Source organism: Astyanax mexicanus, chromosome 21 (assembly GCF_023375975.1).
Source record: "Astyanax mexicanus isolate ESR-SI-001 chromosome 21, AstMex3_surface, whole genome shotgun sequence".
Lineage (NCBI taxonomy): Eukaryota > Metazoa > Chordata > Actinopteri > Characiformes > Acestrorhamphidae > Astyanax > Astyanax mexicanus.
The window spans coordinates 12,744,261-12,816,349 of record NC_064428.1 but is presented as its reverse complement, the minus strand read 5'-3'; the positions used below and the strand labels follow the sequence as shown (position 1 = coordinate 12,816,349).

At 36.7% G+C, this 72,089-nt stretch overlaps 5 protein-coding genes and 1 non-coding gene across 7 annotated transcripts in view; 3 read left to right on the top strand and 3 right to left on the bottom strand.

The window, feature by feature from the left end:
- The window catches only part of LOC125785946 (uncharacterized), a 5,625-nt gene extending 3,041 nt beyond the window's left edge, over positions 1–2,584 (bottom strand). Inside the window, exons 1-2 of one of the 2 annotated variants that reach the window (XM_049470143.1) lie at positions 2,550–2,584; positions 89–171 (exon numbers count right to left, since the gene is read on the bottom strand). In XM_049470143.1, the coding sequence (XP_049326100.1) occupies positions 89–138 (50 nt within the window). In that variant the 5' untranslated portion in view covers positions 139–171; positions 2,550–2,584. Of the gene's footprint in view, positions 1–88; positions 172–1,883; positions 2,172–2,549 lie in introns of those variants that run through there. The other variant, XM_049470142.1, reaches the window with a different exon arrangement.
- Positions 2,585–12,466: 9,882 nt separating this feature from the next.
- LOC107196985 (dynein regulatory complex protein 10) lies at positions 12,467–13,603 on the top strand. Its single transcript, XM_015601731.3, has one exon. It carries the CDS (start codon positions 12,467–12,469, stop codon positions 13,601–13,603), a length of 1,137 nt encoding a protein of 378 aa, XP_015457217.3.
- Positions 13,604–17,940: 4,337 nt separating this feature from the next.
- LOC125785677 (tubulin alpha chain-like) lies at positions 17,941–31,938 on the top strand. The gene is made up of 4 exons (XM_049469715.1): positions 17,941–18,052; positions 29,511–29,733; positions 29,874–30,022; positions 30,722–31,938. The coding sequence occupies exons 1-4, from the start codon at positions 18,050–18,052 to the stop codon at positions 31,694–31,696; spliced, it is 1,350 nt and encodes a 449-aa protein (XP_049325672.1). The 5' UTR covers positions 17,941–18,049; the 3' UTR covers positions 31,697–31,938.
- Positions 31,939–34,210: 2,272 nt separating this feature from the next.
- LOC125785678 (serine/threonine-protein kinase 16-like) lies at positions 34,211–46,821 on the top strand. Its single transcript, XM_049469716.1, has 8 exons — positions 34,211–34,295; positions 36,309–36,442; positions 39,009–39,228; positions 40,663–40,796; positions 42,093–42,213; positions 43,527–43,622; positions 44,243–44,364; positions 45,398–46,821. Exons 2-8 carry the CDS (start codon positions 36,357–36,359, stop codon positions 45,537–45,539), a joined length of 921 nt encoding a protein of 306 aa, XP_049325673.1. The 5' UTR covers positions 34,211–34,295; positions 36,309–36,356; the 3' UTR covers positions 45,540–46,821.
- A 12,816-nt stretch (positions 46,822–59,637) lies between these two features.
- Positions 59,638–69,616, bottom strand: mnx2b (motor neuron and pancreas homeobox 2b). The gene is made up of 3 exons (XM_007234826.4): positions 68,978–69,616; positions 63,129–63,289; positions 59,638–61,225 (listed from the first exon to the last, which is right to left on the bottom strand). The coding sequence occupies exons 1-3, from the start codon at positions 69,384–69,386 to the stop codon at positions 60,851–60,853; spliced, it is 945 nt and encodes a 314-aa protein (XP_007234888.2). The 5' UTR covers positions 69,387–69,616; the 3' UTR covers positions 59,638–60,850.
- trnas-cga (transfer RNA serine (anticodon CGA)) lies at positions 64,205–64,286 on the bottom strand. Its single transcript has one exon. It is a non-coding gene; the product is annotated as a tRNA-Ser (tRNA).
- Positions 69,617–72,089: the final 2,473 nt, after the last annotated feature.

The window sequence follows — 72,089 nt, the reverse complement described above, 5'->3', positions numbered from 1 at the left end:
TTTGTGAGGGAGAGTTTCTTATGATATTGAGCTTTTAGAGGATCAAAGACTAAAGCAGGAAAATCTGAACTGATGTAAATATACTCACTTTATGACAGGAGATTCACTCCGAGATATGGAGTGATGAGGCTCCATCATGAAGGAGGATACTCAAGATGCTGCCAAGATCTCCTGTCAATAGTAAAGACATTATAATATTAACAATGTTTTAAAAATATTTATTCAGAGGATAAATAAATAAAATTACATTACATTTGTGAGACATGCACAAAATATAACCCTGCTCCACTATTTAGTATTCCAGGAAATTAAGTAGGTAGATTTAGTAGATTTAAGGTAAAATATGGACTCTCACTACCCTCTCGCTCTCTCACATCCACACACAGCTGATCACTGTACATTACAATCATTAAAACTACCCTGAGATATTAAAGTAAAAAAAGACTCTAGTCTGCCAGGCCTAAACTACACTTTACTATTAATACTGTCCCTCTCCCATTTTTAAGTTACTATCAGAAGAAAACACAGAATATTACTTTTTCAAGCGATTTAGTGACCTCCCAGCACTAACTTGAATTAATCCATGGTGGGAGTAAAGAGCTGAAAAGTTATTTATTTTAATAAACATATTTTTACACAAGTCACACAATAAAACAGTGTTTAAAAACAAAGCATTCTGCAACATATGCTTTTAGGTGTGATCACATAATATAAGAAGGACAGAGACTCATAAGGGGAACTCTGAGTTATGAGACCCCATTGTGGAGGAGCTTCAGCTGGACACTAGAGATGCCATCCTTTGTGAACAGATCAGACATTATAGTATGACCAGTCTTATAAAAGTAATAATTAATAACAACATTACTGAGGCATGCAAATGTAGTAATGCTGTAATACATTTAGTAATAAATTAAATAGCAATACTGGAAATTAGGAGATAGAATTAAGAATGATTTTTTAAACACTGAACATAAAGGAGTGGTGTTAAAATAACACTGCTCTATAGAAGAATGTTACCTTCTGGCAGGGTTGCCAGGTCCAACAAAAATATCAGTCTAAAACACCCACTTAAACTAGTCCAAAATATATGCCTGTAACACCTTCGAAGCAAATGACAAAACACATATGAGTGTACGACTTAGTGTTTTGTTTATTAAGGATTTATTATCAGTATTGTTACCTTAAAATCATGAATGGTATTGTAACATAATAGTAACATAATTAGCAAATTACTCTTTTCTGTTCTCACTCCTCCTGAACTCTCTTCTCCTCTTTAATATATTTTTCATATCTTTTTTTTATGGTGATTTCAGATTTCAGGGTTGTAAGTTTCTTGTAACTTTTTTGTGCTTTTTGGCGCCTGCAATAATTTTGAACAGTAGCCCCCAAAAAACGCACCCCGCCATCCCTGAATTTTCACCCGCGACTGGATTTGCAAACAAGCCCAATTTGGCGGGAAAACGGCGAAACTGGGACCTCTGCTGGTCAAACAGCGCTATTGCACATGAACACGACGCAGTTCAGGAAACTCCCATATTAAACAACTATATATATATATATATATATATTCCTATTTCAGGTGAAGTTTGTAACATTGCAGTATATTTAAACTCTGTTTACACAAATCCACTCTTCCCCATCTGATCCCCTGTCTAGGCCCGTTTCAGATCTCTATCTCTGATCCAGGTTATCCAGGTGGGTAACACTTTATAATACTGTTCCATAGTTAATAGGTAACTAAGCAGTAACTAAGCAGTAACTAATTATTAATTCGACCCTGAGCTGAGCTGAAAGAACAGTTCTGTATCTGAGAAACACTCAAAACATCTTCTTACTTTAATCTGCAGGTTCATCTTCTACATTCTCCTTAGTTCTGAACTTACCGAGATAATTCGAACCTCTGTAGATCTTCTCTCCTCTTCTAAAGGAGGAAATACACCTTACTTTCGATTTATTCTAAACTGCGCCACAACCCATCCCCCGATTCTCTCTCTCTCTCTCTCTCTCTCTCTCTCTCTCTCTCTCTCTCTCTCTCTCTCTCTCTCTCTCTCTCTCTCTCTCTCTCTTTCTCCAGCACTGCATTACAGCAGCAGGAAGTCCTTATTCTCAATTACGATTTTCTGTTTTTTTATTTTAAAAAATAAACAGCACACTATAAAAGTCACACAAACTATGTTTTACATATGTTTTACTTACAGCCACCTTTATATGAGTGTACAAAACATGAAAATCATAAAAGAGCTACATAAAATAGTGTCTATCTTTTGGGGTTCCCTTAGGAATTTTCTCTATATAAACATGTACAATCGCCATTATCCCATTTTCAATTGAGTAATTGAGAAATAATTACATTACATTACATAAAATAATTTCATTAACCTCCCAGCCCTAGTAGCACAACTGTAGGAGAAGCCACAGTATTTGAACATGATATTATTTAAAACACTGTCAAACAGAGGCAAAAATGTAGAGCAATTTTACAATAAAGCCCCTTTTTGTCACATCTTTAGCCTGTTTTCTGTCTATTCCCATATCTGTGTTATTCTCACCTGACCCGGCTCCTGGTGTTTTTCCACTCACCTGTGTCCATTTGTAGCTCCGCCCTTCATTAGTCAGTCCCCAGATGTTACCTGTTCTCTTTCCCGCCTTGTGTGTGTATTTAAGTCTCTGTCGTTAGTGTTAGTTTGTCGGTTCTTGTGCGTGTATACGTCTGTCACGGCTGTGTTAATTCCGTCTGTTATTTGGTTTCATTTCTCTGAGTTTCTGTTTGGTTTGTGCTTTGTTTTCTGTTCTTTAATAAATAGTACTTGCATGTGCGTCCGTCCTTCACACAGCGTTACACTTTTATAACCATATAAGAGTACTTATTAAACAACATTTTCTTAATCATAACTCTCATCTTTTTTTTCCCATGTAAAGGGCAGCTGATATGGCACTTTGTCTCATGTTTGCCAATCTAAAGGGCATATGTATGTCTGTATATTCTGGTATTAAGTGAAGTGAAATGATAGCAGGCAATACATGGTAAAGAACACTAAACATTGAATTACCTATTACATATAGAGAGAGCTGTATTTATCTCAAAGTAAATTACAGTTGCAGTAGAAATCCAAATAGTTTATTAAATGCAAGCTCTATTCTGATGATCAAGGTTGAATTGTCGCTAATTGGGACAGTTTTTGATCTTTACATTTTTGGTTTTTGAATTACATCCTTCAATCATTAAAAACATTTTTTTTTTAACAATTTCTATTAAGTATCATCACAAAGTACCTTTTCAGGCCTAGGCTACAACACTGTGTAATCAATATAATACAATGTAATATAATGTATTTAACAGTTGGAAATGAATTCTCTCTTCTCATGTATTTTTGCATCTGAAAGACCAAGTCAAAATTTGTCATAGAGTTTGTCAAATGCCTTGAGTCCACACATCTGGTTGGATTTTAAATCCAATGGAGTTTCCCTGCTCAGATTTTAATCCAGCTCACAGCGATATTTATAACACCCACTCAAACTTCTGGTGTTCGGTAAAGTTTGATAGCAATGAACACAACATTTGCCCTCACCTTCACAAGAGTAATGGCCAAGAGAACCAAGAAACTCTAAATTCAATGCTGTGATTGCTGAGAGTTTAAGGCGTTGGACTCGAAATCCTATGGGATTCCACATGCCCACACTCATTCTCAATTCTACTGAATGCTCCTTTAACACTAATATAGGCATTGGTTAATGATGGAATTATGATATTGAATCATTGTTCATTTAAAGGTTTAGAAAGGTTGGGCTGAGCTCTTCTACAATGCTTTTAGACAAACAGTGCTTCCCACAAATATCAGTAATAATAACAACATTTATTATTAGTAGTATTATTAGTATTATTACTAGTTGTAGTATTTAAATTTCCCTTTTTACATGCCAAGAACACAATACAAGCTATGACAATATAAAAAAACAATATATATTGTGACGATGCTTCACCGAACCCCCTGCAGGGAGAAACACAGTCACTGGGTAGTAGAGCTGAGTGTGTTCTGGTGGATGGAGGAATCACACTGATGCACAGAAGTCTTTTCAAACGCTAATATTTATTTATACACAGTAAAAAAATACAAAAAGATTAAATAAAGGAAATTTAAAAGAAATTAAAAGAAAAAACACCAGACTAACATCAGTAATAAAATATAAATATAAATATCAGATAAATATTTGAGACTAAAACCCCCACCAGAATAAACTGTGGGCCCTATAGCCTCCCACCCGAGCCTTCCCCCAGAATATTACCATTCTTGAATACATACATATAATTAAGATAAGAATTACAGGTAGGTATTACAGGTACATTGCTGGTGAAAACAGTAAAATTTTAAATGTAGATTAACGTTGTTTTAATGCATCACTGACAAAAAGATGAACACTGATTAAACATAGTCCTTTAGCTCTCTGGATAATCATACCAGTGATTGAGTTTATTATATTCAGAATAACATTTCATAAATCTACACACCAGTGGTGGAAACAATTCACTAATTAGCAAATAACAATTAAGTCCAAAGTCTTGACACTTAAGCCGTGCTCAGGTCACCAAATGTTATTTCATTTCAAATTTAATTTAAAATCAAGTTAAACAGTGATAATGTTGTGGCAAAGTCGCTATACAAATATAGTAAAAATAAACGGCAGCACTTGTCGATAAAAAAATTCTGGTAAAAAAAGTAAAAATCAACGTGTTTCGGCACTCAGGCCTTCATCAGGGTTAAACGACAAGAGTTAATAACATTCCAGTTTTAAAAACACACTCGATTACAAAACAACCAATGAGGACACTCCAAATACTGAAGGCCACATAATAATCAGCCAATGAGAGGCTGAAGGCTCAATTTCACAGAAGATCCACTTCCACCTAAAACGTCTTTAAAGTCCTTTTAAAATTCATTAACACAGTTAATTATCAATTTTATAAAAAAAAAAAAACTTTTGTTCAAAAATACAAACAGAGGAAAAAAATTCTCCAAATTCCCTAAAGAAACTGTTTTATCATAAAATCCTAATTCATACCTTTAGGAAATAAGTTGCTATACAGAAATCTGGTAGCAGATTCTCTGTTTTCTGTTATGTTTTTTTTATTTGTTCTGTTACCACTACATGAAAATTGTACATGAAAGTGAAAGAATTCCCTTTTTTTTGCTTCAGTTCTTCCAGTACTGAAGCAAAGCGGTTCCAAAAGGTTCAGCACCTGCTCCTCACAGTGCTCTGGATCTTCTCTTGCAGTTCTAAAAGTCAGGCGTTTTTTCTCTAGAGCTGAACCATGTTGAGTAAAAATTAGAACAACAGGTAAGATAGATGCTAAAACATGAAGATATTCTAATTTACTGTAACTGTTCCTACAAATAAAGGCATTAAACAACGTTTACTTGTGGAGGTTGCACATTTATATACAACATCAGAGTAAAATATACAGTATCTCCCAACAGTGAATAAACCCCTCACATTTCTGCATTTTTTATTATATCTTTTAATTGGACAACACTGTAGAAATGGAAATTGGATGTAACTTCAATGTTATATTTTGTGGAGTAATGTGGAATAAATTAACATATACATATAAACAGTATTACAGGGTGTTTTCAGCATTGAAAATAAAGTGTTATTCCAATTTAATGAACTTGTTATAATATAGACAAAAAATAAATGAAACATAAACACACACAACTTGTTTGTGTTATTGTTGATGATCTCCAATCTGCTGTGAGAAGAAATGATCTTAAATCAGTCTGATTGGGGTTACACCGAGGTTCTTACTTACCTTGTACAAAATTTTAATTCTTCATCAGTGAACACTGGAAGTTTTATTCCCTCACTGAAAACAGGTAAAAAAACTCAAGTTAATTCACTCATGGATACACATCAGAACAACATGTATACTGGATTATACAACAAGAAGATTTTTCTAAACTACAGCAACTGTTCCTAAAAATAAAATAATTAAAAGAGCATGCAGTGCACTTGCAATATCTTCAGAACCTTTCACTTTATTCTACATTTTAAAATAAAAATAAGAATCTAAAATCAGCTAAATCAGGGGGCTTAATTAACCTTTAAACTATAACTTTATTTTTATGTATCGATATTCCATGTTTTATAGTTTTTGACTGGGCCTGTTTTTAAACCTGTTGTGATTAAAAATCATTATATTTGCGAGTGACAAGCTAATTATTCAGTGATTTACTAGGGGTGTGACGAGACACTAATATCACGTGACGAGATTTAAAAAAATAAAATTTAAGGAAAACGTCAAAAATTAAAAATAGCTTGAGAACTAGAGTTTTATTTAACAAAATCATATAACGCAAACTTAACAGACTGGTTTCTCTCACACATTGATTCTATAAGAATAAAAAATAAAAATAAAACTTTTCTAGGTCTTATATAGTGCAAACAATAAGTGCAAACCACAACCAGTCATATTAAGCCTAGGGTTTGAGTTTTTTCTTCTAAATCTCTTGAAATTTAACTATGAATAACCATCACCAGACAAATTAAGACTATGCTTAAAGTGCAAACAGAGACAGAACATGTTTTTTTTTAATACAGTACAGAGCTAATGGATTAGTACACCTGCCTATGAAACAGTCACGTGTAGGATTTACTTACAGTATTTACATATGGTTTGTATCTTGTTGGTCACTCTGTTACCGTTTATTGTTTCCACTGGAGCCAAAATGCATCCAGACATACAACTTAAAAGTAACAGAAGCATCTTCAATACAAATGCCCGATTTTTTCTCTTCTGCAGAGAGCTGCTCTCACTGCTCAGCCATCATACTCTATCGCTATGGCTATCGGGTTGCCAGATCCCTCTTAAAAAGTCCACACTTAACTGTTTTTTTGCCCCGCGAGACAGGTTTAAGCCTGGCGAGAAATATCGCCCGTTTTAATCTCGAGAGATCTCGTGCCACACCATCTCATCACACCCCTATGATTTACAATAAACTAGATCTCAATATCGTTTTATTCAAAATGTATTGTTTTAATAACCAAAGTGTTGAGTAAATTAAAGTCTAAATGCAGTATTAGACGGTGTATTTAGCATTAAAAATTAAGTGTAATTGAAATTTAGTGAACTTGTTATAATCTAGAAAAAAATAAATGAAACCATAAATCCTTAATTAAAAAACATAAACACACACAACTCTAGTGTTGATGATCTGCTGTTAGAATAAATTAACTTAATTCAGTCTGATTGTGTTTACACCGGGCCTATTACTCACCTTCTAGCACTGTCCTCACTGGAGTTAGTGGTGGCTCCTCTCATTTGTCTAGGCTCAAATCTGAGCTCTAGACGTTTTCTTCCATCACTGACAACAAGACGAAGAAACTCAAGTCAGTTTAGTCTTGGATGAACATCAGAACAACAGGTAAGCTGGATGCTACAATATGAAGGTTTTCTAGAACAACAGCGACTAAAAAAAATAAAATCATAAAAAAAGATGCAATGCACTCACACCAAAACACCTTCAAAACCTTTTATTATAACCATTATTCTGCATTATTATTATTTTTTTAAATTCTGATGATTAATTAATTCACTTCTATTAATGATTAATAAATTAAATTAGCATGAACCAGTGTTGCCAACTTTGTACTATATTTAGGGACATTTTTCAGACCCTCTAGCAACTTTTTTGTAAAAAAAAGCGACTAGCAACAAATCTAGCGAGTTTTTGTGGTGCTATTGGAGACTGGCGAATCTGACATGTTTTTCAGTTACTGTCGTCAGCATGAGCCCCACCCACAACACTCACCGTGCAGTCTCTCACAGTCAGAGCACACACACCAACACTGCTCCACCAACACACTGCAAATCAACTGCGCCTGCCCACAGCCACGGCTGACTGACTCTGCCCCGTATTTACAGAGCAACAACAAAAACATAACATAAAACGGCAAAAAACTGATTTATGTAATTTACGTAGTGACTGCCTATTTAAAAAGCAACAGAAGTTGTCGATTTGGTAGAGTTCATTTGTAACATTTCTAACATATTTAGTGTGATTTTTAATCACTTTTCCTCTCACACAGCGTTAATCCTTTACAGCTTCAAAAACATGTATTATGCAAACTAGGTGATGACGTCATTTAGTGACTTTTACAACAGCCAATAGCTACTTTCCTTACTGAGGAGTTGGTAACACTATCATGAACGTTATTCCAGCAACATACCTACTGAGCCAGCAAGATAAGTGGAGCTGGTGTTAAGGACTGATGTAGAGTTACTCACTGTGGGACAGGTTTTTTTCCTCCAGACCTGGAACGATGAGACCCCATCGTTTGGGAGCTTCAGATGGACACCAGAGACACTGTTCCCTGTGACCAGATCAGATATTATAATATGAACATTAAAGCCGAATCAGTGCAATTTCTGTCACCAGAAAATTACATGTATAAACGTGCACAAAAATAACTTTAAAATACATTTTATTATAAAGCATAGTGTCTTGTATATTGACCTAATGGCAAAAGTAAGATATGTGATTAAAAACATTAATAAAAACTACTTAGAACACTGAAAAAATAGCATTTGTTACCTGTCCCCACTCTTTAACTATAAACTTTACCATAAAGTATAATTATTAAAATCCTTCAGAGATGTAATTTTTTTTGCATCATCTCCAAATCTCATTTATACTCATTATAATATTTTTTTCATAATAAATCCATAATATTTAAGCTAAAATACACATTTATTTGTGTCCCAGGGTTTCACTCAGTTCTGTTATTGTAACACATTACCCCTTCTAAAACATTCTACAACAGGAAGTCACATCTACAACAGGAAGTGACATCAGGCGGTTCTATTGAAGATCATGGAAAGACCAAAATTAAGTTTCCTCAGTTGTTTTTTTCTGTATATTTGATCTTATTGTAACTATGACTGAGGAGATAAATCTCAACACTCAGCCATGTTACCTAAATTAATTCTTAGATCTTATTTGTTTATTTTTAAAATAAAAAAATAGCAAAATCACTGGAATGTGCTCGATATCCTCATGCTATTAGCATAGCCACCATTTAGCTATTTGTCAGGTTTTGCTAATTCTATGCTAAAAACTCAGTACTGTTACTTTCATTCCGGTTACTCAAAACATAAAAAGTAACAGGACTGAGTTCCAGTAACAGGTGTGAGTTCCAGTAAGAGGGATGAGTTCCAGTAACAGGAGTGAGTGTCAGTAACAGGACTGAGTGCCAGTAACAGGAATGAGTTCCAGTAACAGGAATGAGTTCCAGTAACAGGAGTGAGTGTCAGTAACAGGACTGAGTGCCAGTTACAGGAGTGAGTGCCAGTAACAGGAGTGCCAGTAAGAAGAGTAAGTTTCAGTAACAGGAGTGAGTGTCAGTAACAGGACAGAGTGCCATCATTTGTTAATAAATTGCATAATACATTTAATCAATTTCAGGTTTCAAGTCTACTTGAAAAGCTAAAAATAGATCTTTTAAAAAAATACAATGTGCATGCATATAATGTGATGTCATAAATACAAATTATTTGAACATGCAGTGAACCATTTCTTTAAAATAAAGACTTTCTTGAGAGAAAAATCAAAAGAAATTAGTATCTTCAGATTAGAAACCTTGTAAAAAAAAAGAAAAGAAAAGCTGCCTGTGATTGACCAGTATATGTTTTGCATAGTTAAATATGTGTATTAGAGTATACAACAAGCAAATAGCACCCATTTGGTAAAATGGCCCTAGTAACACCATTACTAAGATATGAATAAAATGTAACACTGCTGCATTAAATAATATTACTGCAAATTGGGACATGGAATTAAGAATGACCTTTTAAATACTGAACATAAAGGAGTGATGTTAAAATAACACTTCTCTATAGAAGAATGTAATTTAAGGTTTGAGGTGAGATTCTGCCCCTGCTGGTCAAACAGCGCTACTTCACATTATGACGGCGCAGTTCAGGAAATTCCCATATTAAAAAAAATAACGCGCTTTAAACTCAGACAAATTACACGACCCTAATCATTAAACAGCACTGTGTTCGTACTCTAACATTAACACAACGTTTCTAGGACAAGAGTATATTTACACTCTGTTTACACAAATACACTTTCCCCATCTGATCCCCTGTCTAGGTCTGTTTCAGGGGTGGGTTTCCCGAAAGCTTCGTAACGCTAAGAACTTCGTTAACTCGTACTTAAGATTGATCGTTAATTAAAGAGTGTTTCCCAAACCCGTGCGTAACTAAAGTACTACGTAAACTCGATCGCAGATTAATGAGTGCTCTCACCCAGTCGTTATTTTTAATGAGCTTCTTTAGGGGATCTCGACTTGCAGTTCAGCACCTTAAACACCAGGGACCGCCAATTTTGAGGAAGAAAAATGATAATTTCCGTGTTTGAAGCAATTATATTACATTACTATTAATTATAATCAATTATATTACTATATAATTATTATTATATTATATTATATTATATTATTTCCCGTGTCTGCGGGTGCTCCGGTTTCCTCCCACAGTGCAAAGAAATTAGTTCAGGCTAATTAGATGTCGGATAAAAATTGCCCCTTAGGTGTGAGTGAATGTGTCTGTGTGTCTGTCTGTGTCTGTCTGCCCTGTGATGGATTGGCATCCTGTCCAGGGTGTATACTGCCTTCAGCCCGATGCCAGCTGGTATAGACTCCAGCCACCAAGCATCGACCCATCAGGTCATCAGGTACAACTAGGTCTGGGAGATATTGTAAAAAATATTAATGATCATCTTGACATTCATAAATTATATATTATGAACAATTCTCGATTACAAATACGATTTTCAGTTTTTACAAAACAACTTTAGTTTTTTTATTATTGTAAACAAACAGCATTATTATAAATGTCGCACAAACTATTATTTCGTTTACATTTTTTTTTTTATAAATATGAGGTAGTCCCATTCAACCATACAGCAACCTTTATGATAAACACGGTTCAATAACATAATATGTGAAAGTGTACAAAAAATATAAAACATTATAAAAGAGCCACATAGAAGAGTTCTTTACAGGTTTCTGACAGAAGCAAATGTCTATCTATTGAGATTTACTCTGGAAGTTTCTATATATAAACATGTGCAATCTCCATTATCTCATTTTTAATAAAGTAATTGAGAAAGAGTAATTCCATTACATTACATGAATTAATTAAAATTTAATAAAATATGTTAATAATTATTATTTATAATGATTCAGTAATTAATATGAATAATATACATTCAGAATTCAGAGATCAATATTTGGTGGAATTACCCTGATATATATAATATACATTATTTACGGTTTGAAAGCTCTGTACCTTTTTCATTATTTTGACATTTCTCATTTTCTGCAAATACAATGCTCTAAATTTCACATTCTTATTTGGAATTTCTGGAGAAATGTGGCTAATGGTTTATAGAATAAAACCACAATCTTAATTTTACTCAAATATATACCTATAAACAGTCAAATCAGAGAAGCTGATTATTTTGAAGTGGTTCATTTATTTTTTTTCCAGAGCTGTATATACACACACACACACATACACACACATACACACACACGTATGTATATATATATATATATATATATATATATATATATATATATATATATATATATATATATATATATATATATAAATGTTTGTTTATATATATATATATATATATATATATATATATATATATATATATATATATATATATATTTATAATGTGTATTATGTTTATATATATATATATATATATATATATATATATATATATATATATATATATATATATAATCAATTAATTTACACACTTAAATTAATATGCCATACCATAAGTATGTCTTTGTTAACGCACATAATGTAAAGTATTTCCGTATGAAAGCAGATACTTGTAAAGTGTAACAGCGTCCTGAATCATTACTACATCTCTGCTGTCTGTAACAAACCAAACCGTGTGAAAATCGGGTAAGAATTGGTGGAGTTGGGATTATTATAGGTGTATTAAACACCTACTTCCTCAGTACTAATATGTAAATGCAGTGGGGTCACGTTGTTGACCCATCCAATATGGCGGAGTCAGTCGTCAGTATATGTGTGTGTGTGTATAAACTTTCTGTAAATGGTGTTTACTGCTATAAACCTCGATGCGTCAGAGGCGCGCGGCCGCGGTGATGACGTCATCGCTCTCTCTCGAACACAAACGCGCGCGCGAGTATAGAAGAGGAGAGCGCGGCAATGACGTCATCCCGCAACCGGTATAAATACAACACGCGCGCCCAGAGCGTTCTTAGAACTTTGCAGCACCGAGTGTCCGCGTGTTTAGTGTTATATAGAGCGTTTTAAGTTAAACAGAGACAGATGATGAAGCTTTCTGTGGTAAGAGACACTAAGCCTCTCACTAGAGAAACACCACAATTTATAAACTTATTCAGCAAAAAGCGCATGTCTCCGAAAATACAGCGCATTGTAGGAGTTCTGGATGAGTGCATCTATTCGATGGAGCTGGTGGCCCTGCTGCCCTCTGAAGAAACGCGCCTCCAGAGCCTCTCTCAGAAACTCAGACCAGAAATGACCAGCGCCCTCGCCGAGGACCTGCGTCTGGGGAAGGAATACGAGACCCTGAGCCTGGACCCTGAAGCTGAAGGTCAGGAAGCAGCTGCTGAAGCAGTGCAGACCTCATTTTTGAACGTTTCACGGCTGCTGAGATCCTGTCCTTCTTCTGCGGAGGTGGTGCTTAAAGATAGTGAGCCTTTGAAAGAAGATCGAAAAGGTGTTCAGGAGATGTTAGAATGGCTAAAGGACTACAGATCCTTCCTGCTACAACAGCTATACATGACACCTAGAGAGGAGAGGCTACACCTCCAGCAAATGCGAGAAGCACCTCTGCGTTACGAAAGCAACCAAGAGGCGCTCGCCGCTCTGGAGAGGGAAATGGCTGCGACGATAGAGGCCATGGATAAAGAGATCAGTTGGTTGAGCAAAGTGATTGATTGGCTGAAGAGATCTATGGACAGGATAGAGAAACGCGCCGAAGATTTCGTTGCGCAGAAGAAGAATAACGCTGAGCGTCGCAACGAATCACTTCAGAAAACCTCACAGCTGAAACAGGCGCAAATCCTGGAGGAAATCAGTCAGCTTGAGCTTCAACTTGAAAGCCTCATCAAACGCGGCCTAGAAGATGAGCGGGAGCAACGCAAGCGATGCACAAAGTTAAGGGGTATGGTGGAAGACTGGATCGACGTTTACGATACAGAAATAGAACAAAAACAGACAGAGCTGGAGGAAACAACCCAGCTTTATGAGATGGAGATGGCTGAGCTCAGTGATCTGCAGAAATATCATGCAGTTCGGGAGGTGGAATACTTACAGGTCGTGGAGAGACGCAGGATAGAAAAGGAACTAAGGGAGAAGGAGGAGAGAGAAAGGGGGCTGCGGATTCGTGCCGCAGCCGTTATCCTCCAGTCCTTCTGGAAAGGGTGGCGCGTCCGCAAAGCCATGAAGGAGAAAAGCAAGAAGAGCACAGAAAAGAAAAAAGGAAAAGGAAAAGGGAAGAAAGGAAAAGGGAAGAAAGGAAAATGAGCATAAAGAGCTCTGCCTCTCCAAATGTGCGTTTACAGCGCATTAAGACATAACGCAAAAAAACGTCTGTCCAGTCAAATCAATGAACCAACCAATCAATCAATCAACCAATCAATCCATCAATCAATCAATCAATCAATCAATCAACCAATCAACCTTCATTTTAACTCTGGAGTACATTTCCAATGTAACCGAGAATTTACAGTATAAAAGGCAAAATAAATACATTTAATATTGATAAATATATATATATATATAAACAGTCTTGTCAATATATTCATTCATATTGTTTCTACACATCTTAAATTAAACATAGGGGAAAAACTTCCCATCTTATTTGGTCAACTTCTATTTCATCCATTAATTTTCCATAATTGGCCTCAAACAATTATGTATTTATCTGAATTCTTTATTATTTGTCCAATAAAAATTTAATGTTCCTAATTGTGCTAATAATAATACCCATTGAAACTACCGATTTTCAGTTCCCCAACCGAGTTTAATTCCCCAACACACCTCACACAAACATCTGTTAAATAATATCTAGTTTGTATTCCTAGAAAAGTGCATTTAAGTATATATATATATATATATATATATATATATATATATATATATATATATATATATATATATATATATACTTTTTAAAGTATACTTAATATTAAAAAGTACATATGTTCAACATTAAGAAATATGAACTTTAATACGCACTAAATGTACTATTTTGGAACAACGTATGGCAACTTAAGTACATTTCAGTAGTAATTAAGCTTTATCTAAAGAGAAAACCAACTACGACAAAAACCAACAGCTTTTTGTCGTATAACTTCTGCAAACTTAAGTATATTTTAGTTTGTGTGTTTTTTTTTAAATAAATAAAATACATGATGTTCATTGTAATGGATGCAGGGTCTGAAAGGGTTAAATTGAAAGTGTACTTTTAGTTTCTTTACCTAATTGTAACATACTTTTAATGTTTTTAAGTACACTTATTCTTTCTTTTCACATGATGTAAAACATTTAATTGTACAATGAACACATCCGAAAAATATTCTCTATTGAAAGAACAAATATAATCAATGATTTAGGTTTAATACTTGTCCAGGAAATCAATCCCAAATGAACTAAATCTTATTTCTGGCCTTAAATCTGATTTTGTGCCACAAGGGGGCGAACAAACCCAAAAAATAAACACAAGCTTCCTGCATTTCACTTTTTAAATGTTTTAAATCTTTTATTGAATTAAAAATTCACATGAAACAACATATATACATATACATAAGAAACTGGATAAGAAAAAATATGAGAATAAATAGAGGAATTTGCAAATATTACAGTCTTTGCAGCCTTTCTTTTTGTTGATCCTAGTTTGCATATACATTTTGATTTCAGTTTCATACACCATGAACAGTTGGATGCTCCTTTTGACTTTACATTTATGAATATAAAATTTAGCTAAAATTAAAATGAATATGATCAATAAACCTTAGCAAGATTTTCCAAAACATTTTAACAAACTCGCAATGCCAAAATAAATGTTATAGAGTTTCTGGGTGTGTTTCACTGAACAAGCAATCTGAATTAAATAATGGTTTGTTGGGTAGCATCTATGTAGCAATTTAAATGTAATTTCCTTTACTTTATTAGTCAACAGAAATTTATTTAAGTAGGGTTCAATTATTTTACCATTTATCTAAGTCTCTCATATATTAGTTTCAATTAAATATAACATGAAGAATTGAGACGACGTCTTTCTGAAATAAAGCTCTGATTAATTTGTTGTTTCTGAGTTCAGAGGAGAAGCATATCTTGCTAAGAATTCTTGTCATTAACAAACCGTTAAATATTGTTAAATAACTTATTTACCAGCAAAAGACCTGCAGAAAAGCACATAATGAGAATTAATTATTTGTTTTTATATTAAACTTTTATAATTATTCAAAATATAAAATATGTGTTTATATATTAAAGAACAGGCTGACCTGCTTTTCTCTTTTTTTCTTTGCATAAGTAAATAATTCAGATGTAAATGTAAAGTCACTAGAAAAACGCATCCTGTCAGAATTGCTCACAGTGGTGGAGTTCAATTAATACACAGTTTGATACCTGAAACACTGTTTTATTGGAGATTTGAGAAGATTTTAAAAACTAAAACATGTTTTAAACCCTTAACAGGCCAGGATTTGAACAGGACATTACAGCACTAAATTTTGAGGATTTCTATTCAAGCATTACATATACAGCTAATAATTGTAATTGTAATAGAAAATATAAACACATATTTAAGTAAATCTGCTAATGTCAACATATAACAAATAAAATAATAAAATTGTCTCTTTCTTCATTTTAAAATCAGTATTTCCTCCAAACCTTTAGTTTTCCTATGTTTGTCTAGTCGAAAACAGGCAGCTTCTCCAAGTGTCCTGTAGGAGATTTCAAAGCCTCAAATTCAGAATGCGAATAACTTATTTTACTGCAGAAAAAGGAGTTTTGTATGAATTAATAAATGAATGAACAAATTAATAAATGTCTATATTGTCATTGTATTGAAGTGCAAAGTGCAAATACAATTAACACAAACTCTAGACACAACAATTAAAGACACAAACACGTATGAAACATTAAATACTACAGTACTTCATACATTTAAATTGCATTGTTAGTTGCAAATATCCCATACACCTGTAGCTAGTATACAGCACAATGGATACATACTGGGTGCTTTAATTAAAGAAAACGTTCTATATAAACTGAGAAGAATCACTGTAGGATTATATTGGTGGGTTTGTATACAATGGCTATATTTGTGCTGTAGTTCCACTAAAATTAACTCTAATTTCACACTAAATCACAGTAAATTAATTAATTTTAGAGATATTGTTCAAGTCCAGATTTTTGGGTCTGACTGTAAAATTCGGATATTCTTCTTCTTTATTTCATAAGGATACAGATACATCAGTAACACCAAACCAACCAGTTGGCAACCGACTAAAATGTTATAGAAACCACCTAGCAACACTACAGCACCCACCATGCAAGCACTTCGTAACTACCTGTGATACCATAGCAAGCAGTTAGCAACCCCACAGCAACCATCTAGCAATACCATAGCAACTAGCAGGCAACAACCATATCAAATAAAAAACACCTCGTATACCACAGCAACTGTCTAGTGGCACCATCACCTTAGCAACCAACAAATCCCATCTTTCCTAAAAAAAAAAAATCCATAATATTAAAGGTAAAATACACATTTTAGTTGTGTCCCTGGCTTTCACTCAGTCCTGTTACCATAACACATTACCCCATCTAAAACATAGCATACACAAAGCATAGCCGCTATTTAGCTAGTTTTCATGATTTCTAATTCTATGCTAAAAACTCATTCCTGTTACTTTCATTCCTGTTACTCAATACATAAAAAGTAACAGGAATAAGTGCCAGTAACAAGAGTGATTTTTTTTGTTATAAATATCAATTATTTGAACATACAGTCAACCATTTCTTTAAAATAAAGACTTGAGAGGAAAAAAATATGAATTAGTGAACTTGCTTTACCACATGAGCTTTGTAAACATATTCAGATTAGAAACATTGTAATATAATAAGAGACCACTTAAAAACAATGAGTTTCTGTGATTTTACCAAATTAAAAACCTCTAGAATATAATCCAGAGGAAGATGGATGAACTGCTTGAAATTTTTGCACCAGGAGTAAAGCAGCATAAAGTTATCCAAAAGCAGTGTGTAAGACTGGTGGAGGAGAACATGATGCCAAGATGATGACATTTGTGATTATTCCACTAGGGTTATTACACCAAATATTGATTTCTGAACTTTTTAAAAAACTTTATGAATAAAAATTGTTTTCTTTGCATTATTTGAGGTCTGAAAGCTCTGCATCTTTTTTTTATTTCAGCCATTTCTCATTTTCTGCAAATAAATGCTCTAAATGAAAATAATTTTTATTTGGAATTAGGTAGAAATGTTGTTTGTCGTTATCAAAATAAAATAATGTTAATTTTACTCAAACATATACCTATAAATAGCAAAATCAGATAAACTGATTCAGAAACTGAAGTGGTCTCTTACTTTTTTTTTTTCCGGAGCTGTATGTGTTATGAGTTAGATTCAGAGGTGAACAAAGATAAAATGGCCCACATGCATATTTAAGTGATGAGCTGTCTCTCTCTCTCTGTGATAATTATCTCACTTTTACCACATAACACACCCTTCTGAACATTAGGAGGATGGGAGGGGCCAGAGGAGGGGCTACAGCATGGCCCCGCCCCCTCCACTCCGTAAAAAAGCTGTAGGTATAAAAATAGAGGAGTGTCAGCAGCAGCTGTGACTGTCTCACTCATACCCCATTATAGGTATAGTGAGAGGAACAGGACTGTGGACGATTTCTCTTTAGGAAAGACAGACAGAAACTGAGCTAAAATGGTGAGTAAAATCAGTCAGATATTAAATATTAATAAATATAAATCAGTATTTCTGTTCTAAAGGCAACCAACTGCCTGTACAGTGCATTTACTTACAGGTCAAGGTCCTGAACTGTGCTAGAAATACTAAGTTTTCTTTTTTAAGCTTAATTTAAGTGCTTCTAAAGATAAATCATATTATTTTTATTGGTTTTAAAAGTAAAAATGCTTTTCTGCCATAATGCCTTAATGTTGTAGCACCTCCCAGATTTACACAGTGTGTGCTGTCATTCTACTGCAGGGCTCAGTCTCAAATGGTCATATATGTGTAGTGCACTTAGTAGTGAGTATGTAGTGGGCATCAATACTTCCTTCACTAGGGAGTACACTACACTAGGTATAAGGTAGCTATTAATTAATCCATTGGGTAGTGCACTATATTGGATACAGGAAGCATTCACTAAATGTCCCGTTTAGTGCACTATATAAAGACAAGCATGGTATTATTTTGTTAAAATTTTAGTGCACTATATAGAGAATATGTAGCTATGATTTAATAAAATGTGTAGTGAACTATAAGAGGAATATGAAGTTATATTTAAAATATGGAGTTGTTAGATAAATCCATATGTATTGTTTATTGCTTTCTGTAGTGCAATATATATGTAATGTATGGTGCTATTATTTGATACAGTGTGTATTACACTATATATACAACAGTGTGACATTATTTAATGTCCTGTGTAGTGCATTATATAGACACTGAACTTTTATATAATGCTATGTATACTATACCATATAGAAAATACAGAGCTATTGTTTAATGTCTTGTATAGTGCACTATACAGAGAATAAGGAGCTATTTTATAGCTATTCTATATATACAGCTCTGGAAAAAATGAAGAGAGCACTTCAGTTTCTGAATCAGTTTCTCTAATTTTGCTATTTATAGGTTTATGTTTGAGTAAAATGAACATTGTTGTTTTTTTCTATAAACTACAGACAACATTTCTCCCAAATTACAAATAAAAATATTGTCATTTAGAGAATTTATTTGCAGTAAATGAGAAATGGCTGAAATAACAAAAAAGCTTTCAGACCTCAAATAATGCAAAGAAAACAAGTTCATATTCATAAAGTTTAAAGAGTTCAGAAATCAATATTTGGTGGAATAACCCTGGTTTTTCCTAGCCAGCTCTCCGCTTACCTTAGTTCTATCCCTGTTAACGTTAGCTAGCTAGTTTAAGCTAGATAAAGTTAGCATGTTAGCTAGCTCACCACTAAAGTTATTAAGTTAGCTAGTTCGCCGCTAAAGTTATGTTAGCTAGCTTGCAGATAATATTAGCCAACTCTCTGCTAACATTTACTCCTATCCCTGATAACTTTAGCTAGCTTGCTTTAGCTAGCTAAAGTTGGTATGTTAGCTAGCTTGCCGCTCATTTAAGCTAGCTAAAGCAGCAAGCTAGCTAACGTTAGTTTGCTGCTACTGTTTATATTAGCTAACTCGACACTTATGTTAGCTAGCTATCTGCTAAAGTTAGTTCTATCCCTGGTAAAGTTAGCTAGCTTGCTTGAGTTAGCTAAAATGACTATTTTTAGCTAGCTCGACCCTTAAGTTATTATGTTAGCGAGCTTTCTTCTAATGTTAGCTAGCTTTTTGCTAACCTTAGTTCTGTCCCTGGTAATGTTAGCTAACTCACTTCAGCTAGCTAAACTTAGTATGTTAGCTAGCTCGCTGCTAAAGTTAGTATGTTAGCTAGCTAGCCTTTAAAGTTAGTATGTTAGCTAGCTCACCGCTAAAGTTAGTATGTTAGCAAGCTCGCCGCTAAAGTTAGTATGTTAGCTAGCTCGCTGCTAAAGTTAGTATGTTAGCTAGCTCACCGCTAAAGTTAGTATGTTAGCTAGCTCGCCGCTAAAGTTAGTATGTTAGCTAGCTCACCGCTAAAGTTAGTATATTATCTAGCTCACTGCTAAATTAGTATGTTAGCTAGCTAGCCACTAATGTTAGGAAGCTCTCTGCTTACCTTAGTTCTCTCAACAGGTTTAGATATTCACAGTAGGCCACTGTGTTTTCCCAACGACATTAAACGCACCATCTGAAAATGTTATACCTACAGCAAATTTACAGACCTTAATTACCCATATTTTATTTTAAGACATTTTAAAACAAAACTAGGATCTCAATTTTTGTTGATTTTGATTTTACTACATAATCTGAACAGACAAACCTTTCCCTACACTGTGTCAAAATGTCTTGATGACCTGAAATAAACTCTTTTTACATTGACTTGTATTGAAAGTTTAGAAGGTTTTTTTTCTCTCTCCTGTAAAGTTGCTGTTTTGGAGATACCTGTTTTTCATTGGGCAGTGATGATATGAGGCTATTATGTAATGCCCTGCATAGTGCACTATTCAGAGAACAGTGGGGCATTATTTAATGTCCCTAAGTAGTAGCGCACTATATATAGAAAAATAGCACATATGGAACTCGCTCAGCCTGTTTGACCCTTTGTTGAAGTTGGTGTGTTGGGTTTAAACAGGTATTTACAGGCAGAAACCAGAAAAAACTAAACAAAACAAAGAGACAGTGAGGAATGTTCTTAATGTTCTTCTTCAGCACAGTCAGAATCCGTATTGTTATTTTACCTCTACAGGCTAACAGTGAGGAGCGTGTATAGAGGGTGCGGCTGTTGGATTTATAGTTGTTTTTATAGCTTTATTAGCTTTGCTTCACTGAAAAAAATGATGAGTAAAATTGCTTTAAAAGAGTTTAGCAACTTTCTGCATTTGTTTTTTTAAGTAAATTAATTTCAGATAAATTTAAGTAACTTCAACTCGGTTTCAAGACTTAAATGTTACATAGAGTAAATAAGTGAACTGAACTTCAGTCAATCCTTTCTTTTAGTAAACTTTACTTCATTTATTTTTGCTGAATCAATCCTTTCTTTTAGTAAACTTTACTTAATTTCTGCAGACAATATTACCTAATTACAATTACTTTATTTAAATTTAAATATTTTTAGTTAAAACACACATTCAAATATTTACATAATATCAAAGATTTATTTTGTAAACAGACCAAGTCTCACTGTCTCAACACATGGATGTTTTTAGTATACTAAAAAGAATGTATTACATGCCATACATGTGTTGAGAAACAGAGTGTAATATGTGTGTTTTAACTAAAAATATTTAAATTTCAGGAATTATAATATATTATGTATCATAAATTATTACTAAAAGAAAGGATTGACTGAAGTTCAGTTCACTTACTCTATGTAACATTTAAGTCCTGAAACCGAGATGAAGTGCAGAGGTGCAGAAACTAAATTTTACTAATCTTTTTTTGTGTTGTTCTGTGCTGTCTTCTAAATATTCTCAAAAATATTTTATAAATGTTTTATATAAATAGCTCCACATTCTCTTGGGTTCTTGGGTCTGGAGACCCTGAGGTGTGGACAACACTAGCTCTGATCACAGGCCTTCCTGTTCCTGGGGGCAGTAAGTGCTGAATGCAACCATATGTAGGTGAGAGTGAGTGTTCCTGTTCTGAATGGCAACTATTTCTCGCCATTTCAAGGATCTAGGTGGAACACCAGCTGTGTGCTTCACACCATCAGATGTTAAAGAAAGCTGGTCAGAAGTCACTGGGGGGCGTGAAAGGTTTAGTTTTTAAAAGCCTCCATCTGTTCAGCAGCTTTCGTTATTCTTTCCCTTCGGACGTTAAGCCAGTAGAAAGACTGAGAACCATAGAACATTAGTAGAGGTTTCATGTTGATTTGCTTATATTAGCTTCAGAATTATAAGGTGCGCTATCGATAAACGTCTATTTTCTAATGTCTATTTTCATACATAAGGTGCACCAGATTATAGTACTAGTAAGGAACAAGGGTGTGACCATGTATTCCTTATAATTCATGTTAATCTACACAGATTTCTCTCCTGAAACTGTTTATTTGGGTGAGCAAAGCATGTCCATTTATTTACAGTAAGCTTAGATTTCCAGATTTCCATTAAGGCTGGGTGCAGCAGCATTAGCATTAGCATTGGCAGCTAACAGCTAGTGCTAACCATGGTTAGCGCAGGTAAATGCCACTCCTTAGTTAAACAGGTTCTACTGGACAATTCTACAGGGGTTTTCATCTAATGAGCTAATGCTAATGCTGCTCCAGCAGTGCTAGCAGGGGTTGGCAGCAGGCTAGAGGCTGATAATACTCACCTTTGTACGGCGAAAGAGCGAGCGTTTAGCGTGGTTAGTGGCTAATGCTAATGCTGCTGCACCCAGGCCTTAGTACTGAAGAAACTTTCCTGAAAACTCACCCTTATAACTCTGCACTTCAGCAGAGTGGCTTTACTGCTCCTTAATACCTGACTGGTAGAATTCATACATAAGGAGCACCGGATTATAAGATGCACTGATGATTTTTAGGAAAGTTAAAGGATTTTAAGTGCACCTTATATTGTGAAAAATGTATATGGTATATGATTTTAATTTACATACATTATTGCCAGTCAGTTTATTGTTTTTCACTTTGTTTTACAGTGCTTATACTGAAAATATTAGATATTAGAGATATTAGCAGAACGGATTCTTTCATGGTATTATAAGTTCTCCAGCAGTCTCTCCAGTAGGCCTCCGTCCCTCAGCACCAGTAACCCAGACCAGCAGGGTGTGTTTACAGCCAGCTGTGTTAATGTTCTTCCTGCTGGCCGGACTCGTTTTTCCACCAGCCTCCAGCAGCAACCCCCAAAAGACAAATTATAAACAGAGTCCACAAATAAAGGCCTGTTCTACTCGCTGCTCCACGCCTGGCTCTCCGGGTTCTCCATCTGGTTTGGGTTTAAACGTTAGCTTCTGTGCTAACAAACACAAACGTAGCAGTGTGTGGAACCGGATGACCTCTGTATGGCGGAGGTTCTGTTGGTTAGTTTTGTGTCGTTGAGCTTTAGGTTTACTGCAGGTACGTGCGGCTCAGTGTTGCCCAACAGAGCAAACTGGACTTTAGCTTATTGATACAGTAACGGCTGTGGTCTGTTAATGGTTAACTTTATTGCAGAGATGAGGTGGTCAGAAAGCCTACTTTCTTCTCTGAATGGAGGGCTATGTTCTGTTTGAAGTGATACTATAGAAAAAATGAAAAAGTAAAACTGTCAGTGAACATTATTGTTAAAAGGTTTTATTTCAGGTAATTTCAGAGCAATTATTTTGGTATTTTGTATCATGGAAATTTCTTCTCTTGGGATTTTTTTTTTATTATGTGTTATATTATAATAGTTAAAGGTCTCATTCCATCATTTTTTCATTCATTTTAAAATGTCTAGTTGTGGTCTCTATTATGAATAAATGTCATGTGAACCGTTTTTTATGAAAAAAAAAAAAGTGCTCAGGTGTTTTTGTATAGCCCTGTTTTAGATCACTGGATTACTGGTCTCTAGAGAAAGACCTTGAATATTCATACATGCAAATATATCACCTCTAAATAGCCAACAGCACTGCAGCAGAAAACCCCTATCTGCCTTCAAACCATAGTCAGTTTTACAGCTCTAAAACTGGACAAAAGACAAAATGTTTTCAGAGATACAGCCTTAATTATAAAGATACAGCACTGAGTGCTAGGTAAAGTTAACCCTTTAACTTTGCTTAACATCAGACACCTCAGCGTTAAACGGTGCCCACTTTGACCGCTGTTCTGTTAAGGCGTGCTACCTTGTCAAATCGTGCTCCCATGTGTATTTTAAAGGTCTCGGTAAAATGCGGAATCAACTAGAGGTGGGCGGATCGATCCAAATATCGATAATATCGATACCAACGCTGGTATTGGTATTGAGCAATACTTGTGTAAAAATATCGATATTCAAGCTTTTTTCTCTGCCGCACGCACTGACTGCTGCGCACGAGGATTCACCACAGTCTACTCTCTGGTCTCTTGTTGTTGCACATGCATCACATGGCTCAGCAAAGCCAGCCAAACCGCCATGCAGGTAGGCTCAGCCTGGCCCCGCCCACTCAGCGCTCTCCTCGACACGCCTCTACCTCAGGAGATTAGTGTTGAGTGATATTTTTTTACACTCTGTTTATTTAAGAAAAACTTGCATTTGAATTGCACTGAAAGGAAGACATTATCCTTATTTTTTATTGTTTTTCCAAATGACAATTCTATTTAAAAAAGAAAGAAAGAAAGAAAGAAAGAACTAGAAAAGATGTCTAGTGAGGGGAGAATTTTTATTTTATTTTTTTATATTTTTTTACTTTATATTTAAACTTTGTTTTGTTACTGTTCCATTGTTTCTAAACAAAAAATGTTGATTGTGATACTAACGTATTTTGTTGTCACTTACAATGTTTGGTGAAATTATATCCTAGGTTTTTGGATCATTTGGATCTATAAAGCTTAAATATTACATTACATTACATTACATTACATTACATTTGGCAGACGCTTTTGTCCAAAGCGACTTACAATATTAAAAAGTATCGGTATCAGTATCGATATCGGCAATACTGGCCCTGCGTTTACTTGGTATCGGATCGATACCAAAATTCCCGGTATCGCCCACCTCTAGAATCAACCCGGAGATCCGATTTAAACCTACCGCCTGTGGGCGGTCCCGAGGTGGGTGAGGCCATGAAGTCACTGGTTGACTTTATCACCCTAACGTCTCTCTGATCAACTTATATTTCTGAGGATTTTCTTTTACTTAGGACGCTGAGAAACAGTTTTATATGCAGCATCATATACAACTCAGAGAGACCTATAATATTATATTATTCTACAGATTTTAGTGCAAGGAGACCTTTAAGGTTTTTTTATGGTCAGTTTTAATAAATGATAAGCTAAAAATGTTTTATTCATTGTATATTTGTCATTTTACTATGATTTTTGAAAGAAAAAATACTTAATTTCAATGTATCAGAATTCCATGATAAATTGACCAATAAAAATGCTTTAAAGTGACTTAAAGTAAAATATTTTACCTTGATTTCCATAAAAAGTTAAGAATTTCAGAGTGACACTCTGAAAAATGTGTGTATGATTATAATTGTATATATGTGTAATGGTGTGTATGAATAAGTGTGAATGCTTGAGTGAGTGTGTGTGTGTGTTATACAAATGCAGAAACAGTGTTATGTTTGGAGTGGTAAGGGGAGGGGTCAGTGGGAGTGGGCGGGGTCACTGTGGTAGGAAAGAGTCACAGTGGGGGGTCGGGGAATGGGACAGTTATAGCCGCCCATAAATAACAGGCTGCTGTGCGCTGCCTCCTGACCCGGCTGCCATGCCCAAACTAGGCATAGCCTGAGTAATCCCACCCCCCATCCACCCCCTCGCCCCGTGCCAGGGCAGCGGACGGGGCAGGGGGTAAAAATAGCGTCCCATTCGCAGCCAGGAGAGCAGAGAGGCACTGGAAGAGAGGCAGATGCAGGCAGGCACCTTGTAGCACTGAAGTGGGACATGTCCCATGAGTTTCGGCACAGATTCAGAGCTCAGATCATTACCCAGCACTTTCTAACCTCAGGAAAACACCGGTGTGTGAACGTTTGATAGACGTATTGACTCACCACAGTGCAGATCTCAGTAATGTGTCAGCGTTATGCAGTGCACACATCAGCTCTGCACCAGAACAACAAACATCTTGAACTTTTTAGGCCTAATTATAGACCCAGTTAACCCTGTAGACTCCTACGGCCATAATGTGGCCTATAATTTCTAGGCTGCTCGCTCACAGAGCTGTATAGCATACCATATTTTTTGCACTGTAAGGCAGACCAGATTATAAGGTGCATTATGAGACACTAGTAAGAAACAGGGGTGTCACCATGTTTTCCTTCTAATTCGGCAGGTTAAGTAAACAAAACTGTAATTCTTAAACCCTTTTCCTTCATTGTTGTATTGAGGGGAGGCTGTGGATTTAGGCATTTGTTTATTTAATTTTGTATATTTTTATGTAGCTTGTTTCATCATGGTAAATACACAGGCTACAGTCTGATATATACTCGCCTTTCTAAAAGCCAAAAGTGCTAATATTGCTCCAGCAGTGCTAGCCAGGTTTAGCAGCAGGCTATAGGCCAGTAATAGTCGCCTCTGAACAGCAAAAAAGCTAGAACTTAGCATGTTAACGGCTAATGCTAATGCTGCTCCAGACTCGGCGAAGCGAAGTGATGATCTATATGGAATATGGTCGTGACATCAGGGAAGACAAAATCCATTGATGGAATAACCTGGTCTATATTCAGTATATTCAGGTAGTCAGCTGACCTCATTCTTTCAGCACATACTGTTGCTGAACCTAAACCTGCAAACCAACTGCAGCATCAACCCCACATCATTTACTTACTTAAATCCAGGCGGTGACTTTTATTTTTTTTTGGCCAGGCAGTGTATAAATATGTATTCCGAAGGGAAGCTAGACAGAAGGAAAAGGGGAGTGACTACACACTGATGGCATGTGGAAGGAAGACCAGTGTTTAAATAAAACTTGTGTTTAAATATATGATGCCAGGAGCCAATAGGAAAGGATTTGTACTCAAAAAGGCTGTACTGCACCCTAGTAGAAGATCCTCTCTGGGCAGTGAAGACAGTTTTACCAACAAAAGCAGGATACACTGTTTTAATATCCTTGATTTCAGAACCCTTGCTTTTCAGAACTTGATTTTCATGACTCAGCAGGTGTCCCAAGACTTTTGCCCATATAGTTTATAAGCTAGTAAAGGTAGTTCTGTAGTGAGAGTCTTGTTTTCAGGTCTGATGTGTTTACAGATGGCTGTGTTTTATCTCAGGGGCATGTAGATTGCTCAGCAGGGTGTAGTCCTCCCGCGTAAACCCGCAGAACCTCCGTCAGAAGCTCTGCGCAGGCATGTTCCTGGACGAGTAGGAAGACACTGGAATCGTTTCTGTACATATGTGTGTGTGTGTGTGTGGTGAGACCTTTGGGCAACCGCCCTTTCAGAGCAGCTCTCCATGACGCGTCATGTGTTTGAGCAGTAAGCCATGCATGGAAAGTGGCATCACTCAGACGAGCAGAGACAAATAACTTGGCAAACAGGTTGTAGGTGTGTGTGTGTTACACCCTCAAGCTCCGCCCACTCACCTCAGTCATACTTGTCACCTGCATGTGTCAGTCAGTAATGTAGATCAGGGCCTGCGGTCAAGAACATTAAACTGGATTGTGGTCCTGTTTTGTCTGTAACTGCCCCCTGGTGGTAAAACAAAACAAAAAAAATTGAGTAATTGTAGTTGAGTAATTGCTTATCTACCGTACTTTTTGCACTATAAGGTGCATATAAAAATAAAAAAATCTCAAAAATAGTCACTGCACCTTATAATCCGGAGCTCCTTATATATGAATTCTACCAGTCAGGTATTAAGGAGCAGTAAAGCCACTCTGCTGAAGTACAGAGTTATACAGGAGTTTTAGTTTACCATGTTAAAACAAGCTACGTGGGACGAACCGCTAGCTAATTTCGCCCTGATTTACCAGAAAACTCAGTTTTACTCAGTGTATCACTGTCGAGTGGCATTTACTAGCACTAACTGCTACCAGTTAAGCCACTAATGCTAATGCTCCAGCCTTAGTACTAGAGAAATTTGGGAATCTAAGCTTATTATAAATAAACGGAAGAGCTTTACTCAGCCATATAAATAGGAGAGTTTTTCAGAAAAGAAATCTATGTAGATTAACTTCCAGCACTTGGAAAAGCCATTTTTTATTACAGTTTGGGTTTACTTAGCTTAGCTGTCAGGTGGCATTTACTGGCGCTAACCACAACCAGTTAGCTGCTAATGCTAATGCTCCACCCTTAGTACTGTAGAAATTTGGGAATCTAAGTTTACTGTAAATAAAAAAAACAAATTAGTAAGAAAATTCTAGTAAGACTGATTAAAATGTTCTCAAAATTCTCAAGATTTATATAAATGGAAATAATTAGATAATTTCATTTGCTATGATTTAGTTTTTGCAGTGTACTACTGCACAGTATTAGTCATATGGAATAATAATAATAATGGTCACTTGCTCCAACAGCAATCCATGCAGCCAAACGTTGCTATAAACATATATAAATGTGTGTTTTGAAGGAAATGTAGATAGGAAAGGGGAGTGACTATGATGGTTGCACAGTTTAAGTTTTACTCAACAAGGTTGTGTAATAAAAACACATTTAAAGGCGTCAGAGAAGTGAAAATACATCTGAAGAAAAAATATTAACCAACACCAACATTTATTTCAAAGGATTTGAAAAGTAGGAGGAATGTAGTAGTTTACTGAACACAAGTTTAAAAATTGAATGGTAAAATCCAATACAATAGTTCAATACAATGGTAAAAGTACAATAGTTCAGAAGGCCTCACTTTCAAACTGCTGATTAAACTAAGCTGTGTTTGCATGTAAAAGAGGACGTGGCTATAAGGGATAAGCAACCGCTGCATATTGACTTATGCAAATCAAGTTTTTGTGGCAAAGCAAATTTTTTAGCAAAAAGAAACCATCCCGCTGTACTGGTATGGCAGGGTGTAAACCCCGTCCACTCAGCAGCTCCTACCTAAAAACAGGCTTTGTTTTACTATATTACAGTACATTTATAAACATTTCTGTATGATTATAATGCTTAAGTTATTATGTCATGTGTAGTTGAGACAGTTGCGAATTTTATTTAATTGTAGACGGTATGAACTCAAGTTAATATAACAAGTTTTTGTTTGGTCTAAAGATCTGTAATAATTATTGACAAAGATGTGAAGAAATATGGCTTCTTTATAAAAAGTTATGGTTTATAAAGGAGTTTATTAATAGTTTTTTTTATAAAAACTATCTAAACCATTATAAACCAATAATAAGCAGTTACAACAGTGGCCTGTCATTTGCTAGTGATTTCACATTCATTTTATTCTTGTTTTACTTTGATTCCTTTGTTCTTAGTTTATTATTATTTATTTTAGCATTTATTATTCTCATGATTTTACTGTACTTTTACTATTATTAGAATTTAGAATATTTCGAATTTTTGTATTTTCTTTTACATTTTCTCTTATTTCTCTTATATATATCTTTTTACATTTTTATTTGTTTTATTTATTATATTTTACTATTTTGTTCCTTATTATTTCCAATTTATTTGTAAATGTTTTCAATTCCTTTTATACGGTAAAAAGCTTAGGCCACGCCCACAGAGTCCTATAGTGCACTACCTGGATCACAGTATAAACCAATAAGGAGTCGGAATGGTATATGTTTATACTTCTCTACATCCAATCATAATCAGATTCACTCTATCTGGAGGGAGAGATTTATCTGTAGATAGATAGATAGATAGATAGATAGATAGATAGATAGATAGATAGATAGATAGATAGATAGATAGATAGATAGATAGTACCATCTGGAGATCCTCTGCTCATCTTTACTTTCCTCAGAGACTTTTTTGTGGGAATTTTTGTGCCTTTTTGTAAATACATGTGTCTAATCTGTGTTTTTTTGCTCCACAGCGCGAGTGCATCTCCGTCCATGTTGGCCAGGCTGGCGTTCAGATGGGCAACACCTGCTGGGAGCTGTACTGTTTGGAGCACGGCATCCAGCCGGATGGTCAGATGCCCAGCCAGAAACCTGTGGGTGGCCATGATGACTCATTTACCACCTTCTTCAGCGAGACCGGCGCTGGAAAATATGTACCTCGGGCCATCTTTGTGGACCTGGAGCCCACTGTTATAGGTGACTACAGCCTTGATTGCTTTTCTTGAAACCATTTCTGTCAATGTTTGAGGTTTAGTTTGCTTTCAATTTGGCTATATTTTTTGCTATATATGTGGAAAATATGTGAATAACTGAATTTGTATGACCCTGTGTTTCAGATGAGGTGCGCACTGGTACCTACCGGCAGCTCTTTCACCCAGAACAGCTGATATCCGGCAAGGAGGATGCAGCCAATAACTACGCTCGAGGTCACTACACCATCGGCAAGGAGATCATTGACTCCGTCCTTGACCGCATCCGCAAACTGGTAAGAAAAAATCATATTTACATTTAAATGCAATATAGATAGTTCACCCATTGGTTAGAACTTTAGAAGCTGGACAGAAGACTTACAGTATTTTTCGCATTATAAGGCACACCGGATTATAAGGAGCATTATGAGACACTAGTAAGGAACAAGGGTTTCGCCATGTTTTCCTTCTAATTCCTTCTAAGTCTCCCCATTGGGTGGAGTTAACTGTAAAGCTAAGCTAAGGTAAGTAAACGAAACATTTTATTTTAAAGTCAAACAAGTGCTGAATGTTAATCTACACAGATTTCTGTCCTGTTTATTTATGTAAGTAAAGCATCTCTGTTTATTTAGAGTAAGCTTAGATTTCCAGATTTCTACTAAGGCTGGCCTCAGTTAGCGGCTAATGCCAACTGACAGCGCTATCTTGATGCTGCTCCAGCAGTGCTAGTCGGGGTTAGCAGAAGGCTAGAGGCCGATAATGTGGTTAGCGGGTAATGCTAATACTGCTCCAGTCTCAAATCTTGGTGCTGGAGAGTTAAAATTAAACTTTTTTTGGAACATTTAAGGATTGTAAGTGTGCCTTATAGTTTTAAAAATAGTGATACAGTCAAACAAGTACATAATTGGCTCTGTGGTGCATTTTCCATCCAATGTGTTTTTGCTAATTTTGAAATGAGCTTTTTCATCTTTGTCGTTTTCATTTTTTCCCCACAGGCTGACCAGTGCACAGGCCTTCAGGGCTTCCTGGTCTTCCACAGCTTTGGTGGCGGCACTGGGTCTGGGTTCACCTCCCTCCTGATGGAGCGCCTGTCCGTCGACTTTGGCAAGAAGTCCAAGCTGGAGTTCGCTATCTACCCGGCGCCGCAGGTTTCCACGGCCGTGGTGGAGCCGTACAACTCCATCCTCACCACCCACACCACCCTGGAGCACTCGGACTGCGCCTTCATGGTGGACAACGAGGCCATCTATGACATCTGCAGAAGGAACCTGGACATCGAGCGTCCGTCCTACACCAACCTCAACCGGCTCATCAGCCAGATTGTGTCCTCCATCACCGCCTCGCTGCGCTTCGACGGAGCTCTGAACGTGGACCTGACCGAGTTCCAGACCAACCTGGTGCCCTACCCCCGTATCCACTTCCCTCTGGCCACATACGCCCCTGTCATCTCCGCCGAGAAGGCCTACCACGAGCAGCTGTCCGTAGCTGAGATCACCAACTCCTGCTTCGAACCCAGCAACCAGATGGTGAAGTGCGACCCACGTCACGGCAAGTACATGGCCTGCTGCCTGCTGTACCGCGGCGACGTGGTGCCCAAGGACGTCAACGTGGCCATCGCAGCCATCAAGACCAAGAGGAGCATCCAGTTCGTGGACTGGTGTCCCACTGGCTTTAAAGTGGGTATCAACTACCAGCCCCCAACCGTGGTGCCCGGAGGAGACCTGGCCAAGGTCCAGAGGGCCGTCTGCATGCTGAGCAACACCACGGCCATCGCCGAGGCCTGGGCTCGCCTGGACCACAAGTTTGACCTGATGTACGCCAAGCGGGCCTTCGTGCACTGGTACGTGGGGGAGGGCATGGAGGAAGGAGAGTTCTCAGAGGCCCGAGAAGACATGGCCGCCCTGGAGAAGGACTACGAAGAGGTGGGCATCGACTCCTTCGAGGAAGAAGAGGAGGGGGAGGAGTTTTAAGAGCCTGAAGATGAAAGCTAACCCCGGGGAACATCTGAGCCAAATAAATGCCCTAATAAAGGACTGAGTGTTAAAACGTAAACGTCTCGTCCTGCCAACATTACCAAAGGAAGCGCAGTGTGCAGGTTGTCATGATCAGCTACTTCCTGTGTGTGTTTGTCTTTCTGTGTAAAATCATGTTTTTATTTTTCCCAGAAGTATACAATATCCAAATAGTGATAAAAATAAAATAAATCTTTCAATTCTGTTTCAGTGCTTGTTTTTTATTTTGTGATATATAGTGTATTAAGCACACAATACTGTGAATAATTAAAAATAAAAATAATAAATAATCTGGATAACACTTTACAATAAAGTCGCCCTAGTGGTGAAACCGACTTGGCGGACATTTTGAATAATTATAAACAAATAAATAATGTTTTTTGGGCTCTGTGTCTGAGTGCAGGCAGTGAGTCGGTAGGGGGAGTAAGAGGGGCAGGGGTGACACCAAGCAGACAGGAGATAAACACAGAGATCTTCATACAAAAACAAAACAATTCACTTAACTTTAACTTTTATCATCTTAAAAAAAATCATATTCACCTGCAACAATTACAAAATACAGTTTAAACCAGATTAAACCCGTTTTATACATGTTAACTAGCTTACTCACCCAAGATGAAGAAAAACTATTTTCACTGAAATATTTACATCCTGAACCTTTCCTTTGAAATTTAATCCAGCAGGGTCAAGAAATAAAGGATAATATACAGCTTTTAGCCACAGATTTCCTCTTCAAAATCAATTAGGGTATTTTTTTTTATAAGCACGCTTTATTTAAGAAATAGGCACAGAGCGTGAGGACTTTTACGTTGAAACGCGCTCAGAAAATGTATGCAGCGTCATCCAAACTGCGCGTGAAATCTAAAAGAGCGACTTCTTTGATTGGCATCCATATCGTCCAATTGTGGACACCTTCAGCTTCCATATGCCATTGTGTGTCAAAATAGACCAATCAGAGCCCGAGATAAAGCCGTGCGTATCCGCCCACCAGGTATACCCTCTGGCGCAACCCCCGTTTACGCAGCGGCTGTAGGCGGGATATCATTGGTCTGGAAGGCTGTCAATCAGCAAGTTTAGGCGAATCAGCAGTGAGTAAGGAGGTTATCTGATCTACATGCCATGTGAAGTGCAAAATTAGACCTTCAAAGCGGATCCATGCAATCCGTATTACTTGTAGTGTGTGTTTGGAGGTGCATTCACTGTACTTTGGAAGCAGCGCGTTGCAAGGTGCATTCACTAAGCAGAATTAGTTTGATATCATCATGTACTTTGAAGATATAATTATTTGTGTGGGAAAACAATAGACGATTTTAATTTCTTTTGAAAAAATATAAAATCAATAAGAGGTTATTTACTTTACCAAATACTGTGGGTCATTTTAGGAGCCCAAGTATCTACTTTCATATGAGCTGTTAACCACCAGGATACAGTGTGTTTTAAAAAAAATATTCTAAGCTAAACAGAGGTACCCTTAAAATAGGCGAAAATTGAATTTTTTGGCCACAGTGAAAAGGAGCTAATAAACAGTACTTACTGCAGAATGTCATAACTAATAATATTCAATTAATACACACTATTTAATACATTATTAAGTATTACAACATTGTTTAACTAATGTCTCAATTCATTATTATTAGTAATGTTTAATAATGTATTAAATGTATTAAGTACTTACGTAAGTACTGTGATTGTAATTGTAAAGTTACCATAATCTACTATCAAACAGCAACAACAATAATAAAATACATTCATTCATAAATGTATTCATTTTAAACAATGATAACAGCTTTTATTTATTAAACACACTGTATATTTACAAATGCTTACACTTATGCATTTACAGAAATCTATGATTTCACACCTTTTTTTTTCAAAATCAAGATATTCATATTATTGTTTCACTAAATTATTAAGTACAATTTTGTCACCATTTTTAAATTTAATTTCAGTTTATGTATCCCTCATCACAAAAAAGGTTGAATAGAAGCTTATTTCTATAGAATTATGGTTATTATATTATAATATATTATATTATTACCTTTTATTATAATTCAGATTATTCAAATATTATATTATATTCTTTTTTATTGTAATTCGGATTATTATTATATTATGTTCTTTGTAATGGAAATTTGTATTATTAGAATATATTATATTTTATTCATAAATAATTCTGATTGGATTTGGATTGTAAAGGGTTAAAATATATTATTATTATATTACATTATATTCTTTTATTATAATTCGGATTATTGTATTATATTATATTATATTATATTATATTATATTATATTATATTATATTATATTATATTATATTATATTATATTATATTATATTATATTATATTATATTATATTATATTATATTATATTATATTATATTATATTATATTATATTATATTATATTATATTATGGTCGGATCCGGATTGTAAAGGGTTAATTGTGTGCGTAGTCGCTGCGTCACTGGTGTAGACGGAAGTGTGTGTGTATGTGGTGAGTGGATGTGTGTGTTGTGTGTGTGTAGCGGTATCGGGAGGGAGGCGGTTCGGTACAGGTAGGTTCTGCTCTCTCTCTGATCGGAACCGGCTCTGGTTGGTCTCTGATACCCGCCGGTTCCGCTGGTTTACCGGCGCAGGGCTGAACCCGGTACCGGGGGAGGTTTTTACCGGTACCGGATCAGATCCGCCGCTCGGGGCAGCTCGCGGTGCCACGTTACCCTTTAGAGAAGCTTAGAGAATCAACCAGAACCGGACCGGACCCCCGGACTCCCCCAGCAGGTTCCAGATAAACCCCCCGTGGTTACCAGAGATACCCCGGGCTTTAATACACCTGTTTTATAGCATTTAGCATTAAAAAGGAGCAGCCAATCAGAACGGTGTAGGTATGGAGGGCAGCCAATCGGAACCATCTAGATATGGAGGACACCCAATCAGAGCTGTTTAAAGTCTTAACGTAAGGGAAAACGAAAAAACAGCTGTTTATATACTGATGTAAATGGCAGCCAATAAAATGAGTTCAGGTATGATCACGCCAATCAGAGCTGTCCATGTACAAGAGCAGTCTAAATACTCAGGAAAAACAATATCCCACTTATACCCGAAATACAAGAGGCAGCCAATAAAATTAGTTCAGGTAATGGGGCAACCAATCAGGGCTGTTTAAACTCTCAATAAAAGGAGACCAATAACTGCTATCTAGATACATGAGGCAGCCAATAAAATGAGCAGCCAGCCAGAGTAGTCTTGATGAAAAAGACTACCAATGGTAACCAATCAGAGTACTTCAGATACAAGAGGCAGCCGATCATAGCTGTTCGAGTCCTTTATAAAAGGAAACCAATGATGTCTATCCAGATACGAGAAGCAGCTAGTAGAAAGTGTTCAAATAAGAACAGCCATTCAGAGCTGTTTAGGTACAAGCCACAGCCAATTAGAACAGTCTAATTAAGAGGGGCGATCAAAACCAACCAATCAGAACAGTCTACATACAAGGGACAGCCAGTCATGGCTGCCAATAAAAATATAAAACACAGCCAATCAGGACTGTTTAGCAACCAAATGCAGTCAGTCAGTTCTGTTCAGTTGTTTAGCCACAAGAATTACCATGGCTTTGTAGACATGGAACATGCTGCCAATTGTAGTTGACCAGAAACAGTCTACAAACACATGGCGGTAGGCCTGTCACGATAACATTTTTTTGCGAACAATATTCCCAGAAATTATAGTTATACATGATATTGTTGGCATTTTTAAGACCACTAAATGGCACTAATATAATGACAACATAATTCATAACAAAGAGGTTACATCCTTTTAAAGACAATACATTTATAATACATACACATTGTGTACATTCACCGTGGGTCCACCATGATGTGCAGCCCCGGTCTGTCCCAGCTGGCCCACATTGGACTGGCATAAAGACCCTTGCCTCATTTTGTAAATGCAAACACAATGGACAAGATCACGATTATTAAAATGACTGAGGTCATGTCCATTTATTGAAAGATAAGTCGATAATTTAATTATTGTGACAGGCCTACATGCCGGCCAATCGGATCAGTCCGTATACAAAGAACAACCAATCAGATCAATCTAGATACATAGGACAGCCAATCAGCACCTTTCATGTCCCAAATAAGGCGACAATGTGAAATAGAGAGTGACCAAGTGACAAAGTGTAAAGAGGGTGGGCTGCTTAGATAAAAGAAGTAGGTGCAAAACAAATTCTAATCCAATCCAATCAGGAGCTGTTTAGGTTCACAGACCAGCCAATTAGGAGCTGCTACAGGAGAAGCGTGAGGTATTGTGTGCAGTTCTGTGTGTCTGTGGAAGATGTAAATAATTTATTCGGGGTGCAGTGGAAAATTACCCTCACTGCTCCAAAATTAAAGTCCTGCTTTACTGACCACAACCTGCAGGTGAACAAGTGACTGACAGCTATACCAGCTCATATAACTGTGTTTTAATGAGATTAGTAAATTTTTTGGATATAATTTAGGGTTAACATTTTTTTTTTTTAAGTTAGTCGAAGTGATATTAACTCTGTTATTTATTTTTTTTTCCAGTTCAGATTTTAACCCCTGGATGGTCAGGTGAGCGATGCTCGGCCGAGGATGGGACAGTCGCTGTGTATCTGCTCTCGCAGCGCCATCACCATCGACAACAAGAGATACTACTTCATTCAGAAACTCGACGAGGGGTAAAGCACCAAGTATCTAAAACACATGAACCCATTAACCCATTCACTACAGGAAGGTTCCTAGCAGTAACTCTAGAGCAAAGACGAGGCAGGAGAGCCCACATGGTTTAGAAGGCAACAGAAAAAAGACAATTGTTAGCAGAAAATAAAAAAATCAAAGCTCTCAATAACCACAGATATTATTTTTTAATAAAATCATAGACAGTAACAAGAAAAAGCATGTAAACCCTTTGAAGTGTCATGGTTTTCTGCATAAATTTGTCATAGAAGGATTTTAAAAGAAAACCCTTGGAATTAACTGCTGGTTGAACACCCATCACAGCAGCACATTGTGAGTCGCATTTATATCCCACACTTCCTTCTGGGTACAGATATTTTTGCAGCTATTTCTTCTGGCGATTATTTTATATTGGGTGTACATGTTTGCTTTCAAGAGCTGTCTGTAAATTACACTCGGCAGCCTTGCTGCACAGGCCGAATCAGACAAAAGCTTCATCTCATTGTCCGGCACAATTAGCATGTTCCTGCATAGCTCTGTGTGAAAGCCACTGACAAAAAACTAATAACTGCTGACCTTTTCAGGCCATATACAGCTCTGGAAAAGTTAAGAGAGCACTTCAGTTTCTGAATCAGTTTCTCTGATTTTGCTATTTATAGGTTTATGTTTGAGAACAATGAACATTGTTGTTTTATTCTTATCCTATTTGCAGAAAAATGAGAAACGGCTGGAAAAACAGAAAAGATGCAGAGCTTTCAGACCTCAAATAACGCAAAGAAACAACAAGTTCATATTCATAAAGTTTTAAGAGTTCAGAAATCAATATTTGGTGGAATAACCCTGATTTTTAATCACAGTTTTTTTCATGCAGCTTGACATCATGTTCTCCTCCACCAGTCTTACACACTGCTTTTGGATAACATTACATTACATTTCATTTGGCAGATGCTTTTGTCCAAAGCGACTTACAATAATGAAGTACAAAGTAATAGGAATTAAGATAACCCATTTTTAGATAGGGCTTAAAGGCGGTCGAAGGGAAATAAAGGGATAGAGAAGTGAAGGAGGGGAGGAAGGAAATGGGGTTAGAAGTAGTTAGTGTGTTAGAGGTGTTAGGAGAGCAAGTGCTCTTTGAAGAGCTCTGTCTTCAGGAGTTTCTTAAAGATAGCGAGAGATTCTCCTGATCTGGTAGTGGAAGGTAGTTTGTTCCACCATTGGGGAACTCTGTATGAGAACAGTCTGGATTGCTTTGTTTGAGTGTTTGGCAAAGCGAGGCGACGTTCATTGGAGGAGCGCAGCGGCCGGGAGGTAGCGTAAGCTTTCAGGAGCGAGTGCAGGTAGGAAGGAGCCTGTTCTGTCATCACCTTGTAGGCGATTGTAAGAGTTTTGAATTTGATGCGAGCATCAACTGGTAGCCAGTGGAGCTCAATGAGCAGCGGGGTGACATGTGCCCGTTTTGGTTGGTTGAAGACCAGACATGCTGCTGCGTTCTGGATCATCTGGAGTGGTTTTACTACACAGGCCGGGAGGCCAGTTAGCAGGGCATTGCAGTAGTCGAGGCGTGAGATGACGACTGCTTGTACCAGGAGTTGGGTGGCCTGTTGCGTCAGAAACGGTCTAATTTTCCTGATGTTATAAAGCGCGAAGCGGCAGGATCGAGCAACTGAGGCCACATGGTGCGTGAAGGAGAGCTGGTCATCAACCATAACACCCAGGTTCCTAGCAACCTTTGTCGGTGAGAGAGAGAGAGAGTCGATGCTTATAGAGAAGTTGTGTTGAATAGAAGGTTTTGCTGGTATGACCAGAAGTTCAGTCTTTGAGAGATTTAATTGAAGGTGATGCTCCTTCATCCATGAGGATATGTCTGAGAGACACTGTGATATCCGTGCAGAGATTGAGTGATCTTCAGGTGGGAATGACAGGTAAAGCTAGGTGTCATCAGCAAAGCAATGGTAGGAAAAGCCATGTGAGTGGATAACCTGACCAAAAGAGGCAGTGTATATTGAGAAGAGAAGGGGACCCAGTACCGAACCCTGGGGAACCCCAGTGGATAGGGAGTGGGCTGAGGACAGCTGTCCTTGCCACGACACCTTGAACGAGCGCCCAGTGAGGTATGATCTAAACCATGACAGCACATTGTCTGAGATCCCCATGTTTGAGAGTATAGTTAGGAGGAAGTCGTGGTTGACCGTGTCGAAGGCGGCCGAGAGGTCCAGCAGAATGAGCACTGAGGGCTGGCCTGCAGCTCTAGCAGTCTAGCACTCTAGCAGATAACTTTATGCTGCTCTACTCCTGGTGCAACAATTCAAGCAGTTCAGTTTGGTTTGATGGCTTGTGATCATCCATCTTTCTCTTGATTATATTCCAGAGGTTTTCAATTTGGCAAAATCAAAGAAACTCATAATTTTTAAGTGGTTTCTTACTTTTTACATTGTGTAGCAATCTAAAAGATTGAAAGAGAGAAACAAACAGCATTCTGGTGAAATATGAAATATGAGTCATAATAATATCCTTAGAATGGTTATATTGCTATTTTTTCATAATTTTCTGTGTTTTCTCTTTGTTTAGAGGATTCAGCTATGTGGATCTGGTGGAGGGCGCCCAGGACGGCCGTTTCTACGCCCTGAAGCGGATCCTGTGCCACGACCGCGAGGGACGCAATGAGGCGCAGACGGAGGTGGAGATGCACCGGCTCTTCAGCCACCCCAACATCCTCAGCTTGACCGGCCACGCCTTCACCGAGCGCAGCGGCAAGAGCGAGGCCTGGCTCCTGCTGCCCTACATCAGCGTACGTTCTTACCGGTTTTACCGGCTGCTTAATTTATCTACCATCATTCATCATAATTAAATCCTTTGCTTGCAGTAGCTGCATCATGTCTGACCTTCTGACATCACTATCCTTCTGCATTCTCCTTCTGTGATGCTTTTCCAGGCTGCAGCGGGTGTTGAGTCATTATCTTGCTGCATGATTAAGGATCTCCTAATCAGTTTGGTTTCACTTTTAAAATTCACAGACAAAATGTAGAATCGTTTCTGTATAATCTCTGTAATGATAGTACAGTAAATGATAGTAAATGATAGTAATAAATGTGTAATATAATTTATAGTTATATCTATACATTATAATTCTCATAGTCTATCTTACTTCTATTTACTACTATCTTACTATTTTAAATGTATTATAAGTGTTAGTAGAAGTATTATATTTGCATCATAAAAGGTTACTTTGACGCTGCTCTAATTCAATCAGCTCTGTACTTTTAAATTATGAGGAGCAACTTCTCCAAACATTACAGCACGGTATTTTGGCTTGCGTTTTTTTACGTCATCGTTAGAATAGTTGTATAAACACGTTGTTTTCTAAAGCTATGAACAGATTATTAATCTTATGGATCAAATGACAGAAAATCCATTTTTGTAAAAAAAGAACACAGGCTGTGTCATAATCGAAAACGGTTTGGAAATACATTTATTATTGGTTCAAAGACACCCCGAAATGAATGGAAGTGAATGGATAGCTTCGCTCAAATGGTTCTCTCATCCCTCAGCAGCACAGTTCCGGTGGCACGTTTTGGAAGGGAAAAGCTGGGGGCCTGGTTTTTACCCATAGACTCTCACTATAAATCCACAGTCTGCACAGATGAAACCCAAATTTTAAACTAAACATAGACATTCAGTGCTGTTTATTGTACAGTCACATGCTCTAGTACTTTTGCTGATAAGAAAAATGGGTAGGTTCAGACAAAAGGTGGTATCTTTTGAACTGTGTACCAGATCTAGATGCAAATACCTGGAAAGAAAAGCTAAAATGTTGATCTTTTGTCTCATATACATAATCTTTTAATAGCAAACCCAAATGTTTTCAGTCTGCAGCAAAAAATTAAGGGATTTGCTTCACTGTTCCAATACTTTTGGAGAGCACTGTATACTGGTCAAGAGCTAAACTGGTCAACCAGAGAAACCAGCGTGATCAGATTGAGCTTGACACACATATGACTGCTTAAAAATGCCCTTAAACAAACACTCTGAGATTTAAGAACCAACACTTTAAGGAAACCTCACACTGATACAGGTTTCTTCTTGTAAAAAAAAAAAAAAAAAAAAAAACGTAGTGACCTCCAACCATCCCACCTCTATTAGATACATTTTCCAAAACACTGTCATTATTTACACATACACACTGGCTCGTGTTTCATGTGTGTGTGTTTGTGTTGTGTTACAGAAGGGCAGTCTGTGGTCAGTTCTGGAGAAGATGAGGGATAAAGGAAGCTCCATGGCTGAGAGTCGGGTTCTGCACGTTTTGCGTGGCATCTGTGAAGGTCTCAAAGCCATTCACGACAAGGGCTACGCCCACAGGTATGGGCTGGGAGGAGCGGAGATGAGTAATGATGAGTGTAGGCTAGGGATGGACCTTTTATTTATTCATTTTTTATAGGGAATACCAAGCACCAAGCATGTTTTTTGCTGATTTTATTTTTTTCATCATTGAATAAATTAATTTAAAGAGTTTACGGTCATCTGCACAGTATGGAAACAAGTTTCTGTGTACAGTGAAGGATGCCAAATAAATAAAAAAATAAACGAAATATAAAAATGCTAGTGGTGTCAATCGAAAAAATAAAATCAGATTAATCACGACAATATTCTGTGATTTTCTGCAATTAATCAGAAGAAGAAGAACAACAAATGTAAAATGCAGTTCTATTTATATTCGTGGTATACTAAAATATACTATATGTGTTTGAGGAAATATAAAGCCAACGTGTGGTGCTAGAATAAAGAATACATGATAAATTGTATATTTTATTTTTTTTATACTTTATTGTAAACATCTCAGCTTGGCAGTCGTAGATGTGGAGTTAGGACGCATGCACACCCTTGCACCATGCGTATACGGGCGAATCACAAGCAAAAACATGACTTACCTCTAGCAATGTGATTTATAACAAAAGTGCAAAAAGTTCAGCAGTGCAATTCTAAACATTTCCTATAGTAAATAATTACATACCCTAATTTTTTTAACATCCCATCAGATACACCAAGAAACACAAAAGTACATGTACTATAGCACTGCTATTCTAATCATGAATTTACCTCAGCAGTGCTCCTTAAATCACATGTGAGTGAAATTTACTCAGGCAGCAAGTTATTTGGTAAACAAACAAATGCTAACGCTAAATTAGCTCAGCTAACATTACTATCTTAGCCCTGTACAGCTTTTTTTTGTTTTAGCTGGAAAACAGACAGTTTGTAAAGAAGTAGTAAACTTATGGTGAATGTGATGTACGAGAGTAATGATAAATACTTAATTTAGTTTCCCTAAACTTAACTTAAACCTGAGGTTGGTCGGCTCTCCCTGCCGGCTCTCTCCCTCACTCCCTGCACTGTGTAGAGCAGTGCTCTGATGCACTGTGCTGCTGGGTTAAGAGGTGGTGGAGTCCAAACATTAGGGGGGAAACGCTGCAGTATGACCTGAAAAAAATGAGTTGTTTGGTATAAATGATTAAGTCTTAACTTATCTCAGCACACACAGGAAATGTTTTTTTTTTTTTTTTTTTTTGCCATTTTTAGCTAAATAGTTCCTGTAGACATATGTTTTAACCCATTGTTTCTGTCCTGAGAATAAACCTGAATTTGATTCTGTATCTTTAGGGATCTAAAGCCCACTAACGTGCTGCTGGAGGAGAACGACCGGCCGGTACTGATGGACCTGGGCTCCATGAACAAAGCCCGTATAGAAGTCAGAGGCTCCAGAGAGGCCATGACCATACAGGTGGGACTTCCTGCTGTAGAATTTAGCTGTATAGATAAAATATTGATCGTGATATTTTATTTACCAATACTGTATCAGTTTTCAAAAACACAATGATTTTAATAATTAGTTTAGATGTAAAAATTAGTGTCAGAAGTGGTTCATTTAGTGTTGTGTTTAAACCCCACCCACTAGGTGGCAGTGATGTACTGTGTTACTGTGTTGATTCCATTGTTCTGATTGGATGCAAAAAACAGTCATATGAAAAAGTTTGGGCTCCCCTATTAATCTTAATCATTTTTAGTTGTAAATATTTGGGTGTTTGGAACAGCCATTTCAGTTTGATATATCTAATAACTGATGGACACAGTAATATTTCAGGATTGAAATGAGGTTTATTGTACTAACAGAAAATGTGCAATATGCATTAAACCAAAATTTGACCGGTGCAAAAGTATGGGCACCCTTATCATTTTATTGATTTGAATACTCCTAACTACTTTTTACTGACTTACTGAAGCACAAAATTGGTTTGGAAACCTCATTTAACTTTGAACTTCATAGCCAGGTGTATCCAATCATGAGAAAAGGTATTTAAGGTGGCCAATTGCAAGTTGTTTGAATCTCCTCTGAAGAGTGGCATCATGGGCTCATCAAAACAACTCTCAAATGATCTAAAAACAAAGATTGTTCAACATAGTTGTTCAGGGGAAGGATACAAAAAGTTGTCTCAGAGATTTAACCTGTCAGTTTCCACTGTGAGGAACATAGTAAGGAAATGGAAGAGCACAGGGACAGTTCTTGTTAAGCCCAGAAGTGGCAGGCCAAGAAAAATATCAGAAAGGCAGAGAAGAAGAATGGTGAGAACAGTCAAGCACAATCCACAGACCACCTCCAAAGAGCTGCAGCATCATCTTGCTGCAGATGGTGTCACTGTGCATCGGCCAACAATACAGCGCACTTTACACAAGGAGAAGCTGTATGGGAGAGTGATGCGAAAGAAGCCATTTCTGCAAGAGGTGTGCTTTTGCAAACACCCAAATATTTAGAACTAAAAATGATTAAGATAAATAGGGGTGCCCAAACTTTTTCATATGACTGTAAAGTTTCCTTTTATTCAGATTTTAGACTATGACCGTTTTTTTTCCTCAATTTTGATTTTAACAAATGCAATTATATCACCTTGCTTGCAGTATTGTAGTATATTGCAATATATAGAATAGTAGTTCTTACCAATACACAGTCCTACTAACATTTCTAATTTTTAATTTGTATTTTATTTATTTTTAATTTTTTCTCTTTTCTTAACTTATCTTTAATTTTCGCATTTACAGGACTGGGCAGCTCAGAGGTGTACCATCTCGTACAGAGCTCCAGAACTCTTTAATGTGGAGAGCCACTGCATCATCGATGAAAAGACAGATATCTGGGTGAGCAACTTTTATACAGTTCCAGTTTTTCCACGCCCACTTTCAATAGTTATTTTCTTTTTTTTGTCTTTGTGTTAGAATTGTACTAACCCAAAACTCCCAACAGGCTAATTAACCTTAGATTCAGTGTTTTTTCATTATTTTAAAAATATCTGCATTGTAGATTAATACTAAACTATGTGAAAAATATGTGGAATTATTTAATAAACAGTAAAAAAGTGTAAAACAAACCAGAATATGTTTTGCATAATTATTTTAGATTCTTCAAAGTAGCTCTTCTTGTTTAGATGATCAGTTTTGAACATCTCTGCTGGATTTTCTCAGTCAGTTTTATGAGGTAGAGTCACCTGGAATTCAGGCTTTCAGTTAACAGCTGTGCTGAACTCATCAAGAGTTTATTACTGGAATTTCTTGTCTCTTAATGTAAAGTTTGAGAGCATCACTTAAAGTAAAGTAGTGAAGAGGTAGAGTTACAGGTATACAGTGAATAGTGAATATTTGGGCCACAGATATTCCGGTGTTATTTTCCCTCCCCAGAATAGAGATGTAGCTTGAATATCTTATGTTAACAGTATGATGAGTTCTGTAAGGATGATGATTTTGATTGTGTCTGTGTTCAGTCATTAGGTTGTGTTCTGTACTGTATGATGATGCTGGAGGGACCGTATGATCTGATCTTCCAGAAGGGGGACAGCGTGGCTCTGGCTGTACAGAACCCGGTGACCATTCCTCAGCCGTGCAGGTCAGTTCATCATATTCATCATATTTATCATGTATACAATAAATTACCCCAAATACACCAGAAACCTGAATTCATTTAATTAAGATTGGAAAAGTCAATTTAATGTTCTTCATAATCTTCTTCTTACATTTTTCTTTCTTTCTTTCTTTCTTTCTTTCTTTCTTTCTTTCTTTCTTTCTATTTCTCTCTTCTTTCTCTACTTGTGTCTCTCTACTCCTCTGTATGTCTCTGTCACTCTTTATTTTTCTCTCTACTTTCTATTTCTCTCTCTCTCTACTTCTTTCTTTTTCTCTACTTCTCTCTCTGTCTCTCTTTCTCTGTACTTTTTGCTCTCTCTCTAGACCATTCTTTCTTTCTCTCTACATTTCGCTTATTATTTCTCTCAAATTTTCTTTCTTTCTAATTTCTCTCTCTTTCTTTCTCCCTACTTCTCTCTCTCTTTATCTCTACTTTTCGCTCTCTCTCTCTTTCTCTGTAATTCTCTTTCTTTATGTCTGCTCTTTTTTCTCTCCTGTACTTTTTGCTCTATTTCTCTCTACCCCTCTCTTTCTTTCTCTCTCTTTTTTTTTCTATCTACTTGTCTATTTTTCACTACTTGGCCCTCTTTCTTTCTCTGTGTATCTCCCTCTCTACTTTACTCTTTTGCTGTCTACTTCTGTGTATTGGTTTTTCTCTCAGCTTGTGTTTCTCTGTACTTCTCTCGATTTCTCTCTATATATTTCTCTCTCTCTGTACTTCTTTTTTCAAAAACTCTTCCCATTGAGAAACTCAGCTTAGACACAGAACTCCAAATATGGGCATAATCATCTACAAAAAAAATGACAGGACTGCAGTGGTGTATTTTATTTACACTCTTAAGCATAGAAATTGAGTCATGTTTAATAATAATAATAATAATAATAATAATAACTCGTCAATTAACTAGTGTCAATAAATAATTAAAATCGTTGAGACATTAATGAACCATTAAACCCTTTAACAGTGTTTATTTGGTTAGTGAATTCTGTTAATTGATGTTTGTTTATGGTAACAGCTACTCTGCAGGACTGCAGAACCTCCTCAGCGCCATCATGGTGACCAATCCTCAGGAACGTCCCGACATCAACTGGGTCCTGGAGCAGGTGAAGAGCCTGCAGGGCTCGGACGCGGGACCTGTGGACACCAACAGGGTATGATGGTCCCTGCAGGGGAGCTCCGCCCCCTCCGGTCACTTCCTGTGGACAGTTTTTATCTGGACTATGCACTCACTCTCACTCTTTCTCACTCTCTCACTCTCACTCGTTCCCTGATTCAGCTCATACATGAACTTCTGGCCTCATAAACATGAGCTTACCTTTACCTTAGTGAACTCCTGGGTGATGTACAGCGGAGTTCACTGATTCGAGATCAGTCACGGTGGAGCGAATGGACGTGTTGGAAGTTCTGAAGCTCTGGGTCAGACTGTGAAATATATTTTAAGGTCATTATGAGTGAAAATCACCATGATATCGGTTTATAACCCAACTCGTGAAGATCTGATCTGAGCTGTAGCTGAGTGAAGCTGAAGGCTGCAGTTAAAAATAGTTAAGTTTTACTATTTTAAGCTTTGTTTCAGTGTTTAAAGGCCTTTGAAGAAGAAGAAAAAAGCTCTATGGAGAATAAAGGATAAAAAGGATGTTTTTTTTTTAGTAAGAAACGTTTACTGGTGAAATATCATGACCTCGTTTATGTAGAACGTACATTATTACTCAAAAGTTTAAGAACACCCCCATTTTTTTTTTTTACTTTTTTTTTGCCATTTAAGTCAATTAAGTTCAGTCAATAACTAGAAATGGTACAAAATCCAGTGTAAAAATGTTTTTGCTCAACTAAAAAAATGGATGAAAAGCTACAAACAGTAGTTTAGAAAACAAAATAGTATACGGTTGGATGAAAATGATATATGGTTTAAAATAGAGGGGCTGATTTGAAGCAAACCATTCATTGGTTAGAGCTTCAATTTTTAGAAAATTCAGGTAAACCTCATTAACAATAATTCCAAGAATTTACAGTTTAAAAGGGATTGAAAACATTTAGATAAGAAATTAGAAATAATAAGAAAATAAATAAAAGAAATACACATTTTTAATAAACATTTAAAATTCCCCTTTTAAGCATAGGATACTTTCACTTATAAAATTGTAAATTTGGTGCCTAGTTTGCGGTTTTAAGTTTTATTGTCATTTTACTGTATTATAAATATATATAATTTTGTTTTTTATAATTGATTTGGAATGGCAGCGGGTTATAGAGGTTTGCTGTTTATTGGAGGACACTGTGTGATGTGTGTAATGATGCTTTTGCACTCGCATGTAATTTAGCTGGGAATTACAGTATGTAATTGTGGAAATATGCATAATAATTTTGTTTATTTCAAAATTATTAATTCTCTTTTTTATTATTATTTAAGGTGATTAAAAATAAGGATATCAATCATAACTTGGATTTTCTGTTATTATGTTTTATTATTTATGTTTATACGTATTACTGCATCCAGCAAAAGGATTACTATTAGATTGGCAACAGACATTTAGGCAAATAGGAATATTGCAGTACTGCTGCTGAACAGCAGAGGCCACTTAAAGCTCACAGAAATGAAAGGGAATTTTGAACTCGGCTTTTTTTAAATATAAAAAACAGAATTAAAAATAAAGTAGTGATAGTAGTTAGTAGTGTACAATTGGGATGTACCCAGTCTATATCATCGCCGTCCAATGAAAAACAAGCATCTCCAAAACGGCAACTTTACAGGAGAGAGATAAAGCATTCTTAATTTTCAATGAAAGTCAATGTAAAAAGAGTTTATTTCATTTTGAAGTATTTCTATTGGTCCATTCATTAAGAAATTTTCAGACAGTGTAAGAGACCGTTAATTTGTTCAAATTATGTAGAAAACAAAAAATCAACAAAAATAGAGATACTTATTTTTCATTGGACAGTGATGATATTTTGCTGTATTAGTGCATATTATGCAATTGGAGCACATATATAGTATTATAATGAGAATCTAATTAAGGGATGAGAACCAAAAGTCATCTAGCATTATGTCCTACGACTTTTGCCATGCTCTGTGGGACTATCCGTGCTGAAAAGTACATTTAAAAACTGATTTAAAGCAACATACAGTGGGGGGGGGGGATATTTAGTCCAGATTTTTATTTGAATAAAATTTTGAAAAAGATGCTTTATTTTATTCACCTTCACGATTAAAACCCCCTGATTTTAGCTGAGTATGGGTAGTTTGTGAGGGGCACTGGGTGATGTATGGGTTTAGGGGCGGGGCAAGAGGAAGGGAGAGCTGATTGGGCTGAGCAGTGTACATCTGATAGCGGTAAAACCCAGATAGTTGGACGTCACCAGGGGGTGGTAGTATTGATTGACTGATTTGCATATTGTGAGTGGGGAAATTACCACAATAAAAGCGATTATTAAAGTTTAGGAAATGTTTATAAAATTATAAACAGGTTGGGTATGTTTTATTATTTATTACTTCAAAGAAACATATTTAAGCTATTAATGAAAACAATGGTTTAGGGTTTAGTGGCTCTTTAAAATCTCAATTAAATACATAAAATGTTTTTGGTTGTAAGCTGACAAAATGTGAAAATGTTGAAGGGATATGAATTGTTTTGCAAGTCACTGTATGAGTTTATGAGATTTACAGATCATTGCATTCTGTTTTTAATTGCATTTATTTATTTTATGTCCCATTTTCTTTTGGAATTAGCGTTATAAATAACACTTAAAGGAGAACTCCGGTGTAAAATGGACTTTTGTTGTAGTTAAACATGATAAAAAATTTTGAAACCTTTAATGAATAGCACACCTCCGTTCTCCAACAGCGTTCAGAAATCCAGAAATTTTAACAGTTTGTCCAACAAACACCCTTCAGACTGGGTGATACGGGCCATAATTTACCCTGATAAATCACTTTTTACATCGTTATTCAGCTCAAAGTAGCTCCACACCTCCTTATTAGAATCTGGAGAGCCCTGGCATTTAAAATGAGGCATTAATAACTTAAAAAGTGCAGAAGAAGCTTATTAAAAACCTCTGTTTATTTACATCCTATAATACTAGTTCAGCTCCGAGCGCCACCATCACTGTACTGACAATGACATAGACATATATGTACATAGACTCCGCATAGCCTGCTTTTTTAGTAAGCTTCTTGTGCACTTTTGTGCACTTTTTAAGTTATTAATTCCTCATTTTAAATTATATCCCTTGAACATTTCCACATTTTGTCAGCTTACTACCAAAATATGTTACGTATTTAATTGAGATTTTAAGACACTAAACCCTAAACCATATTTTTCCATTAATAGCTGAAATGTGTTTTATTATTTTATTAAAAAATAATAAAACATACCAGACATTCTTAAACTCTTATAAACCATTCCTAAACTTTCCATTCATAAACGCTTTTATTGTGGTCATTTCCCCACTCACAATATGCAAATCAACCAATCAATCAATCAATCAATCAATACTACCGCCCCCTGGTGACGTCCAACTATCTGGATTTCACGCTAACAGAGGTACACTGCACAGCCCAATCAGCTCTCCCTCCCTTTTGCCCGCCCCTAAACCCATACATCATCCAATGCCCTTCACAAACTAACCATCCCTTTTTTTTTAGAGTGGGCTCAGCTAAAATCAGGGGGTTTAGTGGCCCTTTAAGTGATAGACCAACACAAATAGCACATAATAGTGAAGGTGAATAAAAATAGAGCATCATTTTCCAAATTGAAATATTCAAAAAAAAATCTGGATTAAATATTTAAAGTAGGTATTTTAAGTAAGTTGCAGCTTCCTGTTTTGTTTTTTCAGTTATGGCATGAAACCAGTGACCCCCATAATGTGGTGAGTAATCTTTACACAGAGCTGTTTCCACACCAGACAAAGCATTGTAAAATTAAGCAAACACAGCCCACTTTAACCCCCTCTCTCGCCCCCGACGTACAGAGAGATTACTGCGGCCGTTAAGGGCTCTGGATTTACGGCCGCCGGGGGTCCAGAAGGTCAAAGTGACGTTGTGCCTTCACTCATCTTAATCAATCTCCTCCATGACCCTGTCACCCTGCTACACAACGCAGCAGCAGGACCTGCGTAAAGCATTCAGACACAAAAACACAGATTTAACCCTTTATTTACTGTATATTATAAACTATACTATACTCTTATACTGTTAAACTACTATACACAACCTGTAAAGCCCCTAACAGATTCACTCACATCACCAGCCTGTAGACTCAATTCTCTTTTCTTTTCATTATGCAGAAACCATGTTTATGGTGAGGGGTCCTAGAGAGCCAGCCAATCACAGGCCAGCATTCTTTATTCCATACATCACAGAGCATGGTTTTCCTGCAATGATGTCATGCTAATAATCCACACCAACTTCAAACCGAACAGAACCTCATTCTTCTTGCAAATTCGACTTGAAATTCAATTGGTTTACAGATTGCTCTGCTGACAATATAAAATAATAAGAACCCAATAAACAGCTCTGGAATAATAAAAAAATAAGAGAGCAGCTAAAAATGATGAGTTTCTTTGATTTTACCTAATTGAAAACCTCTGGAATATAATCAAGAGTAAGATGGATGATCACAAGCCATCAAACCAAACTGAACTGCTTGAATTTTTGCACCAGGAGTAAAGCAGCATAAAGTTATCCAAAAGCAGCGGGTAAGACTGATGGAGGAGAACATGATGCCAAGATGCATGAAAAAAAACTGTGATTAAAAACCAGGGTTATTAAAACCACCCAATATTGATTTCTGAACTCTTAAAACTTTATGAATATGAGGTCTGAAAGCTCCACCAGTCTCCACCAGTCTTAACCACTGCTTTTGGATAACTTTATGCCACTCCTAGTGCAAAAATTCAAGCGGTTTGATTTGGTAAAATCAAAGAAACTCATTATTTCTAAGTGGGCTCTTATTTTGTTTTTTTCCAGTGCTGTATATCTAGTGCTTAAACTTGCTGTGTTGTTTTTACTCACTGTGGCCAATCTTGTGGTTCCACTCACTGGCCACTTCATTGGAAACACCTCTGTCTTGAGCTTTCACTTACTTGCCACTTTATTAGAAACACCTCTGTCTTGTGCTTTCACTTACTGGCAACTATATTAGAAACATCTCTTGTTTATATGCTTCCCTGCACTGGCCATTTTATTGGAAACACCTATGATTTGATTCCACCACCCCCTCATCACCTCATCCCAAAGAGTTTTGATACATTTTTTTTTATGGACAGCAAAAGTATACATCTCATACATGAGTGCATCTCAAAAAATTAGAATATCATAGAAAAGTTACGTTATTTCAGTAAATTAGTTAAAAATGTGAAACACACATATTATATAGATGTATTACACACAGAGTGATCTATTTTAAGTGTTTATTTCTTTTATTATTGATAATTATGGATTACAGTCAATGAAAACTCAATAATCAGTGTCTCAGAAAATTAGAATACTATATAAGACCAACTGGTACTTTTGGCAGTGTGGGCAGTGTGCCAAATCCTGCTGGAAAAAGAAATCCACATCTCCATAAACGTTGTCAGCAGAGGGAAGCATGAAGTGCTGTAAGATTTTGTGGGAAAGCAAAACTGCACTGACTTTAGACTTGATAATAAAACACAGTGGATCAACACCAGCAGATAACATGTCTCTCCAAACAAACCATCACTGATCATCAGTAAACCATTCAAGGAATAGAGAAGAATCCACATCTCATGATCACTGCTCTCCTATAGAGCCCCGCATCAACATCATAAACCATCTCTTTATTGATTTGACAATGAATCAATTAGCTAATTATTTAATTAGCTGGGGATTATAGGTCAGTTCTGAGTGGTGATGATCCGTCCCGCAGTGTTCCTGTGTCTTCTTAAATCATCTTCTACCAGACAGGTCACCATGGAGACTGGGACACCATCCATCCATATGTGCCTGTACTCAACGCCCATACTCCACAAACCAGCCTCTGTAGAAGAATCTGTGGCCACTTTATTGGAAACACCTACTATCTAGTGCTTAAATTCACTGGCCACTTTATTAGAAACAATTTACCGTATCTTGTTTCTACTCACTGGACACTTTATTAGATTTATTGGAAACACCTACATACTTACGTACCATGTACTTCCACTCACCGGCCACTTTATTGGAAACACCTCTATGTCTTGAGCTTTCACTCACTGATTGGCCACTTTATTAGAAACACCTACTATCTAGTGCTTAAATTCACTGGCCACTTTATTAGAAACGCCTCTTATTTATGTATCCACTCACTGGCCAGTTTATTGGAAACACCTACCTACCATGTACTTCCACTCCCTGGCCACTTAATCAGAAACACCTCTTGTTTATATGCATCTATGCAATGGCCACTTTATTGGAAACACCAACATACATACCTACCTACCTTGTGTTTTCACTCACCAGCCACTTTATTGGAAACACCCTCTCTTCTGCTTGTGCTTACACTCCCCGGCCACTTTATTGGAAACACCCTCTCTTCTGCTTGTGCTTCCACTCACTCTTGGCCATTTTATTGGAAACACCTACCTACCATGTACTTCCATTCACTGGAAACTCCTCTATGTCTTGTGCTTCCACTCACTGACTGGCCACTTTATTAGAAACATCTACTATCTAGTGCTTAAATTCACTGACCACTTTATTAGAAACTCCCCTTATTTATAAGGATCTATGCGCTGGCTGATTTATTGGAAAGACCTACCTTGTGTTTTCACTCACTGTTGGCCATTTTATTGGAAACAACTACCTACCATGTACCATCTACTCACTGACTTTATTAGAAACACCTCACTGGCTACTTTATTGGAAACATGCACTTCTCACACTTTATCTAAAATAAGCGTGTTACACGCGTATTATTTAAACAAGAGCGCAAAAGTATTGGGATGCCTGTAGTTCTTCTTCTAGATTTTGGATCATTACTGAAAGGATTTGACTCACCACCCTTTTTCACCTCAAGTTTTTTTCAACTTTTATGGAGATGCGGATTTCATTTTCCAGCAGGACATGGCACACTGCCAAAAATACCAATTGCTCTTTATATAATATTCTAATTTTCTGAGAAACTGATTTTTGGCTGTAAGATATAATCAATAATCAACACTAAAAGAAATAAACACTTTAAAAAAATCACTGTGTGTAATACATCTATATAATATATGAGTTTCACATTTTGAACCTGATATACTTAAAAAAATAAAGTACATTTTAAATTATATTCTATTTTTTTATATAAGCACTAGTACTGTATGTATTGCAGGAGATATGGAACACGTATGCAAAAACAAATATGGCCGCTCATCTCATGGCCATTGTGTTTGTTTGGTGGCTATTTAGAAGCTTATCTTGATTATTAAGCCGCGTTTCTGAGATGTATGACAGATTTTCCCACTCGTGTAATAAATGCTCGTCCTGAATGCGGCAGAGGGAAGGCCCGGCCTTTTCCATAAACTTTATTACCCCCAAAACCTGGACGCCACCCACCCCCCCAATACCCCCCAGCCACTTCCGTCACATTTGAACAACGGTTAAAAGTCAGGGCGGCGGTGAAATACGGCCTCGCCGTCGCTCTTTCCCTTACCTCCCCATTAGCTTAAGTGACACGACAAGGCCGAGGGAAAAATCTCAACCAATATCGGTGATTACTTTAAAAGATCACACAATCTGTTCATATTCCCGTAATGAGGCCGACATTTGGCTGATTGATTAAAACTACAGAGCGTAAATGTTTTACGGGGTCGCGCTCACTCAGTGGAGATTTACAGGCCGAGGAAAGAAGAGAAATGTTCGCGAGAGAGAGAGAGCCGTCTCCGGGACCACGTCCCCATCTGGACGCCAGCTGGACGCTTATTGAGTCGAGGACATGATGATAATAGTGTCGGAAGCTGAAGGCTTTCTGCATTTTTTGATAAGGAAATGTTATTCGTCCAGACGTTGTGTGATTGGCGTCGCGGCTTGGCGGCTCTCTGGTCAGCACTTCTGTCACATTCGCCTTCATATATAACAACAGTAAAGTGCCACCAGAAGCAGAGAATTTATGCTCAAGTCTCAATCACGAGTAAAGTGGTATTCTGAGATCAGAATTTGGCTAAGTGGACGTTTTATCAGGGTTAGTCAACCCGTCTCGAACTCTTCCTGCAGTTTTATACGCCTGTATAAAGCCACTGAGTCCATGTCCCAGCGTGCAGCAGGTCAATAAATATGCTGCTGATGGCTCTATACCATTTCTAGAGTAGACCTAACTTAGAGACTATTTTACTGCACAAATATCAAACATGCTATAATGACCACTACGTTAACTGTACATGTTATTAGCTCCAGTTATCATATAGGATACTTTGTAGTTCTATTATTAGTCCAAGCTAAGTAAATAAAACTACAATTCTTAAAAAAACACATTTTCCTTTAAAGTCAAACAAGCGTTGGATGTTTATCTACAGAGCTTTCTCTACTGAAAACTGTTTATTTCGGTAAATAAAGCGCTTAGATTTCCAGATTTTCACTAAGGCTGGTTACAGCAGCATTAGCATTAATTAGCAGCTATGTGACAGCTACCTGACAGCGCTACACTGAGGACCCTGAGTGTTTTAATAAGCCAGGGTGATATTAGCTTTTTTTTTTTTTAAGATCATTTGTGTAGGAAATAAAGGTTTTAACCCCACTAAACGGATAATACAGCTCTCTACACTTCATCTTTCAGCCCAAGCAGCTAACAGCAGCAGTTTAGAGCAGCCGTCACAGAGTCACTGCTCGGATTACATTATAAACAGGTCAGTTAGCGCGCTGCTAACCTCAGGATGTTTATAACTACGGAGTTTAGTGAACACACCCCGGCTGCAAGGTTAGACTGTTGAAGGCTACTGAAGACTATTAAAGGCTATTGGAGGTTATTGAAAGCGTTATTGGGGGCAGAAATCAGTAAAGACTGGTTAGATAAGTGATTCAACGTCATTAAAACAGATTTTGTCAGGTATTGTCTTATACATATTTACACATAACTTATATCTCTCCTAAAAGTGTTTATTTTGGTCAGTAACACTCGTGTTTATTTACTATCCGTGTAAATTACCAGTGTATGCTTTGGCGTGGATGTAATTAGAGGAATCTGTACCAGGTTTGACTGGCACCTGTGTGGCATTAATGTGGCATTTGGCCCCGCCCAATATCGGTATCGGCGATCAGCCGATCGTGGTGAAAGACGATCGGCGATCTGAATCGGCCCCAAAAACACTGATCGGTCTAGGAGGTGTAAAAAAGGAGCTGAATTTTGGCAGAGCATCTGCGATTCTTTTGCTCTCTGCCCGTTTCTTTTGTTTAGCACAACCCCTATTCATAACTCTGCTTCATTTTCACTGTGACAGCTGTCACTCTAGTCGCGTACAGTTCCCGCTGTTTTGGTTTGAAGTCACGTCGTGTGGCACGTTGCTACGTCATCATATTATGGACTAGTTCAGTGCAGCAACGGAGGGGGGTTTGGACAATTAGTATTTAGACATTAATTCGGTATTCTACTGATATTTCTGTTGTTTTTTTAATAGAAATATGTTTCTTCTTTACTTTATATAAGTAACAAATTAACATTGTTTTTGGTTTATTTACTGTAGCTGGGATGGTCAGACTTGGGGGCCTCTATGGAGGAAAGATTTGGTCGAGGCCCTAGGCAAACGTGTTTACAAGCGAAAGCATGTGTGTCTGCCAGTTCTACACTTTTTCTCTGTGTGGTACTTTCAGTGTTGAGCGCGTATGTTAAAGGAGAGGCAGTATGGAGAAACAAAAGCGGCAAAAAGAGTTGTGCGGAGAAGTTAAGCGTGAAGAAACTCACTGTAGCTGCTACAAAATGTGTAAAAATCACAGACGTGTTCACTGCTGTAGCCTCCGCTCTGTCCTCCGTAGGTGAAGACAGCAGCAGCAGACTGGGAGAGCAGACTTGTGAAGGAGAAACCGAGGAACAGACTGAGCAGGAATGTGTAGCACATAAGCAGATAGTAACGTTAGTGAGGTTAGGATTACACAGGGACATGATGAGCAATGACTAATAAAATAGCAAACGGTCAAGAGAAGTGTTGGATGAACAGCAAGTGTATATTTTAGGCCACATCATTTTATTTTAGATATTTAGGTTAAAGGTGTGTTGAAAGGCTGCATAGTTTGAGTTTTGTAGGCTCTATGCCGTGGATCAACATGTTTTAAAAAGCACTAAAACAAGTGATATAACAGATTTTAAAACTGATAAATGATCAGTTAACTTAACAAGTGTAAAAAATATAAAAGTAATATTAGCAAAAGGTATGCCGACACTGAATAAGAGTAAAACAGTGTTATATGCTTTTAAGACAGAGTTGCGTTGCATGAATTCATAAAGCAGCCCTGTTTGTAGCCTGATACAAATACATGTTATAGCTGTTTAAAGGAGGAAGCAAATTTAACCTGAAGAATTTGAATTGAGCTGTTATATCAGAGAAATTTAGAGAAAGGCTGATAATACTCACCTCTGAACAGTGAAAGAGTTATAGCACTTAGCACAGTTAGCAGGGTTAGCAGCAGGCTACAGGCTGATAATACTAACTCACCTACGAATGGCAAAAGAGCTAGAGCTTAGCGCAGTTAGCAGGTAATGCTAATGCAGCTCCAGTCTCCAGCCTTGGTGCTGGAGAAACTTCATATATACTCCTGTTTAACTCTGTACTGAGTGGCTTTACTGCTCATTAATACCTGAATAGTAGAATTCATACATGAGGAGCACCAGATTATAAGGCACATTGATACTTTTTGGGCAATATATGGTATTAAATAAAAGTGTTACATTTAAGTGCTAGATGCCTCCTTAAAGAAAACCATACTCCAGGCCTTTACCAGCTCTGAAAGTCTCCTCTTTGTCCTGCACTGAGGACCAGAATCAGTCTCCATGTTTAACGAGGCTCGTCTGGCTCGTGGCGACCAGTTAAAAATGCATTTAATCACTATATAAACATGCCGCCGCCTGGCCTCGGTGACAGAGACGTTATGCTGTGTCTCGCAGTGTCCTGTATTTAATCACCGCCCTTACATGGACTCTCAATAAAACGCCCTGTTTTGGTCACGCACTCATCATTTTTGCATGCGCGTCTTTTTTTCTTCTTCCTGCAAATGAAATGGGCCGGATGACATCATCATCAGGGGGCTGATTACTTTACTTCCCACTTCATTAACTTAATTATTAGACTATCAGTAAAACCTGATGGAGTAATTCATATTTGAGAGCCAGCGTCGTAAATAACGTCCGCTCTGCGCCGGGCATTGTGGATAGTAGAGCGTGTCTGGGCCAATTTATTGGAAACACTTATCATAACTCTACAATTCATTCTAATAAAGAGGCCATTAAGTTTAAAAATAAAAAAATAGGTGTTTCTAATAAAGTGGCCAGTTAGAGGAACTATAAAGGGTACAGTAGGTGTTTCCAATAAAGTGGCCACAGTGAGTGGAAGCACATGGTAGTATAGTAGGTGTTTCTAATAAAGTGGCCACTAGTGAGTGGAAGCACAAGGTAGTATAGTAGGTGTTTCTAATAAAGTGGCCACTAGTGAGCAGAAGCACAAGGTAGTATAGTAGGTGTTTCTAATAAAGTGGCCACTAGTGAGTGGAAGCACAAGGTAGTATAGTAGGTGTTTCTACTAAAGTGGATGCACAAAATAAAGTCATAATAGGTGTTTCCAGTAAAGTGGCCACAGTAAGTGGAAACACAAGACTGCAATAGTAGGTGTTTATAATAAAGTGACCACAGTGAGTGGAAGAACAAGGTAGTACAGTAGGTGTTTCTAATAAAGTGGCCACAGTGAGTGGGCACACAAGATGAGGTAACAGTAGGTGTTTCTAATAAAGTGGCCAGTGAGTGGAAGCACAAGGTAGTACTATAGTAGGTGTTTCCAGTAAAGTGGCCAGAGTGAGTGGAAACACAAGATAAAGTAATAGTAGGTGTTTTCAATAAAGTGGCCACAGTGAGTGGAAGCACAGAAGGTAAAACAGATGTTTCCAATAAAGTGGTCACAGTGAGTGGAAGCACAGCGTAGTACTATAGTATGTGTTTCTAATAAAGTGGCCACAGTGAGTTGAGGCACAAGGTACTGTATGTCGGTGTTTCTAATAAAGTGGCCACAGTAAGTGGAAGCACACTGTATTAAGAGTTTCCAATTAACCTGACCCGAGTTGCGTAGGTGTTTCTAATAATGTGGCCAGTGAGCGGAAGCACACAAGGTAGTACAATAGATGTTTCCAATAAAGTGGTCAGTCAGTGGAAGTACAAAATAGATGTAGGTGTAGATTTCAGAATGAACAACCAGGAGCTTTACAAATGGTATTTCTTTTTATTTATGTCATTTACAACAACACAGACCATCGCATAAATTTGACTGTGTTTCAGCCTTTAACGTCTTTTTTACAAAGCAAATAAATTAGACCTTAAACAGGTTTAAATAACGTTGAACAGGAGCTTTAACTAAATGTACATCTTCCACAAGACCAGTTTCCTTCCTTTCAATAATCAACTGACCCAAATCACAGTCCATTTCCTGACTTTTGAGTCAATGGACACTTTAAAGTTCATCCAGGTTCATGTTGATCCAGCTCTTATTATTTTTGGTCCATGCAATGGAAAAGAGGCCTTAGTTTACATAATTATATACATACTTTTACATTGTTCAATATGGAAGTATTTACTGTATGAAGACTGCAACCAGGATATTTACAGTAATGTAATCTATAAAAGCATTCATGCCACCAGAATTATACATACAGTACATATAAATGGAAAGACTAGGAGGGCTTATTCCATCTACAGTTTTCGAAAAAATAATAAGAGAGCACTTAAAAATGATGAGTTTCTTTCATTTTACCAAATTGAAAAATATATAATCAATAGGAAGATGGATGATCACAAGCCACCAAACCAAACTGAACTGCTTAAATTTTTGCACCAGGAGTAAAGCAGCATAAAGTTATCCAAAAGCAGTGTGTAAGACTAGTGGAGGAGAACATGATGCCAAGATGCATGAAAAAAACTGTGATTAAAAACCAGGGTTATTCCACCAAGTATTGATTTCTAAACTATTAAAACTTTATAAATATGAACTTGTTTTCTTTGCTCTTTTGATATTTCAGCCATTTCTCATTTTCTGCAAATAAATGCTTTAAATGACAATATTTTTATTTGGAATTTGGGAGAAATGTTGTCTGTAGTTTAGAGAATAAAACAACATTGTTAATTTTACTCAAATATAAACCTATAAATAGCAAAATCAGAGAAACTGATTTAGAAACTAAAGTGGTCTCTTATTTTTTTCAAAAGCAGTAGGGTTTGGACAATGAATCCCATTTGTTTTACTGCTGTCAGATGTAACAGATCATTGTAAACTTTACAAATTTAGTATCTAACGAAATAGTCAATTTCTTTGTTCGGTCAGGGTTGATCATTTTTTGTGGGGACCATTGGCATTACAGTTGTACATGCATGCTGTTATTGAATAAACAGTCAAATTGATTAGAGAAATTGATCGATTGATAGAATAGGGAAAAAAGTCTTTCAAATCTGCTTGTTGAACTTTACAAGACTTTACATTCTGGTGGACCAGGATGTGTAAATGTTAATCTGCTATACGGTTGTACCGGACATTAACTGAACTTTGTTTTTTAATCATTCGAATACAAAGTATGGATAATATTTTGTATTTTTATAGAGGATAAACATTTCGTAATGCCTCTGAAAACAGCACACAACTAGATCTGACATATGTGAAGTTTACTGACCGTAAACTGGCTTATTCGCTCTGCAGAGTGATGTTCAAAAGCAGCGATCGGGAAAATCCAGCTCAGGCATGATTTAATTGCTCAGATATCGGATTTGATTCTCAAACCAGATCTGTTGAGGTGACTGTCTGCCAGTGATCCGACTGGATTTGCCTGTCTTAGCATCATAAATGCATCTACATGGGTTGCTGTGGTGTCGAGATTGCTGTCAGAAATTAACCTCTGGTGCTCTTCTTGGACCAACACCCCTAAGTATCGCCAGATATCGCCAAAAAAAAAAGTTTTTAGAGTGATACTCATCTGTACAAATATGGTTGTAATCACTTTTTAAAGGAGGACTTCAGTGTAAAATTGACTTTTGGTGTAGTAAAACATAATAAAGAGTGCTAATCTTTGTTCAATAGCCCACCTCCGCTCTCCCGCAGCTTTTTTAAGATCCAGGAATTTGTGCTTTTTGCCCAGCACTCTTTACAAAGTCTTCTTTGGGGCATATTTTGCCCCTGATAAATCGCTTTTTAACATCGTTATCCAGCTCCACACCTCATTGGTAGAATCCGAAGAGCCCTGACATTTAAAATGAGGCATTACCAACTTTAAAAGTGCACAAGAAGCTTTATAAAAACCACTGTTTACAACCCGTAACCCGTTACCTACATTGTCGGGCGCAAGATTGGAGTTGGTGGAGTGGTTTTATAAGCTTCTTGTGCACATTTAACGTTTTTAATGCCTCGTTTTAAATGTCAGGGCTCTCTGGATTCTACCTATGAAGTGTGGAGCTACTTTGAGCCTGGATACTGGTGTAAAAACAGAGGCATTAATTGTAAAAACTGTAAAGAGTGCTGGGCAAAAAGCACACAAAGTTACTGGATCTCAGAAAGCTGCAAGAAAGTGGAGGTGTGCTATTCTACCCTAAATGTCAATTTTACACTAGAGTTCACCTTTAAGTTATCACCAAATGTGGTTTGGAATCAATTTTAAGTGGTATTGGAGTCTTTTGGTTTGGTGTCTGGCTGTCAAGACTCGGAAAATGAACCTAGGTACAATCTAGATATGTCTAATTTTATTTTATCTTATTTGGCCTCAAAGTCTGAACGTTGGCTAACCAACCAACCAAGTCTGGTAATTAGCAGTTGAGCTGAACCAGAAATGCTTGAGCATGACAATCCTAAAATTGAGAAGTCTAGTGCTCTAGAACCTCCCAAACCCTTGATCTAAAACAAGGTATTTTGGACAGATATGGATATGTTGCTTTTAGGAAGCTGAAAAACATCAGTCAGGATTTGTATGTTGCTGTGGGGAGGATTCCCAAATGCATGACATATTTGCATAAAAACCGAGTGACGTCCAACTGCAGATCACAGTAGAACAGGCTCTTTGGACACCACACAGTTGTACGCCATTACATTCACCATTATGTACAGTATGCAAAGGCAGATTTTAGCCTGGAGTGGCAGGCTAGAAATGACCCAAATGACGCCCCCTAGTGTTTGTTTGCATGTCCAGAAGCTCTCATTCTTGTCTCATTGGGTCCACCATAGACGTTGACCAGTTCCTTGGTAGGACTGATGGGAATATGTAGAAACATTGTCATCTTTGTCCCCTAAATTGGCAGAATTGCCGAATAGTCCTGTCCTTTCATAACCCCGCCCCAATCTTCCTGTTCCCGCCCTCCATCTCCTCCATGTCATCATCGGAGTACGGGCTGTGGCGGTGGTACCCAACCTCCGAGTCACCATGCTGATGAAAGTCAGGGCTGCTCAAGAACTCATGACGGTCCATCTCATCCTCATGCTCCTCATCCTCTTCTTCTTCCTCATCTACATCCTCCTCCTCCTCATTTGCCTCCTCTTCCAGTGGCTCCACCCTCTTCCTCTGGTCTTCGCTGGCTGAGTTCTCATTGGCTGTTTTGCCTCCACCGCGATGTCGCTCCGCCTCCGCCTGGGCTGCTTGCTCCTTGGCCTTTCGACTGCGTTTCCACTTCATCCTGCGGTTCTGGAACCAGATCTTCACCTGAACAAATCAAAACACACAAAAATTTGTGGCTCACAGAGGACAGTTGTAAATGGTACCAGATCTACGTACAAGAACTTCAATTTCTTCAATTCTTTCTGGTGGACAGTGCTTGGGATGAGTTGGGATGGTCCAAAAAATGTAAACTTTCCAAGAACGTTATGGGTTTGTTTCACAGACAAGGATTAAGGCTAGTCATAGGCTAAAGGTTTTTCTTTTAATAAATGTGTAGTCCAAGAATAGGCTTAATTCCTGTCCGGAAACCAACCCTGTAACTCTAATCTTAAAGAGTCGTTAAACCCTAAACCATATTTTTAACCATATCCATTAATAGCTAAAATGTGTTCAAGTCAGGTCAAGTCAGGTAGTTTTATTGTCAATACTGCATATGTACAAGACATTTTGTTACTTTCCTTTCCAAAGTTACAGCAAGATAAAAATATAAATAACAAAGTCACAGACATAGACATACATGAGACCAGAGACACAAGACAATCGTGCAATAGTGATGGGGGGGATTAAAGAGGGAAGGATAGTACCAGTATTAACAGAACCTGTGCAATATAGTGCTATAAAAGCTTAGTGTTCCTCTGAAGATCTGCTTAAATTCTTTATAAGCATTTCCTAACCATTAAAAAACACTTTTACTGTGGTAATTTCTGCCTCTTTCAGTTATTAATGGAAAAATTTTAGTTTAGGGTTTAGTTATAGGGTTGGTTTCTGGAAAGGGATTGAGCCTAGTCTTGGAATACACATTATTTTAATTAAGATTTTCTATTGAAAGGAAAATATAGACTATGACTAACCTGAATTTTTGTTTGGGAAACCAACACAAAACATTCTTGGAAAGTTTTTGGACCATCCCAACTATACAATATCTTTATTTGTTTTTTTTACGAGCATTGTCCACCAGAGTATAAAGATCTTGCAGATCTAGTACCGTTAACCAGGATCAGGGGCATCTAACCATGGGGGGATTCTTCTTGTACCACTTAAAGGCGAACTTAACGCCCTGATTTTTGCCTACTCCACCTTCAGCATAAATTTATGAAGTACGCAGTCCTATATGCAGATTGATCATTCAATAAAACCGCCCCCTGCTGAAAAAGTCCAACCATCTGCATCTCACTACCGCTATCAGAGGCACACTACTGCTGCTGCAGCTCAGCCAATCAGCTCTCCCTCCTGCCCCGCCCCTAAACCCATACATCATCCAGTGCCCCTCCAAAACTACCGCTTTCATTTTTTTCAAACCTAGGGTCGAGTCAAAAATCAGGGGGTTTAGTTACCCTTTAAGTGGCAGTGAGGTAACCACAAGAAGAAGGTTAGATGCCCCCGATCCTGTTAACGGTACTGAATCTATCTATCTAAGATCTTAATACTCTAATTCTAAACATACTAGGTTCTACCCCTGTCTGGAAACTGACCTATACAACTCTATACAAAACTTAAAGAGACACTAAACCCTAAATCAATTTTTTTCCTTTAATATCTAATATGTGTTCCTCTGAAGTAATGAAACATACCAGTCCTGCTTACAATTTTCATAAACATTTCCTAACTTTTAAAAAACACTTTTATTGTGGTAATTTCTGCCTCTGCAGCATTGTCCAAGGTTATACAACTGTGCTATAGGCGTGGATGATGTGTCTGTATACTTTGGTATGGAGATACATAACAATATGTAGATCAGTCAATTAATAATACCACCCCCCTGCTATCAGAGGCACACTGCTACAGCTCAACCAATCAGCTCTCCCTCCTGACCCACCTCTAAACCCATACATACCCAGAGCCCCTACCATTTCCATTTTTTAGCCTTTTTTTTTTATTTGAGCTGAGGATGGAATTATTCAGGTTTAGATGACCCTGATCACATGATTGACCGATTGAAGTTCCTCACCTGAGTCTCGGTCAGCATCAGCGAGGTGGCCACTTCGAAGCGTTTGGGGCGGGACAGGTACTTGTTGAGTTTAAACTGGTTCTCCAGCTCCAGCAGCTGCTGACTGGTGAAGGCAGTGCGAGGTCTCCGGCATTTACCCATCAGCCCCGACTGAGGAGCACCTGCAGGAGGACGGGGGAGAAAGAAATAATGAGTTTGGGGTTAAGGTCTTGTGCATGATTGCTTTTTTGACTTTTGGGTTTATTTCAGTTCAGCTGATCATATGATCTGTTATTATGGTTGGGTACAAAGGAAAATGATCTCTACAAACAGTAATGTCTTTTAAAATTATATGCAATTAACAAAATTACATTCGTAGAAAGTTTACCTAAAATGTTACATTTCTGTTGTATTCTAGGAAAATCAGTTTCCAGTTTTCTTAACCATTTCCTTTAGAAACCAGTAGCAAAGTTCCAAAATGTTGCCTCATCCTTATTATTCTACAACAACAAATGAATGTTCTAGAGATGTACTAGAAAATGATCATCTGTCCAGTTTTCTTTACTTTTCCGGAACATTTTGGTAGCAACTTTCAATACTGTATCATCTCAATCAATTATTGGTTAAAATATATTTAAAAGATTAATAAATAAAACTATTAAAACAAAAGGTTTGGAGGACATAAACTGTTTCATTTATATTCGCCAAAATGATTTTTAATTTAGGTTTAGAAAAACAAATTTTATCATTTTTATTCATTATATTTTGACAGTAACAGATGTACTTCAAACACAGTTCATATTTTCAGCAACGTTTCTTATAAAACACAAAACTTTTTATGTAATGCTTGAATAGAAATCCTCAGGATTTAGGTGTGCAATATCAGGCAGACAATTGTTCTAATTTCAGAACTTTTTTAAAGTTTTATCAATGTTCCCATCACTTTACCTCCAATTTAGCATGTTCCTTTACTGGGGGAACGATTTTAGAAGGTTCCATTAACGTTTCTGTGAGAACGTTCGATCCTAAACATTAGCAGTAGCATGAGTGAAAGTCGTGGGAACGTTTTATGTTCGGTGAATATATTTATAATATATCGCTGTGAGCAGGATTTGAACCTGCGCGGGGAAACCCCATTGGATTTCGAGTCCAACGCCTTAACCTCTCGGCCATCACAGCGCATGCGTAACTCTCTTTTTTTTGCTGTTGTTAGTTACTTAGCTAGTTAGTTAATGAGTATAAGTATAATATAATTCAAAATAATGCAAGCATAAATACAAAATAAGAAAAACACCACCTCTACCGAAAAAACACCACCTACTGAAAAATATTTTTGTTATTATTATACTGGTGATATTTTGCGTTTTTTAGTACTGTAAAATTGTATCACTGTACATCATATTATGTAATGCAATATTATATTGTATAACATGATTTTTAGATGCAATCAAGACTGTTTTAGTATTATAGCATAATAATATTAATGCAACGTTCAATTGATATGCCTGAATAAATAAATTCAGAACCTTCTTTCGGTGCATCAAAGACGGATACATTAACATTGATTCAACATACTTTTTGTTATTCTGTATTTGAATTTAAACTGTGATGGTTTATCTGGTCATGCTAACATTTTTTGGTCAGTAGAACATTTTCTGAACGTTAATTTCTTGTTCATAGAACGTTCAATCTGTAAAAAAAAAATCTAATTAATAATAATATTAATGCAACATTAAATTGATATGCCTGAATAAATAAATTCAGAACCTTCTTTCAGTGCATCAAAGATAAGATACATTAACATTGATTCAACATTTTTGATATTCTGTATTTGAATTGTGTAGATTCAAATACAGAATTCTGTAGATAAACTGTGATGGTTTATCTGGTCATGCTAACATTTTTTTGGATAGTAGAACATTTTCTGAACGTTAATTTCTTGTTCATAGAACGTTCAATCTGTAAAAAAAAATCTAATTAATAATAATATTAATGCAACATTAAATTGATATGCCTGAATAAATAAATTCAGAACCTTCTTTCAGTGCATCAAAGATAAGATACATTAACATTGATTCAACATTTTTGATATTCTGTATTTGAATTGTGTAGATTCAAATACAGAATTCTGTAGATAAACTGTGATGGTTTATCTGGTCATGCTAACATTTTTTTGGATAGTAGAACATTTTCTGAACATTAATTTTTTGTTCTTAGAACGTTCTATCTGTTTTTTAAAGGTTATTAATAATTCCAGTAACCTTACTGTGTCAATGTTTCAATTTTTAGTTTTGCCCAGCTGGCCACCAACGTCAGTAGACGTTAATTTCAGGTTGAATGTATGTCATGACCTCAGATGACAAAATGTTTATGTCAGGATAACTAATACTATCTAATACTGTTACATGTCTGCAGGATGGAATTGTTACTTTTAACATCTTAATAATGTTATTATTCGTCTAGCTGGGAACATTGTGTGAGAAACGTTCTAATAACGTCATGATGCAACCATTGAACGTTCTGGATATTTCTGTAAAATTACAGACTAACCCTAACCTTCCTGAAAACGTTTTCTGATGAATGGGGCTGTAGCTCACACTTCCAGAATATCACTTATTTTTCTTTATTCTTTATTACAAACTGTAGCTTTTATACAATGTCAAGGACTCTTATGTATACACACACACGCACGCGGGCGCGCGCGCGCACTGGGAGCGTGTGAACGTGGCGTCCATCATTAAGGGTAATAGCTGTGCTGGTTTATAGTTGATGGGCAGGAAAGCCGTAAACGCCATTAACTTAATGAAAGTCTCATACAGGCCTCGGCCTTTTACTGATGAACTCAGAACAGCTTAAAGATGTTTCTTTATAGCCTCACAAACACCGCCACAGCTTTACTGCTTTGATATAACTCACAAATATATATCTAACATATACAGCCATGAGAAAATATAAAAACACCACATAAAAAAAACTTTTCTGAGTGTTTCAAACATATTCAAACTTATGGAGCTTTGATCTTCATGTAAACAGTACTAAGAAATAATAGTTATAAGACCTTTAGTTAAAACTAAAAATGTATTTTAAATAACTTTTATATAATGGAATTAATAAAAATGTCAGAAATGTTTTTTTGTGAGGAAAAAAACTCAAAAAGAAATAACAGTCTAAATACCTCTAGCTCAAGTCTTTTAAGGAAATTTACTTGGAAAGCTATTTTAAATTCTTCTGTTAGTTCTTTATTTCTTTATTATTTTTGTAAAGGAGAATGTATCAATACTCAGACAGCTTTACATTTTTTTTTACGAAGTTTATAAACTAAAGATGTTTACAAAACTCATGTTACATTTAAAAAGCATGTTTAAAGTCCACTAATTTCTTTGATTTTCTCAAAAGAAAATCTTTATTTTAAACAAAATGCTTGACTGCATGTTCAAATAATTGATATGTATGACAAAAAAAAAATCACTCCATTTACTGAAACTCACTCCTGTTACTTGAACTCATTTCTGAACTCACTCCTGTTACTGGTGTTCATTCATGTTACTATTTTTTTAACAGGAATGAAAGTTACAGGACTGAGATTTTAGCGAAGAATTAGCAAAAATGAACAAAAACTTTCTAGACGATTTTGAAATGGGCATTGCTGTGAGGATTTGATTGCACTGAAGTTAGTGAGGTCAGAATGTTGTATGATGACCACTCCACTTCATTCTCAACTCCTCCAATTCTGATGCTCTGCAAAGGGTGATACTTGGATGTTTTTCAGTCTTATACTTGACTAATCTGATCAGAAGCCAAATATATACAGTGTTTTATTAATGCACTTTTATATTTTGATATTTATTTATATATTCACCTATAAATGTTTCTCAAAAGCTCCATAGTTTTCAGAATGATGATGGCTTTACCATTTTACAATTAACTTTGGGTGAATTATTTCATTTTCTTGTTGTTTTCAACAACTGTTTAACAACTTTTGGACAGAAATAAGGACAGGTATTATTTTGTTATTTGTTTTTTGTTGTTACTCATCAGTTTGACAGTAAATAAAGGTGTAAGATCATTTATAGGGCCAGTTAATTTGGACAAAAGAGAGGATCAGCCTGATTTTTACTGGTTTGTTTGTTCTTACAATGGTTGTTATACAGGACCAGTCAAAAGTTGGGACGCACCTTCTCATTCCATGTTTTTATGCTTAATTCTTTAATGTAATTTAAGGGACACATGGAATTACATAATAAACAGTATAAAAAGTGTGTTATTCCTCCACATTAATCCCCTGATCTAAATCTGATTAACTGAGATGGTGATTGGAGGTGATTTAATTGGGATGAGCTGGAGCTTCACAGCATGAAGGAAAAGCAGCAACTATTATTCAGCACCTCCAGAAACTCCTTCTTTCAAGACGCTGAGAAAACTATTCCAGGTGACTCTCCCTCATGAAGACACTGAGATTAAAATCTCACCAAGAGTCTGCAGATCTGTCCTCAAAGAGAAATGTGATACTTAGAAGAATCTGAAGTATAAAACTAATATTCTGGTTTGTTCTGTACAGAATAATTCTGCATGTGTTCCTGTATAGCTTTAATATAGTCTTTAATGACAAATTTACAATGTAAAAAATAATAAAAAGAAAGATAGAAAACATATTGAGTAAGAGAGAGGAGGTGTGTCCAAACATTTTACAAGTACTGTAAATATTGATGTACAAAAATGAAACAAAAACTCATATTTGACTGACATCTCTGGAAAAAAATAAGAGAATTTCTTTGATTTTACCAAATTGAAAACCTCTGGAATATAATCAAGAGGAAGATGGATGATCACAAGCCATCAAACCAAACTGAACTGCTTGAATTTCTGCACCAGGGGTGCGGGCATAAAGTTATCCAAAAGCAGTGTGTAAGACTGGTGGAGGAGAATATGCCAAACCAGGGTTATTTCACCAAATATTGATTTCTGAACTCTTAAAACTTTATGAATATGAACTGGTTTTCTTTGCATTATTTGAGGTCTAAAGCTCTGCATCTTTTTTGTTATTTCAGCCATTTCTCATTTTCTGCAAATAAATGCTCTAAATGACAATATTTTAATTTGGAATTTGGGAGGAATGTTGTCTGTAGTTTATAGAATAAAACAACAATGTTCATTTTACTCAAACATAAACCTATAAATAGCAAAATCAGATAAACTGATTCAGAAACTGAAGTGGTCTCTTCTCTTTTTCCCTAACATCTGTTATAGATGTTATAGCATTATTTACTCTCTTTGATCCTTTTTCATGACGACTGAGAAACAGTACCCTCTGTTTGTGACAATGATAAACTCACAGATTACACACTGGCACATTAACACCACTCTGCTTTTAACTACAGCACCTCTAATCTATATCTATATCTATATCTATTCCTAATTTTTATTTCTAACAGAAAGCAGAATTATTAGAAGTGTGTGTAAAGAAAATGCAACAATAATGGCCAACAAAAAATAATATAGTACTATAGAGTAAATAAAAGTAAAAGGCAAGCACATAGATGTTTAGAATCGATTTATAGCTTAAAGCTTAAAGTCTGCAGACTAGCACCATATATATATTTATGAAACATAATGCTTGTATATTTAATTAAGTTAAATATTTTATATAACAATGTTAAATATAGTATATGTTATTTCTGTGATGAGACTAAATAAACAATAATGCTAAGAATGATTCCGATTCTGCCTAAATGATGCATAGTGCATAGTTATAAAGCTGTGATTATGGAACAGGTAAACGGGTAAAGTAGTGCTAGCTCTAAATTAAAGCGTATTGTATTAAATGCAGTGTTAATTAAGTAAGTGGACACAGAGGTGTGTATTGTACTGACCGGAGTAGTCGGGTAGGCGGGGCAGCATGACCCCGGCCCTGATCCAGCCCTCCAGCGCCGCCGCCGCCTTCAGCTGCTCCGGGTGGGCGAAGGTGGTGTACCCCAGGGGCGAGTGCTGGGTCCCTAATATGGAGATGGGGTAGATGGGTGGAGGGTACATGGCCGGGATGGAGGCCTGGGGCAGGGGCGAGAGGGCCGGGTGGGTCAGGCCCAGGAGACCTGGCTTTGGGAGAACCCCGGGCTGGAGGTGGAGGGAGCGAGGCGACGGGCAAGACACCGGGCTGCCCGCAGGACTGTCGGCGCTCTGGCATGGTGACGGTGCCCGGTGACCTCTGTGACCCCTGTGGACCCGGTGAGCCTCGTCAGCCAGCAGGGCATCGATCCTGAAGCTCTTGGACTTGGACTCCATGGTTGAGGTTCTGGAGGGCAGGTTGATTGGATGCCTTGATGCCACCTAGATGGTACCAGGATGGCACAAGTTGTCTTCTGGACTGGTCTGGGTGGAGGGTTCTGGTGGTCCGGTGGGTTCAGTACCCTACTCGTGGTGCTGCTTCACCACCCAGGGTCTACCTGAACAGCCATGACCAGACTGGACCATTCCCAGACTAGGACAGTAGATCCCCAGCAGCTCCTTCACCCTTTCCCACACTTCACTGGTTATCTCAGATAGAGCTGATTGGCTGAAATGTACAGCCCATGCTGATTAGCTCGAGCTGCTGTTGATTGGCTGGAGGGAATAAGTAAACAAGGATTGGGTGGATTTGGGAATGGGGGTGGGTGTTGACTGACTGACAGAAACAGCCATAAAAAAAATACAGTTTAGTAAATAATAGTAAATCCGTTTGATCTTTAATGTAGAACGGATAAAGAGTCGCTATATAGCGGCTATTAATAATAATAAAATGTTAATAGTTATTAATATGATTTAGGCTATTAATAATAGTAAACAACAAGACAACAAACAAACAAACAAAAAGATTATGTTGTTTTTTTTAATGTAATTTTTTTTTCTTGCTTAATCAATGCCATAAAAACAGCCATTATAACCTGGTTGAGTTAAATTTTTTATATAATAAACAAACAAAAAAAAACATAATAAGACATTAACAACAACAATAAGATTACTAAAACATTAATAGAAGTGTACAAATTCTTAATAAATTGCTTAGTCAAATAATTGGATATAATTAAAAAAGCTAATAAATAAATTAGAGTACGAATAATTGTATTTTAAAAGTAAGAATGGTATCAAGAAAGAAAAATTTAAGCACAATAATACAAAATTAAAAAATAAAACTAATAGAAAATATAATAATATAATAATACAAATTAACCAGTGTTAAAATAGCTTATAATGCAAAGTTGTAGGTTTGTAAAACAAGGCAAAATATTTTAAATATTAATAAAAAATGAAAGTCTTAAAAAACGCCATGTTTCATAATAGAAATACATATATTTTTATAGTATTTATAGTATATATAAAAATATTTCGTTAAAAAAATGAATTTATTCTGAAAGTCTGAAGTGAACAGTGATTGATTGAGGCGTCTGATTAATATAATCCAACCCAAAGATCATTTACTGACCGTTAATCATCTGCCGTTGTTTAGTGTGTTAGTGTGTTGAGTGTGTGTTTAATGTAATAAAAGCGCGCGCCCGTGAGCGTATGTGTGTGTTTGAGTGTGTGTGTGTGTGTGTGTTTGTGTCGGGTTCTCGCGGGCGCAGGTTACCGCCGGTCACGCGCTCTTAAATCCGCTCCGCGCGCACGCATGTATACTATGTACGTTTTAGCACAAAGTTAATGTACCGCTAATGACGTCACTGTAAATAAATTAGACACTCCTTCACAGTCTAATAATCAACTACTGAATTTTTTTTACATAATTTTAATGGTTTTAAATCAACACTTTATTTAGTTAAATTATCGCTAATTGCCGTGTTAATGTATCACTAACAGTGTCGATTTAACACTAACGTAAAATTAACCCTCTAATCTAATGATTTGTATTTTTATGAGGAAATGAGAAACACTGCTTTATCTTGATTAATTAATCTAATAAAAGTGGTTTACCTGCACAATGTTGCCCAAAGACACGCCTTCTGTGTTTTAACATTTTTCATTTTTTAAGCATATAACTGCTAAGAATTAAATGATCACATAACGAGGATACATTAAAAACGATTGATAATAACAACAGAATATAGGAGTGTGATGTCTAATTCATCATACAAAAAAATCTTAAGTAAATATCAGAGCCCCAAGAACCAAACATCAGCTCTAAAACAGAAACTAAATAAATGAGTGAGATAAATAAATGCAGTAAGTAATTAAATAAATGCCGCTAAATCAAAACGAAATAATTTCCATATTAGAAATTAAAGATGTAAGCCAAATACATACATAAATAAACCATGGGAAATAAGCCATAACAGTCTATTTGGTGTTGATTAAATAAACAAATGAATAAAGAAGATGAATAAATAATAAAATACATAAACAAACACATAGTTATTAAAACGAATAAACATAAGTGTAAAATAACAAAATAAATAATCAACTAAATGCATAATTTGTAAATATTCAACAAAAAATGTTTAGAGTGTCTAGAAACCATGGAAATTTAGAAATATAATTTTGTATATCGATTTTGAATAAATTAGCAAATAAATACGATATAATACAACCCGATCAGAACAATGTATGAATTCTGTAACCTGTGTGAATAGATATAATATCTAATTTTAAATACTTATTTATATACTTTTGAATACTTATACTTATCCGTTTATACATTCTATAACGGAATATCAGATTATCTTTGTATGAGTGAAATTAAGTAAATAAATTAACAAAAAAAAAAAAAAATATTTAAATAAACACACACGCACACACACACATATACATTTACATAAGCGCGCGCGCTCACACACACACACACACACACACACACACACACACACACTTGCGGGCGCGCGCAGATTGGAGAGGTGGTACCTTCTGTCCACTCTGATGATATAATGCTAATTTTGCTCAGGGGAAATCAGCGCGTGCAGCTCTTACACAGATACACACACACAAACACACACACACACACACCAATATTAGACTAAA

Coding starts and splice junctions, on each gene's coding strand:
- LOC107196985 (XM_015601731.3), top strand. CDS start 12,467: ATGTCTCCGAAAATACAGCGCATTGTAGGAGTTCTGGATGAGTGCATC.
- mnx2b (XM_007234826.4), bottom strand. CDS start 69,386: ATGGAGTCCAAGTCCAAGAGCTTCAGGATCGATGCCCTGCTGGCTGAC. Junction 63,290..68,977: donor CCGCCTACCCGACTACTCCG/GTCAGTACAATA, acceptor GTCCTCCTGCAG/GTGCTCCTCAGTCGGGGCTG. Junction 61,226..63,128: donor TGATGCTGACCGAGACTCAG/GTGAGGAACTTC, acceptor TGATTTGTTCAG/GTGAAGATCTGGTTCCAGAA.
- LOC125785677 (XM_049469715.1), top strand. Junction 29,734..29,873: donor CCTGGAGCCCACTGTTATAG/GTGACTACAGCC, acceptor CCTGTGTTTCAG/ATGAGGTGCGCACTGGTACC. Junction 30,023..30,721: donor TTGACCGCATCCGCAAACTG/GTAAGAAAAAAT, acceptor TTTTCCCCACAG/GCTGACCAGTGCACAGGCCT.
- LOC125785678 (XM_049469716.1), top strand. CDS start 36,357: ATGGGACAGTCGCTGTGTATCTGCTCTCGCAGCGCCATCACCATCGAC. Junction 43,623..44,242: donor ATGAAAAGACAGATATCTGG/GTGAGCAACTTT, acceptor GTCTGTGTTCAG/TCATTAGGTTGTGTTCTGTA. Junction 44,365..45,397: donor ACCATTCCTCAGCCGTGCAG/GTCAGTTCATCA, acceptor TTATGGTAACAG/CTACTCTGCAGGACTGCAGA.